Source organism: Bidens hawaiensis, unplaced genomic scaffold (genome assembly GCF_021521415.1).
Source record: "Bidens hawaiensis isolate Kalapana, Puna unplaced genomic scaffold, B.hawaiensis_p1.1 tig00022894_1, whole genome shotgun sequence".
In the NCBI taxonomy this organism is placed as follows: domain Eukaryota; kingdom Viridiplantae; phylum Streptophyta; class Magnoliopsida; order Asterales; family Asteraceae; genus Bidens; species Bidens hawaiensis.
In genome coordinates this window covers 308,546-380,634 of record NW_027493580.1, presented here as the reverse complement: position 1 = coordinate 380,634, position 72,089 = coordinate 308,546, and the positions used below count along the sequence as shown (strand labels likewise).

Sequence of the window (72,089 nt, the reverse complement as noted above, 5' to 3'; positions counted from 1 at the left end):
CGAAGGTAAATACGTGTTTGTTAATCCAAATAACACATTATGTTTAAATAGTCTTCGTCCGATAAATGAGGTGAGTTACTTAATGTATGTCTGTGTTTCTTACTCATAGTATTTGATCATCTCTTGTATACTTTCTTAACTTATAAACCTTTCACTTGTAGTGCATAGGTCGACTTAACGTAAATCACATATTGGAGCCGGTTTGCAATCCTCAAGATCCCAAACTAATTTGTCGAGTAAACTGAATTCTAAACCCTAAAGCATAAACCCTCGTGTTACATATATCTTAACTGAATTTTGTTTTTAGGAATCGATTTATCCATTTTTTAATATTTGGGCAAACAAGAAATCTGTTCGACAGGCTCTCCATATTCGTACGATAAGTTGAACAAATGCCCTGATCAAATATTGGCTATTAATTAACATTGGTTGTGACGTTAGCTAGTTATTGATGGTAATTACATAAACGTTTAAATTAGCGTATTTGGTGTATATAGGGGACACTGAGCACATTTCAATTTAGCAACTCGACCATCAGTGCTTCCACTGGGAGACCAGACACCATATACTACTCTCATGATATCGTCAGCAGCTTGAGCTACTATAAACAGCTTGCTACCAAAAAATGCGAGGCCTTAATCATCAAGTAATCTTTTTAGGGTGTGCGTTTGCACACGCTCTCTCAATCATAGTCTATTTGAAAGCGTGTTGAATACTTGAACTTATTTTGCAGTGGTGATCACGACATGACATTTCCATATGTGGGTACGAAGCAGTGGATAAATAGTCTTAAGTTTAGAGTCACGAGCCCGTGGAAACCATGGTTCGTTCGAACTCAAGTTGCTGGGTGAGTTCAAGCTCCTAATGTTTTAGACATTTGTGTACTATTTTCTTGATATGGTTTATGCATAGATTGTTTTGAATCTTAACGAGTCTTGATTTTGAACATTTATCTTGTTAATATGTAGATATGAGAAGACATTCTCTAAAGCTAAATACACATTGAAATATGCGACAGTTAAGGTAAAGATGCAAGAACTATATACATAACATTAATTGTCTCATTGTGTTAATAACAAGCCCTTGTTGTATCTCTATACAATTATGTATATATTTTTTATGTTTAATAATCATTCTGAGCGAAATAAGAGTTTGGAATTGTGTCTATTTGTGGTCATATTAACAAACATTAGATGAAAATAATAGCACTAAACATGACTAATTGATTGATATGTTTTGCAGGGTGCGGGCCACTCGGTGGCAATTTACAAGCCAGAAGAATTAATGGTCCTTGTGGATACATGGCTTGCTTCTCATACGAATTCTTCAAAATCTTAACACACTTTAACATGGTTTATGTTGCAATTTGCTTGTTACATTAACCATTGTTTTACCCTTTATGTATCATGTGTATATGTTTTGCTTGCAAACATGGAACTAAATGACATTGTTTGAGCCTATGAGCTTTGAATAAGAATCTTGAAATGTTTACTTAGTTTGTGTAAATGCACTTCGTTAGATATATCAGGCTACTAATGATTTATTGATTGTTTTGATTCGTTGATCCATCATAAAATGTTTTAATGGTGTTCTTTATGTGTATAAATATAAATTAATGAAAACCATTTTAGGTATTCCATATAATAATTATATTACAACTATTATTAGAAATACAACATACAACAATTATAATTATAAATGAAACCTAGACTAATCATAACTCTCATAAAAAAATATAAACAACTAGATGCACGTGCATGCACGCGGTGGGTGGGGGTGTGGGGGGTGGTTTTACATGAGTTTTTTTCCCAAAAGAGTGTTGTGGAGAAAAATATTTACCAATTTAGTGTCATTCAAAAATATTTACCAATCTAGTGTTTTTAGTTTATCTCACTCTCTCACTCCTAATATAATTGGATGACCTCTAACTTTAATAAAAGAAACTTATTTAATACTTTTGTAAACAATTTTTTATTAAATACGTCAGTAATTTTTTTTTACTTTTAATTTAAAAGAAAACATTTGTTTTTTAATTTGCATGTCTTACAATTTGGAAGATTCTTTCGCTGTATTACCAGAACATTTTTTTTAATTTTAAGTCTCACTATTTGAAAGATTATTTTGTCAAAATTATTTGTATTAAAAAGGTTTGTATAAAGATCATACATATGGTTGTTTATTTTTCATATCATCGGTTAATTAACTTTTGTTATTTTTGACTTTATTTTTTATATAATTTCATTGTGATTATAGTAAATATTAAATTTTACTTTGTAATAATTTCACTTTTTAGTAAACCTTTTTCTTATATACATAAGTGTATTACTTTATATAATAAGAGAAAAAGGTATAATATTTTTAGATAATAACAATATTTAAGATTTAGTTTAGGAGGTTACACATGAAATTGTTGTTTGAATCACCATATGTGAATTCAACAGATATAAAGAAATAAATTTGCCAATAGCAAACTTGATCAGATAAGAATTATTCATGAGTTGAACCAGGGCTCGGGCTCAAGCTTGAAAGACGAGACCGGCTTATCTGAGCTCGTTTATTTTAACATGTTGGATAGTCAAGCTTAAACTCGACTTGTTGAAAGGTTAAGCCAGCTCGTGGCTCGTCAAGATGACTCGTTATATTTTTATTTACAATATTTATATCTTTTTTTTTGAATGGCCAACCAAACTTTATAAAATAAAATAAAACGTTACAAGCAAGATACTAGCAACGACTAAAACTACCGCCAAGCCACCAAGCGCATAACAAAAACAAGCCAAAAACCCAACGAGACAAATAACAAAACCACCTACAAACATCAAATCTTGAAGCCCCGCCACATCTCCCAAGTAAGAGTCGTGTTTTTTCCCCGATGTTTAACCCACAAGTAGCTAAGCGTCTTAATTTTGCCAACCACCTTATTAAGAATCATCGGATTACCCTCAAACACAAGAGCATTCCGAGCACGCCAAACACACCATATCGTGGTCAAACAAACTGCATAAAAGGCCTTAGCTTTCCGCTTTGAGAAAGACGTATACCGATGCATCTCCAACAAATCTCTAATTGTGAAGGCGTATATAGATGGGACCTTACACCAAGTTGAAATAACACTCCAAGCAATTTGAGCTAAACGACATGAAATCATTAAATGATCAGCCGACTCTACCTCCTCTTCACAAATAGGACACACCGCCGAAGACATCGCAATACCTCTTTTTGATAACTCAGCCCAAACTGGAATACGCTCCATCTCCACTCTCCAAGCGTGAATGCCAACCTTACTTGGAACCCAGTTATTCCATTCCATTACATAATTATCAATTGCGCCACCATGATCGACCATACCGTTCTTCAAACTTTTAACCGAAAACCCGCTATCTTCTTCTAAACTCCAAATAACTCGGTCATATCCGACCACCAGACTCACTTGTGGCATTCAAGCAAGAGATTTCTTAATTCACCTACTTCCTCTTGTCCCAGTGGTTGACTACACCAATCCCACCGTCCACAAATTTTATTCTCATACATTAATAATCTATCACTTACTCTACACCCCTTCCTGGTCTCAAGAGCAAACAACAGTGGAAATCTAAAACAAAATGGCACTTCACCCTTCCAAACATCAAACCAAAAACGAGTATTTACTCCATCTTTAATTTCCTTTTTAATCATCCTGGTCAGGTCTAGACCACAAGCTAGCAGTTCCCTATTAATGTTTACAATTTGCTTCCATGGACCTGGAACAGACACTTTTACCGGAATAAAAGACCACGACCTTTCCGAGTGGTGAATCGCCCACACAATTTTCCTCCATAATTCATCCTTCTCATTTTTAAATCTCCACCACCATTTTGCAAGCAACGCTAAATTAGTTTCTTTAAGAGACCCAAGACCAATACCACCTTGGCACACCGGCGCAACTACCCGCTTCTACGCCACCCAATTGATTTTAGAAACCTCCTCTGTTCCACCCCAAAAAAATACCCTCTTAATCCTTTCAAGCTTCTCAATAACCCCATCCGGAGCTTTAAATAAGGAAAAGTAATATGTCGGGAGAGAATTAAGAACCGATCTAATAACAGTTACCCTTCCGCCAAAGGACAATTTTTTTGCTTTCCATAAGGATAACCTTTTGCGAAACAACTCTACCACCGGGTCCCAAGAATCCACCAAATTTATATTCCCGCCGACTTGTAAACCCAAGTAATTAAACGGTAAAGAGTTGGTTCGACATCTAAGCAAACTCGCCATATCCAATCTCTCCAGTTCCTCAACCCGAATCCCGTAAAGAAAACTTTTTGACAAATTGATTCTAAGGCCCGACGCAAGATAAAAACACCGCAAAATACGCCTCAAATTTAAAACGTTTTCCTTATCCCATTCTCCAATAAACACCACGTCATCCGCATAAAGAAAATGAGACACCAAAGGACCCCCCACCCCGCATCGCAGCCCCTTATAAAGCCCAACTCGACTCGCCCTTTTCATTATACCGGTAAGCGCCTCCATCGCTAAGACAAAGAGAAAAGGCGAGAGAGGATCACCTTGGCGTAACCCTCTCGAGCAGTCGAACTCCGGAGATGGAGAACCATTTACAAGAACCGAAGCCCTCCCCCCTCCAAAATCGCCTGAATCCAACCCCTCCATTTACACGGAAAATTCATTTGCTCTAAGACCGACAACAGAAAACCCCAATTTAAGGAATCATAGGCCTTTTCTATGTCCACTTTGAATATCATACCCCTTTTTTGTGATTTCTTCAGCCACGCCACCAACTCGTTTAAGATAAGGGGACCTTCAAGAATGCTACGGTTAGCCAAGAAAGCCGTTTGTTCCACCGAAACCAACTTCCCAATCACTTTCTTCAACCGACCGACCAACACCTTCGAGATAACCTTATTTAAACACCCAATTAGACGAAAATCGCCCAACTTCATCGGATCTTTTACCTTTGGGATAAGAGCTAATAACCCCGAATGATAGCCGACCAAAGTTATAAAATTCCTCAAAAAGTTTCATGAAATCAACTTCGAAACAACACCAAAACCGTTTAATAAATTTAAAATTGAAACCATCCGGTCCATGTGACCGATCCCCATCACAGTCCCAAACTGCATTTTTTACCTCCTCCAAACAAAACGGTTCCACCAACCCCAACGCCTCCTCCCCACTTAACGACCCGGACTCGAGACATCGAATCTGAGGTCTCACCTCGATAGGCTCAGTGAACCTTGCCTGAAAATAGTTAAACACTTCGTCCTTTAAAACCGTCGGAGTAGACGTCCAGACACTAAAAGACACAAAAAAATTTATACGTAATATAAATTTTCTAAACAAGATAATTTATATAAAGATTATACTTGTTCATTTTTATTTTATAAAGTTCGGAAGACATATTTATGTTTACAGTTGTTATATATATATATATTTTATATGTTATTATTATATTAAAAACATATTAATTTAATGGTAGAAGATAAAAAACATATTAATTTAATAGTAGAAGATAAAAAAAAACATAATTATTTAATAAAAAAATCTTAGTTTAAAAATATTCAAATAGTTTGTTTTGTTAAAGTTATAGGCTACCTAAAGATATTTATTATGAGAGAGAAATATAAAAACACTAAATTGGTAAATACTTTTGTATAGACACCATTTTAGTAAATACTTTTATCACCAACACCTTTTTGAGAAAAACTCGGTGTTACATTTATATTAATGGAAATAAATATTTCTCATCTTGGTTATCCTCAACGAGAAGAATATTCCCTTTTATTTATTTTCTTAGAATTTTTCTAATTGCCCTGATCGTGGCTTCTTTATTTTACTCCAAAATTGTATGTAAGTGGTGTATGTATCTCCACTTTCAATGGTAACTGGTAATTCAGACAATTGTGTAACTCAAAAACATACCATGATGCTTTTCTTTATATTTAGCATGTGACCTTGTCTGGAATAAATAAAAATACATGAATCTTAACAAAATAAGTTAAAACTAGGGGTGGTAATCTTGACTCAAACCATTTTAAATGGGTCAATTTGAGTTGTTTTAAAAATTAAATGAGTTGATTGGGTAAAAGGTTTTAACTAAATGAGTCAATATGAGTCATTTTAAATTTCATCCTTTTATTTTTGGGTCAAAATGGGTTTACAAGTTCAAAGAATTGGGTCGATGTGGGTTAGCGTCCTAAGGAAATGTGACAGGTCTCGAATCGGAACGGGTTTTCATACAAGACAGGTTTTGACACGAAACGGGTTTCAAATTGGAACGTGTTCGGTTCATGTTTCAAGCCAACACGGGTTTTTACTCGTTGGGTTTTGGTTTCTTTTTGGTCGATTCGGGACTCGTTTTTGTCCGTTTTTCGGTTTCGGTTCGATTCTCGAGTTTTTTTTATGGAACGAGGTCAACGTAGGAAACATTTTAGTGTTTTTACTTTTTTTGTTTATGCTTTATATTTTGAGTTATAATTTTTTTTTTATTTTTGAATATTATTTTGAGGATTTTTGATCTTTATAGAAAACCCTTAAAAAAATAATAAAAAAATCATAACTTAAAATATAAATGAAAAACTAAAATTTTAAAAAAACTAAAATGTTTCCGCCATTATTCCCGTTCATAAAAAAAAAATCTCGAAACCCGGTTCGACCCTAACCTATTCCGACCCAAACCAAAACAACCTTTTTTTTTAATTGACCCGTTCTGACCCAAACTCATTCTGACTCAAACTCGTTTTGACCCATGCCTCATTTCAACCCATGACTCGTTCGACCCCACTCAACCCATTTGCCACCTCTAATTAAAACCCTTTTCTTAACCGTTCCTTTACTGAGATAATGATTTCTAGACCTCGTGCAATTTGATTTCCCACTCCATAATGTGCAACACACACACCCTCATTTGATTTTGACCAAGAACCCCCCATACTTGACCACTTAAATAAATTCTCACAATTGATAATTTGGCCTTAAAGTTTCATAATTACACACAACCATTAAACTAAAGTTTAGTTATTTACATTTAACACCCCATAACTTTTATTATTGAACCATTACCTTCGTAACAAACAAGATGTCAAACTTTATAAAACTAATATTATTATTAGGTAAAATATATAATACTATTTTATCTCAACATTATAAGTTTTTAAATATTTAATGCAGATGTAGGGCGGTAAGTGGACCAAATCGAATCGGATGAGAACTTGTTCGTGTTCGTACGTTAAGCTTTTTGTCGGACAAACGGACGGTTCATGAACACCCTACCGAACAAAAATTTGTGTATGTGGTCGTTCATTAAGGAATTGAGTTTGTCCTTGTCCGTTTATGTTCGTTCGTTAGTATTGTAAAGGGGTGAAACCGAACACTAATGGACAACCAAACACTAATGGACAAACAAACACTAATGGACACTAATGAACGTTAATGGACAAACAAACATAAACATATCAAAATACTTTTACAAAAACACTAATGAACATTACACCACATGATATCTAAAAATATTAGCACTTAATAGTAACCAAACACATAATCATATCAAAATAATGTTTTGGTAATCAGAATCCACAAACTTCTAGTGTTTCACAAGAAATAAGCTTCAAATTCTTCATTCTTCAAAGAAATTCTTCATTCTTCAAAGAATTTCAACACACAACACTATTAAACAGTCGTAACTGGACGGATGTTATTAGACGTTCACGAACACTATTGAATGAACACGACATTTGTCCATGTTCGTCCGTTAAAGCTTATTGAACAAGTTTTTTTTGTCTGTGTCCGGTTTGTTTATTCATTGAGCGAACATACACGAACTTCCCACCAAATAAACAGCTGAACGTCCGCCAGACACCCTCACTTATAGCCCTAGCTGGATGGTTAGAATGGTAAGCATATAATATGTATCCAAGTTTTAGTTCTTATGTTTTATATGTATCTATGTATTTATATACTTACGAATTTTGATTGCAATTTGAAAAGACGGAACTCAACGAGGACCCCAGAGAGAAAGTTAACTATGCCATAAGGATATATAAAGGACTAAGTACACTTTTATTAAATTAACATAAAAAAAAGTTAATACCCAGTTGCATTAAAAATGTTATAAAAATTAACTTAACATAATTTATAATTGTCACGTCAAAGTTCATTTTTAAAGACATACGATTGTATGTGTTAGCATATTAAATTATATTTTTATTCAACCTAAGTTATACAAGGGTTTCTTCGATTCATGTCATATATGGGTTTTTCAAAGACGGTTTTTTATAACATTACATTTATTTAACCCGTGTAATATATGAGATTCTAGCCTAGTCTCTAATAAATAAGATTAATAGGAAACATACATCAGATTATAAACCACATAAAATTTGGCCTTCCGTCAATCTCTCCTATTCAATATTGTTTATCATGTGTCAACTTCTGATGAAATCTAGAAATTATGCAACGTTTTCAAAAAAACATATAATATGATATTTAAAATAAATATTCTTTTAAAGAAACATTTATTAACTTATTTAATACAAGTGTTTGGCCAGAGTGGGGAACGCTCAAGCCAACCTCTGAAAGTCAGCATGAATTCGGTTATATTTAAAATAGTCTGGCTAGAGTTAGGCAACATGACTCTCCAACATGACTCTCCAAATTTAAGAAGTGTGGTTGCCTAAATATATGAAAGTCGTCGTTCTAAAAAAATAAATAAAAAATTATACAACTGTTTCTAACCTACTTACAAAAAATAAAACATATATGAGAAAATAATTTATAAACCTAAAACCATGTTAATGAGCTTTATCTCAACTGATAATAGAGAAGAGGTAAAAATTTGGGTTGAAGATTGTAATATCCTAATCGGGTTTTATCACCGTTAACTAGGACTGTTCAAAAAACTCGCGACTCGTGGCTCGCTCGAAAATAGTTCGAGAAAAGCTCGGCTCGGAAAAGCTCGATTCTAAATAAGCTCGACTTGACTCGGCTCGATTTCTAAACGAGCCGAGCTCGACGTGGCTCGGTCTTGGCTCGACTCGTTAGCTTGGCTCGTTGGCTCGTTTAGATTAAACCCTAAATTTTAATATCTATATATAATAATATCATACCAAGAAATAAATAAATAAAAATTATACATAGATTTAAAACCTTATAAAAGAATAACGAACATAAAACAAATAAATTTATAAATTCTCTAGTTTATAAATTTTATATGATATTTGTTTTAAAAATAATATTTTTTGTATTTTATATATCAAAATTTGTAAAAAAATAAAATAAAAAATAATAAATTAAAAATAAAAAGTTAAAGGAGTCCGGCTCGACGAGCTCAAGCTCGGCTCGAGCTCTATATGATCCGAGCTGAGCTCGGAGCTTTATATGATCCGAGCTCGAGCTCGATTTTTCAGCTCGATAAATAAAACGAGCCGAGCTCGAGCCAGCTCGATTAAGTTCGTGCTCGAGCTCAAGCACACTCTGACTCGATTCAACTCGGCTCGTTTACAGCCCTACCGTTAACCTTTATATAACACGTTTTTCTCAAATCATTAGATGGTGGGTTGGGTTACGTAGACATTTTATTTGGTTTCAAAAAAGAAAAAATAAACCCTTCAAAACCCTAAAAAAAACAAACCCTTTATTATTGCCTTCTTCTTCTTCACAGCCAACAGAGTTTGAAGGTGCAAGAATGGAGATTGAGTCAAACGAGTTGACCAGCAACGTCATGTGTCAATTAGCTGATCCTGAAGGAAACCCACTTGGTGCTTCCATGTATCTTCCTCAAAGCATCGGTCCTAAGGAGCTTCAGAAGATGGTTAACAAGCTCCTTAATAATGTAAAGTTTCAATCTTTTTCATATATTATTATTATTATGTAATGAAATTGTTGATTAATTGGTTATGGGTAGGAGTTTATGAAAGTAAATTAATTAGGTTTCAGGTTGTTATATATATATTAGGCGAATTCACTATTCAACTAACGGTAACCGACTTAACCCGCAACTAACCGATTGTTTGGTTAAGCCGTAGCTGTATATTATTTGTTTGGTTTTGGTGTTGGCGAGTAGCATAACTGAATCGGTTATGCGTAATGCTGTTAGGAATATGTGATGTTCTTTGTGACATCTGTATGTGTGGTTTTTTTATGGCGTTCTACTTTTGTTAGTTCCGATGATAATGGATTCAGAAGAAGTGAAATGCGATGAAAAGACTTACATACGTGGAAGTCAAAATGAACATCCATGTTTTTAATAGCTTTATGTATGATTGGGGTGGGTATGCTGCACACTAAAATTGAAACTGAACCATGGTTTTAAGTTATGGCTTAACCGAACCTTCGGTTAATTTGAGAGAGAATAATTTAATAACAGTAACATTCAGTCGAACTAGCAAAAAACTAGTCCAGAAATAAAAGTTTTATGTATCTAGAAAATGAAGATCACAGTTTGTATGATTGTATCGTGCTACACCGTAACGCTGTATGATTACAACTTTCAGGCCCAACTGAAATACCTAAATGAATGCTGTATGATTGCAGCTTTAATGATGCATTATGTTGCATCATTAGTCATAGTGAAGGAGTTATCCTGTTCTTAAATGGTGTTGAAATAAGGGCACTTATGTCATTTTGTTTCATGAAGTTATTTCATAATGAGTTTCCAGTACGGTTTGACCGGTTTGATATCCAAATGGTTCGATTTTGCAGTTTGGTTCGGTTTGAAACTTGAAACTGGCTGTTTAACCTTTATTATTTACATATAAATATTTTATATATATATTTTTTTTGTTTTTGGAACATGTAATTATGTTTATGTATTATAACCACAAACCATCATTATCATTATGAAAAATTTTAATACAAACTAACAAGTTTGAAACAAATAAAAACAGGTTCAAATCACCAATCCCGCAAAATCAGTCGATTCAAGTGGTCAGTTTGGTTTGTCGTTTCACGAAACGATAGACAGGGGTTTGGTCTAGAATTTGCATCAAAATTGACCTAACTGGACTATGAACACCTGCAAAATTTGATTGCAGTTATTGCACTCTTCTAAGTATTATATTCCTTTTTTACTTCCAAAATGATTAATAAAAATTGTAAATTTCCGATTCTTACAGGAGGAAAAGCTGCCTTATGCCTTTTATATATCTGACAAAGAGCTTGTTATACAACTGGGAGAGTATTTGCAGAAGCATAAGGGTATACATAAACCATGAGAATTTAAGTATAATATAGCCACAATATTTTTTGTTTTATTATTTTATTGCTAAATTAATAAACGTCGTATCAACTTTTTTCAGTTTCTGTTGAGAAGGCAGTCACAATAGTATACCAACCACAGGCAGTCTTCCGTATTCGTCCCGTTAATCGTTGTTCTTCTACAATTGCTGGTATGTTTATTACATTGTGTGCATTTTTTTCTTATAAATTTGTCTTCAAGTAATAAAAATATCCATTTTTTTAATTAATTCTTGCAGGTCACACAGAGGCTGTACTTTCAGTTGCTTTTAGTCCTGATGGACAACAGTTGGCTAGTGGCTCTGGTGACACTACAGTCCGCTTTTGGGACTTAAATACTCAAACGCCTCTCTTCACTTGTACAGGTCAGCAGTCATGACCCATTTTGCAGAGTACCCTTTTTGACCCGTTATCCAACCCGAACTGACCTGCATGTTTTGCCAGATATAATATAAATTTATTTTGTTATATATGGCCAGCTCAAGCTCGATAAGTGAAGCTTGGGCTTGGGCTTGTTTACTAATTAATAAACGAGTTTTTCATATGCTTTGGCTCGAGCTCGTATAAGCTCGGCTCGGTTCGAGCTTTTAGTGAGCTGATCTCGAGTTGCTGATGAGCAGCTTGGCTCGTTCACAGTACTAGCATAAAATGTTCACTTTGCTTATAGATGTTAAAAACTGTTTTTGAAACTTGTCATTTGTGTTTGATTTTGATATCTGTTTTAGAACTGTGATATTATAAGCACCTTAGAGCTCATTAGTGTTTCTTTGATATAACATTTTTTTTAAAGATGTGCTAAATATTTATAACTATTTTAATTTTTATATATTTATCATTCTTATAGGACACAAGAATTGGGTTCTCTGTATCGCATGGTCACCGGACGGTAAGTATCTTGTTAGTGGAAGCAAATCTGGAGAATTACAATGCTGGGATCCGCTCACCGGGAGACCATCTGGCGGTCTGCTCACTGTAAGATTTTTTTTAAACTGTCTTCAACTAATTCAAAACAAATTCGATCAGCTTTTGATATATGTTATATGATGAAAATAACATTTTTTTACTGAGACTGATTTGTAAAATTTACAATGTTTCAGGGTCACAAGAAATGGATTACCGGTATATCTTGGGAACCGGCACACCTCAGCGCGCCATGCCGTCGTTTTGTCAGCTCTAGCAAAGATGGTGATGCAAGAATATGGGATGCGACTTTAAGGAAAAGTGTTATATGTCTTAGTGGCCACACTCTTGCGGTAACTTGTGTAAAATGGGGTGGAGATGGATTCATTTATACTGGGTATATATTATTCTTCCAAACTTATGAAATCTCATATTAATGGAATTTTAAATGGAATTTACATCCAAAAACAACGTTTAGTTAAAGTTTTTATTCATGGTACAGATCTCAAGACTGTACGATTAAAGTGTGGGAAACTACTCAAGGCAAGTTGATTCGTGAACTGAAGGTATAACTTATAACTAATGGCATTATTATTTTTTGATACTTTAAAGTAATAATATAATATTTATGGTGGTTGAAATACAGGGTCATGGACATTGGGTGAACTCTCTGGCATTAAGCACCGAGTATGTTCTTAGAACCGGTGCTTTTGATCATACACGTAAATATTATTCATCGCCAGAAGAAATGAAAAAGGTAACCTGTCATTTTGTAAAAGCCAGTTCTTGTTTTACAAAAGAAATATATAGATGAAGATTTATATTGTTATGACAACAGGCGGCTTTAGAGAGGTACAACAAAATGAAGGGTGATTCGCCTGAAAGATTGGTTTCAGGTAGTGATGATTTCACCATGTTTCTCTGGGAACCATCTGTCAGCAAGCACCCTAAAACTAGAATGACCGGTCATCAACAGGTATTGCTTTCATGTGTGTATGTGTGTGTCTGTGTCCGCATGTGTATACATTATTACGAGAACACAATAAAATTGTTTAATTTTTTTTTATCAATGTTTCATACTTTCATATTTTTATAATTATTTTACTTCTGACATACAAAATGTCTATGCTATGTACATAAAAGACCAATAAGACAACACGTGGTTTAAGCATGTGTAGGTTTTATAAATAAACGAATTTTGGTTATATGCTTGTTAAAATGTTATTAGAGATGAATAAACGTTGCATTTAAACCATTTTCTTGTATTTTAAAATTTAAAATATGTTGATTTATTATATTACTTTCTGTTCTCACAAAAAAAAGTCTTTTGTGTAGAATCCTCCCTTGTATATATATTTAAATTATGCATGTATAATTATAGTTTAGTTTAATTTATATACGACACAATTTATATTATTTAGTTACTTTTATCATAATTTTGTATTTGTTTTATAAAATAAAATTTTATTTACACAAGTACTATGCTTGTTTAGGCTTTGCGAGCCTAGTCAAGCTCAGTGTGAAGCTCGGGCTTGTTTAAGCTAGGCGCGTTTCGAGCTTTTATCGAGCCAATCTCGTGTTTTACTCTACTTATATGTGAAAATCGACAATAATAACTAATTAGAACTTTCGATAAAGCCTTTTTGAAAAATCTCTTCTTTTTTGCAGCTGGTAAATCATGTTTACTTTTCACCTGATGGGCAATGGATCGCGAGTGCTTCGTTCGACAAATCTGTCAAGTTATGGAATGGAATTACTGGAAAGTTTGTTGCCGCTTTTCGTGGTCACGTGGGGCCTGTTTATCAGATAAGGTTTGATTTCCTCTGGTTTTTTGAATTTATACAGAATCATTAATAATATTGTTTACCTTCTCACGAGCTGTGGTTTTGTGCAGCTGGTCTGCTGATAGTAGGCTTCTTCTGAGTGGTAGCAAGGACTCTACGTTAAAGGTAACGTCATATTTTTTGTATGTTTTCTTAAATCTGTTCAACAAAAAAAAATCTTATATTATGATCTTAATGATGTAATTGTGTTTCTAGGTTTGGGATGTGCGGACGCAGAAATTGAAACAAGATCTTCCTGGTCACGAAGACGAGGTTTTTCCTTTTTTTTTACTTGATAAACGTTAGCAAGAACAAAGGTCACGTTAGAAGGTAATTATTGATTGTGTGTTTGTTTTGTTGGTAAGGTTTTTGCTGTGGATTGGAGTCCGGATGGTGAGAAGGTAGCATCGGGTGGTAGGGATAGAGTTCTCAAGCTATGGATGGGTTAAAAGGTGTTGCAAACTATATGAAGCTGAACAAGGGTTCATCGGCCTTCGTGGCATATGAATGATGACGGAAGCACCCTGTGACAGGATTCGATCGGACCATTGGCTTGAAGGGTGATTGGAACAAGGTTGTGGGAAGTAGGTTTTTATGTTTTCTTAATATTTTAAAGATAAAAAATTGATTAGATTGTACACTTAGATTTTTTTAAACAAATTATGTTTTTGCATGAAATAGTAGTAAAGTGGCCGATGCCAGGCGGTTAAACCAGAAACCATTGATGTCATTCGTTTGGGTTCGAGCAAATGAGCCAGTCACAAATAGGCTCAGAAACTCGGATATATACTAGAGAGTTGTTAACCATGAAGCATTCTCGCATAATTATACGAAAAACCAATTGAAGTTTGAATCTAAATAACCTACTAATAATGTTACAAACAAGTAGGAAAGATGTACATTCCAATTTTGAAACAATCCCTTAAACTTTAACACCATACAAAGTATAACAATCCAAATCACATTAGATACATTAGACTGTCGGGTCGATAAGTTCACCGTTCAAGAACTCACGGTAAGCAGCCACGGGCCAAATGAATCCCCTAAACACCAACCGAGAAGCCAAAGGAACATCGATGATGATCTCCTTTTGTGTAGGCTTCTTTTCATCACGGATAGCGATCAAGTAACTCCTTCCAACCCACCCGATCCATCCAGCAATGTACAGAAACAAAATCCCGGGGTGATGAACTCGCCCCAATGTCGTTGATCTCCGCTTACGATCAAATGTGGTAGCCCATCCGATCCACACAACAATCCATACTTTCCATAGTTGTCAAATCTGCATGTAGGTTAACAATTTGATACAAATTTAGTGCATCTATTTAATCTTTTATAAACCGGTATGTACTAGCTGGTTGAACCGGTTATATCGGATTTTGGTAAGACAACCGGTATGTGCGGTTGCTAGAACATCGTACCCGCCTATTTTTTAAAATATTTGTTTAAACCGGCAAACCGGTTTTAGACCCAAAAGCTTCTTTTTTATATTTTTTTTGTTGCCCATATTTTTTAAAAATGACTTTTATCTAGCGGAAAAAGTTGAAACAAGTAAACACAAACGACAATTCGTATATAAACCAATTTTGTATCCCGCAAATGCAAGGTTGGTTTCTTTATATCTTTTGTAGTTGATTAAGTTCGTATACAAAGTACAAACTTCCTATTTGACTCGATTATCGTTCATGTGTGATGTTTATTAATGTATTTTTGGATTATCTTTTGAGTTGAAGCTGTATTTATATAAAAATTATAGGGTAAACTATTCAACCCGGTTAAACCTCCCGAATCTCGATACCTCACAGTACAACCAATTATATCATATTTGAACCAAATCCCTGGTTTTTAAAACATTGCATCTATTGAATTAATGAAGCAAATTTGATCAATATGATAAAATCGTTATAAGCACCGATTAATCGGAAATCGGTGATGAGGCGATACGATTTCACGTTCTCGCGCCTAAAAATCGTTCAAAGCCGGTCCAAATTGTTCAAACGGTCAAAATTGATCAAATCTTTATTAAGTATTTGCAAAATTATATATAAAATTTTGAAAATATATACATATATAATTTAGAGAAATTACACATATAATTTAAATCCAATTAATCTCTAGTACTTAGTACTTACTAGCGGATATGATTGTGTGTGTATGAATTATGATACAACTTCACTAATCGAGTTTGTGCAATAATCAGAAACTACCTGCGTTTGGTCTTCTCAATTGTGGCATTAATCGCAAGAGCAGGTGCACTATCAGGCGCATAAAGCTTCAAAGAGTTTTCAAGCTTCTTCAACGACTGCTTCGCAAACTGCTTCGACTCCTTACACGGAGTCAGTCCAGATATATCAGCATTCGCCGGTACAGTCGACGACACCAGGATCGTCGAAAGCGCGACAACGATCCTGTCCCGTCGTTGGTGTTATTCTGATTATTATTTGTTGATCCGGAGCACTTGAGTGTCTTGCTACAAACGGTGGGCTTTGGTTTGGGTGATGGTTTTAGGTTTGAGATCTCGAGTGGCTGTAGGAAGTTTGTGGAGAGTGTGAATGACATTTTTGGTTGTGTGTTTTGGTGAATGTTGATTAGGGTTTCGGAAGAAGATGATGAAATAGAAATGGATGCATGCATGCATGAAATATTGTTGGATAAGATGGGATGCTGACGTGGGTGAATGTTATTGGTGGTTCTGGGCGTGTGTTGCCAGATCCTTGGTGTATCTTTTGTTTCCACGTCAGATATTCATATTATTATTCTTATATTGAAATACTTTTCAAAAAGTAAACATTTTCTTTTTCGATATAAGACTAATTAAAATATTCATGACAACAAATCTTTACGAACCGTCACGTTATCGTCATATTCTAAACTTTTATTTAAACCCCTGTATTTTTTCACAACAACAAACCTATTAGAAAATTATTAAAGGTATATACATGTATATGTATGTGATATAGAGAGAGAACGTGTCATCTAAAATTTGTTGCAAGTTTGTAGTAGCAAACTTCCCTTTCAAGGACTTCTCTTCACAAGAGTGGACTTTGCTTGTATTGTTGCCGTCCACCACGTAGATCCGAGCCTAGGGATATGGAGCTTGATTATGGATGCTCTTAATACTGTATTATAAGTTTAAATTCTACGTTTTGTTATATACCAACGTATACGTTTAAAACAGATATTGATAATCTCAGTCAAATACTCGATGAAAGTGTATTCCAATTTGGTATATTAGTTTACGCCTCAATCTGTAAGAAATTACACATCGTAGCTTTTCTTACCATTCTGGTTTTTAGATTGTTTTATTTTTATGTTTCTTAATAAGATACTACTCAACATATGTGCATAATATATTATCCAACTATAAAGATGAATGGAAATAATAATAATATTAGGTGAAGATTTAGGTAAACATGTACACACATTCTAGGTAGTCGGGTAATAAATTGGGTATTCATACTTGAATCGGTGAAATGTTTTTTTCTAGTAATTGCATACATGATCAAAGGCATGACGGTATTGATGCCCTCTATCTTAATTTTCAAGGGATGAGTGTCTAATTCTCATACGGTATTAAATGAATTTAATATGTCATGATAAGCTTGTCATTTTCTTTAAAGTAATCTAATAGCCAAATGCATGTCTAATATGTTTAGGCTTTTCTTGACAAATAGATATTTATGAAAAATCTTATCTATTTAAAACCAGATTATTGAAAAAATCAGCAAAGATAACGACTTGGATTTATATATAGTAACTTAAAAATATCTAAGATGCTAGCCACTTTATTTGTCTCAAATAATAGACAGGGAAATGTTTTAAGTTATAAATACTTAACTCCATGTTGATACAACCATTTTTTTTTCTGTATAAGTGAAGATTTTGAAATTAATCAACAAACGTTCCCACCCTTAAATCAAATTCGTATCAGTAGAACTAGGAATGATATAAAAATAAAATGACACCTCACGTATTTCACAATTGCAAAAACTTAAAACCTATAATAAACTTAAGAGAATATTGTGAATATATTATCGGATACGTTAATGTCATTGTAACATCTGATCTTATTATTGTAGTAACTCGAATATTTAAACATATATTTTGTGATATATGTTTATCTAGTTTTGTCGTAATGTTATCGAATTTTCTGATCACTCACGATGGTGTGGTGGTACTTGGTAGTCATCGACGTGTCTTCTAATCGCGGATTAGGGGTAAAGAAGAGAGAGAATTTGTTTATTTTTGTTATTTACTATTATTTTAAAATAGATGGGTTGTATTTATAAAAAAACAATATTTTTTGAATTTTTATTTTTTAGGAATTGACACATTTAGTCCCTTAAATGTAAAATGACAAACAAAATGTCGTTAACTCAACATAACCGTTAACGAAAGTGGGCGGAACAAATCTACTAATTCTTTTATTCCAATTAGTAAGAAGGATCTTGAACCAAGAAATAGACTTTAGAAACTAAAAAATGGTATCCTGAGCAACAACAATAATCGGATTCATTGATATTCCTAATATGGATGCTATCACACATACAATCGTACTCAATTCGAAGGAATTGTTTGATCTTAGAGGGGATCTTCTATGATTTCGCATGTGAGGGGTTATTTCTTGGTTTCGTCCAATCATTAATAACTTGATTATTTTTAGATAATAGTAGATAGAAACAACATTTGTAAGGAGTCCTACTAAAACCAAAAAATATAGATCTGCCTGTCAAATTGAGTAATGAGAAAACCTAAAGTTAACAAAAGTTAATTTTGGACCTCAAACTTGTGACAAAGGGATGGGGTGCCCCTCAATGTGGGCTTGCACGACGGGCTATTAGCTCAGTGGGTAGAGAGCGCCTCTGATAATTGCGTCGTTGTGCCTGGGCTGTGAGGGTTATCGGCTACATGGATAGTTCAATGTGCTCATCGACGCCTAACCTTGAGATGTGGATCATCCAAGACACATTAGCATGGTGTCTTCATCCGGTTCTAATCGGGGTTTGAAACCAAACTTCTCCTTGGGAGGATAAATGGGGCGATTCAGGTGAGATCCAATGTGGATCCAACTTTCGATTCAGTCGTGGGATTCGGGCGGTCTTAGGGGGACTACCACGGCTCCTCTCTTCTCGAGAATACATACATCCCTTATCAGTATATGTATAGCTATCTCTCGAGCACAGGTTTAGGTTCGTCCTCAATGAGAAAAAAAATGTAACACCTAATAACGTATCTTCACATACCAAAAACATACAAAAACCTTAAACTTGTTACTCTCAAATTTTATTGGAAAATGTAAACCTTGGTTTGAGTATAAAAAATTATAAATTAATAGAAAAATTTTATGTTAAGAATTTGCTTTTACTAAACTGTATAAAATAAGATAGAAACTACATATTTTTGTTTCAACTGAAAAAGAAAAAAAAGAAAACATAAATTACTCCCTATTGTCTTTGGAAGTTGGTTTAGTGGAGATGCATTGATTCCCCTTGGGACAGTTTGAAGGACATCTGGTTGAAGAGATGAATCTGAGCTTTAGTCTTGGGTACGAACCGATAGGGGGTGAGGGTTTACGAATTTCATCCGGTTCCCATGCATCAGAAGATACTGTCTTACATTGGTCGAGAAGTCAACCTCGAAAGTAGGGATGCCAATAAAACTCGAATCCGGTGGGAAAACCCGAAACCCGACATAAATGGGACGGGTAATATTCGACCCATTAGGATTTGGGACGAGTTTGAGATTATTTTTGAAATTTTTCACGGGTTTGGGATTTCTAATATAACCTATACCCGACCTGATTACTCGATAAAACAAACCCATTTACCTGATGTACCCAATATAACTTATTATATATGTATTCAAAATATATTATTTGTAAAAACTTGTTTATGTCAATTATTTGAGATTTTTTTTATCTTGATGGTAACCATCTTTATAATCAATTAGTTATATTTTGTCAAAACCCGACGAGTTTTGAGCCGGGTATGGCCGACGAGTATAGGGCGGATTTTAATAACCGGCTATGAGTTTGAAAATACTTAAACTCGACCCGTGTTATTATTAACTGAAAAAAAATAATACAAAATAGGGGTGTTCACGGTCCGGTTTTCACGGTTTTTGGGTCAAACCGCGAACCGAACCGTTTGTAACGGTTTTTGATTTTTGTAAACCAAAACCAAACCGTTGAATTTTTAAACCGAACCGAACCAAACCGTTAGTTACGGTTTGGTTGCGGTTTGGTTTCACGGTTTTGCCATATTGGGCTTTAAATAATTTGCAAAAGTCATAAGTTATTTAATTACAATTCGTCCATAGTGAGGATTAAACATAATCCGTCCGAAAACATTAACATACATCAATATAATTAGCCAAATACATCAACCTAACTAGCCAAATACATAAAAATAACTAGTTGTCCTAGTAGTTAGCTGACATAGTAGTCCAATACATAAAAAAGGTGCCCATATGCATCAACATAAAGGTATTGGCTGCTGTCCAAAATGTAACATCACAGGAATTTTGGGCCAAAAATGACAACTCTCTAAAGTTAAGGGACTAATCCTGCCAAATTCAAACTCCAAAGTTAAAAATGAAAAATCTGTTTTCTTGTCCTATCGCGCTACGCGATGGGGACAAGGGACAGGCCATCGCGTATCGCGATGGGGCTTGGTCAAACCTTCTGGAAGGGTCAACAGCGATACGCGATCGCTGGTTGAACCTACGTCATCGCGTATCGCAATGACGTGTCCCGACACCTCTGGCACAAGACTGCCAAGCGTCCACACGTGGCACACCTCTCGCCACATGTCCCGACACGTGGCAACACGTGGCACATCGTCCGCCACGTGTTAACACGTGGCACACCGTCTGTCACGTAGCAACACGTGGCAGACCTACGTGGTGACGATGCAAAGCTACATCGCGCTACGCGATGGGTGACAAGGAGCCTATCGCGTATCGCGATAGGATCCTAATTTTTGCCTATAAATAGCAGGTCCGGGGTCTTAACAATTCACACCAAAATCTGCTTACAACTCTCTCTCTAAACATCACTCCGCACCTCGAATTTCGTGCCAACGATCCACCTCGAAAACCGTGCCCTGATTCCTCGATAAACGTGCCATACCTCGATACTCGTACCACTCCCCGACGACGTTCCAAGCAAGAAGGTGGTGTCGTTCTTACAACCCGACGATCACCTCGAAGTGCGTGCCGAGAAGATTGGGTGTCTCGATTTGCGTGCCGAAGTGAAGTGACGATCAAGGCGAGTGTAAAAGAAATGAACTAAAGGTTCATCGAGATAATAAGACTAAAAGTCTTAAGCCGAATTGTATATCCGACTAATAAAAGTTATACTCGTACTATAGGTGCGAGATAGCAAGAAATATTACGCAAGGACGGTATTGGAAACCGATCCCGATCAAAGGTGAATACGCCCCACTTTTACAAACTTGTTTTCAAACAAATCAAACGTGTTATGTGTAAAACTTTACATGAGACTAAGTGTCTCTAAAAACATTATGAATAAGAGTAAAAGCCTAGCCCTCAGGCTGTAGTATACGTTTGTCTGGATCTTTATATATGTGGTAAAATGCGGTGGGCACATCGCACCACGCCTGGTCACGACCTCCAGCCACGATGGGCCGAACCAAAGTATGTGCCGAGGCACGCGTAACCCTCGAGGGGTAACAAAGTAAAAGAAAATGTTTTCGCGTCAGCATATTCACCAGCATTCGTTGCTGACGTATTTTTATAACATTTTGCAGGTAACCAAGATTAGAGCTAAAGGACGAAGGCTCAAGAATCCGATGGCTCGGATAATTTTTGTTAAATGTTAATATAACTAAAATGGTGGTTTTGTAAACTTAAAACAAGTAAACACAAATGGAACTTGTTTCCATCTTTTGTAATGTAAATATTTTATAACTTTGATCCTTATGTTTTATAAGTCTTCCGTTAATTAACCGTAACTCTGATTTAGTTACAAATGTGGTACCAACTGTCGAGTCATACGCCTAGGCCTAGTATGGGGGTGTGACAGGTTGGTATCAGAGCCATCGATCTTAGCGAATTGGGTATCATAAAACAATACCCAAGCTTCTATCCAAGCATAGGAAAATATTTTACTTGTTTACTTGAATAGGGATAAGATTGGCCGGTAACCCTTTCTTTCCCTCTTTATATTCTAAACCACCCATTAAAGATGTCGTATGAGAAGTTAATGGAGTATTATGATCATGAAGCAAGAAGAGCAAATAAATACTACAAATTCCCAAAAGACGTCATGGATGAAGATTACTTTGAGTCTTTCTTTCACTGAGACCAATATATTGAACGTCCCAAACCGGTGTACTTCCCCGGAACTGAACAATGCCCAATCAAACTACCCGATAGTCCGCCACCACCAAGAATCGAACCCTCAAGACACTCGAGCTATCATCCACCCTCAATGCCTATGTATCAACCAGCATACCCCTCGGAAATTCCCACCTACCAACCACCACAAGTACCACAATACTACCCAACCGGATATTTTCCAAATGCACACCCATCCTATACCTTCCTTTCAAACCGACCATAAAGGAAGAACCAAAATCCCCATCCTCCGATTGGATGCAGTGCCACTCTGAACAGAGAAGGTGGCATACTGGAAGCTCTACCGCTCATGAAGTCAACTCACAACCCAACAATGGCGAAGGATCATCCCGTAAACCAAGAATGAGGGTGACGATGCCTTATGAGAGTTTCAAGATGCCTGTGATAATCAACGAACCCGCTCAGTATATGGAAGAGGAGGAAGAGCCTATGGAGGAAGAAGAGGAGGATCCCGAAGAGGAGGATCCCATGGAAGAAACCGAACCGGAAGAAGAGCATCCCGACAACCCTAATGAGATATCAACATCCATTGATGGATCACTCACTTCCAACAATCCAAGTTACGGTTCTGTCGATCCGTATGTGCATTATCTTGAGCAGTTAAGGAACCAAGCTTCATCAAGCTTCCCGCCATTTCAAGGAAGGATTCCTCCAATTCAAGAACAAGCTGATGAGATTCGTGAGCAAAATCAAGCCGCCAAGACATACCTCTACCTTGCATCTGATCAGACTTATGTCCCGTATCCTGGACCGAGAAACCACTTCGAGATGGTGACGCTGGGTTACCGTGACCCACCGCCACAATACGGATACCCCGACGTCATTCCACAATCGTACGAGGAACACCTTGATCGCGCATTGCACGATACTGATGACTGGAAGAAGAAGATGGCCGAGGAAGGGAAAAAGAAGAAGAAGATAGGAGAGATGCTTCTTCACAAATGCAACAAACTGATGAGGGTTGTATGAAGTTTCTGAAGGACTGAGACGATGGTGGAAATGGCGTAGGAAGAATGTGTGTGTAATGTAGTTTGCTTGTAATGTGTTGTATGGATAAGAAAATAAATATATATATATATAAGTGTGTTGTAATAATCCTTGTATATACGATGCATGGTATATACAAATGATGAAATAAAATGTGTGTGTAATAAAGAACATTTGTTAAATTTCAGATATAAAAGAATAAAAAGAAAAAGATAATATGTCTCAACGAAGTAATAACATTGAGGTTTCCCGAAAGGAATCTGAAAAACAAAAAGAAAAAGGAAAAGGACCTGAAAAAGAACAAGAAGATCCAATTCCCGAAAAATTTATGGATCGAATTCAAAAGATGATTAAAGACGCTGTTAGGGAAGGATCCATGGTTAAGTCCCAATCTCGTCAAACGAAACATTCTCACTCTCACTCAGTTAATCCGTCCCGAAAATCTGTTTCCAAACCCCGTACTAGACCCTCGCACGTAGATGAGAGTGTACATGAATCAAACGCCGACGGAGGCGTTCGTCAAGAATTTAAGAGGCTTAAGATTGGTGGGTGTACGTTCAAGGACTTCAAGTATTATGGGCCGAAAGAATTTCACGGCGATAAGGGAGCCATCGCGACTGTTAGGTGGCTTGAAGAGATGGGAACGATTGTAATCACGAGCAAGTGTTCAGAAGAGGAGAAAATTCAATACTCCGCCCTGATGTTCAAAGGCGAAATGCTAGAGTGGTGGAACACGCTAATCATGAGTAGAGGAAGGGAGGCAATGTATGGGTTGTCATGGAGCGAGTTTAAGGAACTGTTAATGTCAAAATTCTGTCTGATGCATGAAACGGACCAAATCCAAACCAAGTTCCTAGCTCACAAGGTTGTCGGAACGAACCTTCGTGAGTATAATACCAAATTCCACGAGTACTGCCGCTTGGTGCCCCAGCTGGTTACCCCGGAATCCAGTAAAGTTACACGCTATATATGGGGGCTACCGCGGGAAATTCATGACTTGGTGAGGTCGCACTTGCCTCAAACCGCCGACTCCGCGATGGAATTGGCCGGATACTTTATGGGCGGAATAATCCGCAACAAAGAAGACGATAAGAAGGTCGTGTCGACGCAAGATACGAGGAAGGATGGAAATACCCGTTTCAAGGGTATGGGAGTCGACCAACGAAGGTCGGGCTTCAACTCCGGCATCCCACAATGCAAAAATTGCAAGAAATACCATAGGGGTAGATGCCATCTAACTCCCCGTCCTTGTGAGTCATGTCACAAATTTGGCTACGCCACGGCCGATTGCTGGAAGAAGAAGATGACTTGCTACAACTGCAATGAGATGGGACACCTTAGCTTCGAGTGCCCCAAGAATAAGCCCGCGACTGGTGGTGCGGGTGGTAGCGGTCAGAAGAGTGAGCCCAAGAAGGGCAATGCAAGAGTTTTCATCCTGGATACCAAGAAAGCGGCCGACACACCGGAAACCATTACCGGTACGTTCCTTGTTAACAATGCCTATGCTAGAGTCTTGTTTGATTCAGGAGCCAATTTAAGTTTTATAGATTATAAGTTTTGTAGTCTATTAAACGAACATTTAATCAAACTTAATAAAACTCTAAGCGTCGAGATCGCTAGTGGTGAAATTGTTAAAATCTACGAAGCTTTAGAAAACGGAAAAATCTTATTAGCCGGTTACATTTTACCCATCCAATTGCTACCTATGACTCTTGCTGGTTTTGATGTTGTGTTGGGTATGGATTGGTTATCCGACAACCATGCTCGTATCCTTTGCAATAGCAAGACAATTGAACTCCAATCCCCGGACAAACGTACCATACGAATCGAAGGGGATAAGGACGCTGGCCAAGTTAGCCTAATCTCTATGATAAAGGCTAACAAATGTTTAAATCAAGGATGCTTAGCATTCATGGCCTACGTCACCGAAGAAACTAAACCCAAGGAAATCAAAGACGTTCCTGTAGCATCCGATTTTGCCGATGTCTTTCCCGACGAACTCCCCGGCATTCCCCCCGATCGCGAGGTAGAATTTAGAATCGATCTCATTCCCGGCACTGCTCCGATCGCTAAGGCTCCATATCGCCTCGCACCAACCGAGATGAAAGAACTGAAGAAACAACTTGATGAGCTTCTCGAGAAAGGATTTATACGACCAAGTTCATCGCCATGGGGAGCGCCGATACTTTTTGTCAAGAAGAAGGATGGATCCATGCGAATGTGCATAGACTACCGAGCCCTCAACAAAGTTACGATCAAAAACCGATACCCACTCCCCCGAATTGACGATTTGTTTGATCAACTCCAAGGTGCTAGCTTCTTTTCCAAGATCGATCTCCGTTCCGGCTATCACCAACTTAAGGTTCAATCCGAATACATTCCAAAGACCGCGTTCCGAACAAGGTACGACCATTACGAGTTTACCTATATGCCATTTTGACTTGCTAATGCGCCAGCTGCGTTCATGGATATGATGAATCGTATCTGTAAGCCTTATTTAGATAAATTTGTGATCGTATTCATCGACGACATATTAATTTATTCAAAGTCTAAGGCCGATCATGAGAACTGAAGAAACAACTTGATGAGCTTCTCGAGAAAGGATTTATACGACCAAGTTCATCGCCATGGGGAGTGCCGATACTTTTTGTCAAGAAGAAGGATGGATCCATGCGAATGTGCATAGACTACCGAGCCCTCAACAAAGTTACGATCAAAAACCGATACCCACTCCCCCGAATTGACGATTTGTTTGATCAACTCCAAGGTGCTAGCTTCTTTTCCAAGATCGATCTCCGTTCCGGCTATCACCAACTTAAGGTTCAATCCGAAGACATTCCAAAGACCGCGTTCCGAACAAGGTACGGCCATTACGAGTTTACCTATATGCCATTTGGACTTACTAATGCGCCAGTTGCGTTCATGGATATGATGAATCGTATCTGTAAGCCTTATTTAGATAAATTTGTGATCGTATTCATCGACGACATATTAATTTATTCAAAGTCTAAGGCCGATCATGAGAATCACCTTCGAACGTTACTTGAAACTCTTAGGGTCGAGAAATTGTATGCCAAGTTCCCAAAATGCGAATTTTGGTTGCACGAAGTGCAATTTCTTGGTCATATCATCAACGTCAATGGTATTCAAGTAGACCCAGCTAAGATTGAAGCTATCTCGAAGTGGGAGATCCCAAAGTCGCCAACCGAGATTCCAAGCTTCTTGGGATTGGTCGGCTATTATCGAAGGTTTATCGAAAACTTTTCTCGAATCGTTGTTCCTCTAACCTCCTTGACTCGAAAGAACATAAAATATGAATGGGGAACAAAACAACAAGAGGCGTTTGATATACTCAAACAAAAGCTTACCCAAGCTCCCATACTGGCCTTGCCAGAAGGTATTGAAGACTTCGTTGTCTTTTGCGATGTGTCCCATTCCGGCTTGGGATGTGTATTGATGCAACGAAAGAAAGTAATCGCTTACGCCTCTCGTCAATTGAAAGTACACAAAAAGAACTATACGACTCACGATCTAGAGTTAGGCGCCATAATCTTCGCACTTAAGATATGGAGGCACTATCTCTATGGAGTAAGATTTACCGTGTACACCAATCATAAGAGCTTAAAGCACATCTTTGATCAAAAGGAGCTCAACATGCGCCAACGACGTTGGATGGAGACTCTTAACGACCATGACTGTGAAATAGTTTATCATGAAGGTAAAACCAACGTTGTGGCTGATGCCTTAAGTCGTAAAGAGCACGAAAAGCCAAAAAGAGTCCGAGCGTTAAGGCTAGAACTTCAAATCGATCTTGTTGACCAAATCAAATCCGCCCAAACTCAAGCAATCAACGAGAATCAAATCTCTGATGAAAAACGTAATGTCACCATTGACTCGCTAGGCAAAGGTGACGATGGTATCCTTAGACTTGGCAACATGATTTGGGTACCAATTGTTGGAATATTGCATGAGAAGATATTAAACGAAGCCCATAAGTCTAAATATACGATGCATCCCGGGAGTGACAAAATGTACCATAACCTCAAGGAGAACTATTTGTGGAATGGAATGAAGAAAGATGTTGCTTCGCATGTGGTGAAATGTTTGACGTGTTTAAAAGTCAAGGCTGAACACCAAAAACCTTAGGGATTGCTTCAGCAACCCGAACTTCCCGTATGGAAGTGGGAGTTGATTACTACTAAACTCCCTAAAACGACTCGACAACATAATGCAATCTGGGTAATTGTGGATCGATTAACAAAATCCGCACACTTTATACCCATCAATGAGTCTTACTCAATGGACAATTAGCTCGTATCTATGTTAACAATATTGTGGCCCTACATGGGGTACCGTTGTCCAATGTCCATCATTTCTGATCGAGATAGTCGTTTCACATCTCACTTTTGGAAAAGCTTCCAACAAGCACTCGGCACAAAGCTTAACCTTAGCACCACCTATCATCCACAAACTGATGGGCAAAGCGAAAGGACAATTCAAACGTTGGAGGACATGCTCCGAGCTTGCGTGATAGACTTAGGTGGAAAATGGGATGATCACTTACCCCTAATGGAATTTTCATATAACAATAGTTATCATGCGAGCATTCAAGCCGCACCGTTTGAGGCGTTGTATGGTCGAAAATGTAGAACGCCCGTGTGTTGGTCTGAAACTGGAGATAACCAATTATCTGGACCCGAGATAGTCCAAGAAACTACCGACAAAGTCCTCCAAATCCGCGAACGACTTAAGACGGCACGTAATCGCCAAAAGAGTTACGCCGATGTCCGTCGTAAGCCGTTAGAATTCAATGTCGGTGATAAAGTTCTTTTGAAAGTCTCGCCATGGAAAGGCATAGTCCGCTTCGGCAAGAAAGGAAAGTTAAGTCCTCGATTCGTTGGACCCTTTGAGGTACTTGAACGAATTGGTACTGTCGCATACCGATTGCGACTGCCCGAGGAAATGCAAGGGATACACGATGTATTCCATATCTCGAATTTGCGTAAATGTTTAGCCGATGAATCTCTCTCGATGCCGTTAAAAGATGTTGAAATTATAGAGAACTTAAAATTTGTTGAGTGCCCAATTCAAATCGAAGATTCAAAACTTAAGAAGCTCAAAAGACGAACTTTGAAAATAGTGAAAGTAAAATGGGATTCCCGACGAGGACTCGAGTATACTTGGGAACTCGAGTCTGAAATGAGAAAGAAATACCCCCACTTATTCTCGTGAAGCAATCTCGAGGACGAGATTTATTTCAAGGTGGGGAGGATGTAACATCACGGGAAATTTGGGCCAAAAATGACAACTCTCCAAAGTTAAGGGACTAATCCTGCCAAATTCAAACTCCAAAGTTAAAAATGAAAAATCTGTTTTCTTGTCCTATCACGCTACGCGATGGGGACAAGGGACAAGCCATCGCGTATCGCGATGGGGCTTGGTCAAACCTTCTGGAAGGGTCAACAGCGATACACGATCGTTGGTTGAACCTACGTCATCGCGTATCGCGATGACGTGTCCCGACACCTCTGGCACAAGACTGCCACGCGTCCACACGTGGCACACCTCTCGCCACGTGTCCGCCACATGTTAACACGTGGCACACCGTCTGTCACGTAGCAACACGTGGCTGACCTACGTGGTGACGATGCAAAGCTACATCGCGCTACGCGATGGGTGACAAGGAGCCTATCGCGTATCGCGATAGGATCCTAATTTTTGCCTATAAATAGCAGGTCCGGGGTCTTCACAATTCACACCAAAATCTGCTTACAACTCTCTCTCTAAACATCTCTCTACACCTCGAATTTCGTGCCAACGATCCACCTCGAAAACCGTGCCCTGATTCCTCGATAAACGTGCCATACCTCGATACTCGTACCACTCCCCGACGACGTTCCGAGCAAGAAGGTGGTGTCGTTCTTACAACCCGACGATCACCTCGAAGTGCGTGCCGAGAAAATTGGGTGTCTCGATTTGCATGCCGAAGTGAAGTGACGATCAAGGCGAGTGTTGGAAAGGCTAAGCGGCATAGAAGTTCTGCTTGAGTATCTAGGAAGTATTAAGCCGAGAAAAGGTAAGGCTCACTACCCGACTAAAATAATAATAAAATATTATAAAGGCTTAATGCCCTAAGTCGGAATTATACTCAATGCTTATGAAAAGAAAATATATAACAAAGAAAAGAAAAAAAAAAGAAATATAAAAGTAGAGGTATACATATATGTATGTATGTATGTGATTATATATATATGATTCTTTGTTATGATTATTATATAAGTAATAAAGATGTTCTTATATGATAAAAGAAAAAGAACACTTTTCTAAGAAAAGAAGAAACGTCGGGTTTTTATAATAAACTAAAGGTTTATAAATATTGCTTTTAAAACTAAAGGTTTAAAGTAAAAGAAATGAACTAAAGGTTCATCGAGATAATAAGACTAAAAGTCTTAAGCCGGATTGTATATCCGACTAATAAAAGTTATACTCGTACTATAGGTGCGAGATAGCAAGAAATATTACGCAAGGACGGTATTGGAAACCGATCCCGATCAAAGGTGAATACGCCCCACTTTTACAAACTTGTTTTCAAACAAATCAAACGTGTTATGTGTAAAACTTTACATGAGACTAAGTGTCTCTAAAAACATTATGAATAAGAGTAAAAGCCTAGCCCTCACGCTGTAGTATACGTTTGTCTGGATCCTTATATATGTGGTAAAATGCGGTGGGCACATCGCACCACGCCTGGTCACGACCTCCAGCCACGATGGGCCGAACCAAAGTATGTGCCGAGGCACGCGTAACCCTCGAGGGGTAACAAAGTAAAAGAAAATGTTTTCACGTCAGCATATTCACCAGCATTCGTTGCTGACGTATTTTTATAACATTTTGCAGGTAACCAAGATTAGAGCTAAAGGACGAAGGTTCAAGAATCCGATGGCTCGGATAATTTTTGTTAAATGTTAATATAACTAAAATGGTGGTTTTGTAAACTTAAAACAAGTAAACACAAATGGAACTTGTTTCCATCTTTTGTAATGTAAATATTTTATAACTTTGATCCTTATGTTTTATAAGTCTTCCGTTAATTAACCGTAACTCTGATTTAGTTACAAATGTGGTACCAACTGTCGAGTCATACGCCTAGGCCTAGTATGGGGGTGTGACACAAAAAGTGTTATCCAAACTTCAAACTTCAAGTGTCATCCAAGTCCAAACTGTCATCATTTTTATCATATAAAATAAACCAAAGTTAAGATAAAAATGTATAGAAAAACATGATTAACAAGTTACCTAATCAATCAATATGATCCGTACAAATATAAGCTTGCTTGCAAAATCTGAAATGTAAGATATATTTTGTTAGAGTTGATAATACAAAAATAATTAAGTGTTAAATATTGTTAAAACTTACCATTTTCAAGTTCATCAAGCTCTTCAATTTCTTTCAACATTTTTGTGAAATCAACACTTGCTTCTTTTTTAAAATCAGCCCGAATCCAATTTTGTGTACATATAAGCGCCTACACTGTTTTAGGAGAAAGGCTGCTCCTGTATGGATCCAAAATGCGACCTCCCGTACTAAATGCGGACTCTGAAGCAACTGTAGAAACTGGAACAGCGAGGACATCCCTTGCAATGGTAGCCAAAATCTTATATTTTCCTCCATTTATCTTCCACCAATGTAACAAGTCAAAAGAGTCATACATTGGCTCTTTATTATCCTTCAAAATATTTTTCGAGTTCACTTAATTCACCTGATGTTCTAGCTTCCAAGTGTGACTTATACTTTAGCATACGCCTCTCTTGCATGCTAAGATTCTCACTAACCCCACCCATATTATGGCTCTTGTTTGAGGAACACTTTTTGGCATGCTTAGGATCTTTTAAACAATAAAAGTCATAAAGTTGAAACAAAGTCCATAGGGTACATATCATCCGAACTCCAATTGACATAGCTTAACTTGTAACGAGGATCAAGTATACAATAAAGGATTCATCTTCTCCGCATCCCCCCCAGTATTTATCATACTTTGCCTTCATATTTATAGCCATATGACTCAACCTCTCATCATTCTTTTGAATGCACTCATCAATATGGGTATGCAATGAACACATACCATGAAAATAAGCACTTGAAGTTACATACAAAGACCCCGAAAATCGATTTGTCACTTCATAAAAGACCTTAAGAAAAGTCATAAAGGACTTTGCAATATCCCAATCACTATCACTTGCTGGGCCAATTTTAGTCAGATCATACCTTTTTTTTGCATCTTCTTCACCAAACAAGGTACTAGAACCCACATTAAAATACCTAGCATATTGTCCATCTTCTTCTAACCGATTAAATGCTTTTCTATACTTCATAGCTGTCTCTAACATTAAGTAAGTTGAATTCCACCTAGTAGAAACATCCAAACAAACACTTCCACTAACGTCTAACTTTTCTATTTTCACACATTCCTTAAACTTAGCCAACCTAGAAGGAGACGATCTAACATATCTCACAGCATTTCTAACAACTTGAATTGAAGGTTCATAATCTTTTAACCCGTCGCACACAACTAAGTTTAACACATGAGCACAACAACGCATATGCAAATATTGAGCATCTAAAATTGCATTCCCCCAATTTTTTATCTTCTTTTTTAAGAAAGAAATAGCAGTGTTATTAGAGCTTGCATTATCCACAGTGATTGTAAAAACCTTCTCAATACCCCATGCAATTAAACAACTCTCAATCATTTTACCAATTGTGTCACCCCTATTATTAGAAATAACTTCAAAATTCAAAATCCTTTTTTGCAAATTCCAATCTTGATCAACATAATGCACCGTTAAAACCATATAACTTATGTTTTGACATGAAGTCCACGCATCCGTTGTCAGACAAAGAGATTGTGAAGATTTACCTATGAACTGTTCAACTTCTTCTTTTCATCCACATATAATGACAAAATGTCTCTAGCAATCGTAATCCGACTCGGTAACTCTAACTCGGGTCGAATTACACTACAAAAAAAACGAAACCCTTCTTTTTAAACAAAGCTAAACGGTAATTCGTCAATAACTATCATTTTAGCAATAGCATGCTTACCTAACTCCTTTGTGAAACGACCACACACTAATTTTCCACCCTCCCCTTTTCCTTGAAAACTTAATGTCTTTTGTTTTATATCTTTTTGGCGTTTAAGGGGATTAAACTTGCATAATATTTTCAAATGAGTCAGCAAAGTGCTAGTACCATTCCTACTCGGTTCATAAACATCATCCTCAATGATATTGACATGCTCCATGTCGTTATCACCATCGATGGTTATAGGTGTATTGACATCCTCTGTTTCCATTTTAAAGTCTCCTATATAAAATCCAAAGTAGAAAATTAAACCTAGCCTTAACAGGAATCTAGCAAATCAAATATGCGATTTCAACATTAATGACATTAAACATATGCGATTATAACATAACAATTAAGAAAATACGAAAAAATTTAACAAGAAATTCATAACATAAATGAGTTGTTACCGTGTTATTTAGTCTTTAACTGGTGCCTAAATTAGGGTTTGTTTGGTTTGATACATGAAGGGATGAAAGAAAAAGGTGAGTGGGTGAAAAGTAGGAACAACGTTTGGTATTCTATCAAAGATCATAATATATATATTAGACTTATTAGTTTAGGGTTTAATATTCTATAAAAGCCAGATAAAGTTACTGTGTTTGAGATTTGGGCTCAGCCCATTTTTCAATTATTAATTAGTTATTATTAATAATTTAAAATGTAATACAATACTTGTTGATTTAAAACATATCAATATATATATATATAATATACTAGTTTGAGGCCCGTGTATGATACGGGTAATTGATGAAAATTTTATACTTTAATCATTAGGTGAAATATAGTTAACAAAATGATCATATTGTTTTATACAATTACAATTTACATTAAATTACAGAAATTACATAACTAATATTACACAAATATGTTACAAATAAGTAAAACCTTCATTGTACACTACATTTATGATTGGTTGGTATACATTATTTATCACAAATCAAAATCTTTAGTTCACACATGTTTGTAACTCTTGATAAGGTAACATATACGTATGTTTATAACTCTTGATATAGCCACGTATAGTTGTCCGTGTGACAAATAAGATTCTTCAAGTACATACCAACCCTAGATAAATGATAATATATCCATGAAACTAACAAAATAAATATTCATACACATAAAATATCATACATTTTAATCAATTAATATATTGTCATTTGAGATCATCTGCTCATGTTTATCCCAAAAACATGATTATCCAAAAAACCAGATTACATGAACTTTGATGATATAGTCATCCTTATAATCTTTAAAATTTGAAACTGACTAATCATGATAAATTTGGTGTCATTAAGGTTCTGTGTTTGACAAATTTTTACTTGATTTTATATTTTACAATAAACAATTGTATAATCAAGCAATATATAAAACCAGAAATTAAAATATAACAAAATGATTTTTTCATTTCATATTAATGGAAAATGACAAAGGCATACTAACCTTAAAGCCGTGTTCAAATAAAAGTGATTATTCTGAGTTAGCAGAATATTCGAAGATTTAAGTTGCATAAAGTGAATGTAGTGATTCTTATTTATAATGGTTGAAATTATTGGATAAAGAATGTTTAAATTTTGAATACTAATACCGTGTTATTAGTTAATATTAGTTGTTGGAATATTTAATTAATCGATGTATATATTTTTTAACAACTTACAGAAAAAAGCAAAGATTTTGGATTTGTTGGAAGCATGGTAAATGACTTTTAGCTGGATTTACTATTTTTTATATTAATGTGAAAATATATGTTTCTGAAACATTTTGGTCTGAGTTATAGAAGAAAATATTGAAAATTAAATATTGATTTTCTTATATTAAAACGCTTTATACTAAGCAAAATAATCATATAAATAAATGACATATACTTCAAATAGTAAATAGGTATACATATATAATTATAATATTCAACTTCAATAATTTAATGCTACACAACAAGATATATATAATAGATGTTCTCCATGTTTGCAATATTTATACAAAATGTTTGGAGAAAATTAAGAAAATACACATTTTCCTGAGTTCAAATGTATACGAGAAAATTTTAAATTCAAATTTGAAACTAAACTTATATAAAAAAAATCAGGCATTGTTGTTCGAATCCCAGTTTAAAAAACAATATATAGTTTTGTCATACAAATCCAAATTCTTCGACAATGATGCACCTTTTATTTGTTTTAATTTGCGATTACCTATGATTTTAAAATTTATTCTAAGAAACCTGCAACGTCAATTTTAATATTTCTTTATTTTCTTATTTCACCATTAATGTTAATAAATGAATCGATTAGGATTTACATATAATAAAAACAAATTTGAATTAATATATTGAAATGACTTAAAAGATAAGGACCATATCTTACTCTTCTAATAAACAAAAATAATGATGATTAGGTGTCGTAACAATATTTAATCCTAGACTAATTTTATTTCCTAATTTTCAAATCTCCCACCTCATTCATCCTAGCTATTCATGAGGCATGGGTAAAACTATTTTGTCAAAAGGGTTATAACTTAGAAAATTAGGAGGAAAATTAGACTATGAATGTAAACCTAAATAAATTTATTTTATCATTTGTTCATTTCATCTAGCTCTAGAACTTGTGTCATACACGAGATTTGTCAATGTTTAAATTAATAAAATTAATTATTTGAAACAAAAAAATCCAATGACACCGGAAAGCTTGTTAGCATCAGCGAGCATCAACATCGGGCTAGCAATGGTGATCCTGTGCCTGTTCTCCAGCCACCATTCCAATGCCAACATTTACTCGCCTCTCTCTCAACCACCCCATTCCCGTTGATTGGATTAATGACGCCGTTAGGGTTTCCGACGATGACATCCTTTCTAACTGCGGCCCTCGTCGTCATTCGCTTCTTCAAATTAGACAACGGAATGCAAACCCTAAATACGTGTCATGGCGTGGACCTAATAATATGTGTCACACGCATTTCAATACTATAAATTGTTATTCAAATTAGTTTGCAAACGAGCCGAGCTGCTTATGAGCTATCGGATAGTTATTGAGCCCGAGCTTTAGCCTTGTATGGAAAGCTTGAGCCTAAGTCTTGTGGATTTTTAAGTTTTTATCTTTTTTGGACTTCTGTGTTAATTTTAACTTAGCTCAAGCGAGCTTTGGCTCGTTTAAGGTGCTAAACGAGCTCGAGCCGAGCTTAGGGTTGTTTAAGGTCTTTCACAAAAAATATATAATTAATAAAAAATGTATATTAATAAACAATCCGAGCCGAGCTCGAGCTTTAGAATAAGAGCTCAAAACGAGCCGATCTCGAGCTAGAGCCCTCATATGTCAAAACTCGGGCTCGACTCGTTTACAAATGTAAGCTTTGCCGCTTATGAGCTACTCGAGATCAGATCGATAGAAAGCTCGAAATGAGCAGACTGCAGGCCTTTTTCGAGCTCGAGCTTTTTGCATGGGATGCTCGTTTAAGCTGGTCAAGCCTTAACAAGCCTTGTGTATATATAAGTTTTACCTCTTTAGGGCTTATGTACTAGTTTTACATTGTACAACCAAGCTTAGGCTCGTTTAAGGTTTTTCTCATTATATATAAAAATAATTAAAAACATATATATTAATTAATAACTAATAAGCTAGTCAAGGCCGGGCTCGAGTTTGAGATCTAGCAAAAGAGCTCAAAACGCTCGACCTCAGGTTCTTGTAAGTCAAAACAAGCCGAGCTCTAGCCTAGTCAAGCTTGGGATAGGCTCGTTTACACCACTAGTTAGACATATAGCTGAGAATTGAGATTACTGATGTTGAATTCTTAGATGTTTTTGCAATTGTTGAAATGGCAGGATAAAGTTTTTTGGGGTGTGTTCTGCTGTGGGATTGACAGTTCTTCTGCCACTCAACTGGTCTGTTCCGTCTGATATGTCTTTAACCTCTCGTTCCATGGACTCCCTCACAATTTCCAATATTCCTAAAGGATCAAACAGGTACGGTTATCAAAATGTTTGAATACAAGATATGCTCATCCTTGTTGCAGAAGGATGTATAGTTGTTGTGAGTTTATATGAACTGTTGAAACCAATTAAACTTTTCAAACTGAACAACTTGACAGGTTTGAGATTTATTTAATTGGGTTCATGGTTTTGATGGTTTAATGGTTCGTTCAAGCGTTTGGAACTCTAAAACGGGCTGTGTGGGGATAATTCACTTAATAGTAACCAAGTTTACTAAATATTCTAGTAAAGTCACTCAAAAACATTTTTTATTTTCTTTAAAGTCACTTAACTTTCATTCGGTTTCACTCTTTTAAGTTTTTTATAATTGTTATTTTATAAAAAAAATTAACTATATGATATGGAAAATATATGAATTCTAGTTAGTGTTTAGTGAAAGTTTTTCTTTTAAGATTTAACTTAGTAGGAAGTAATAGTGACGAAAAACATCACTGAATAATAACCAAGTTTCATAACTTTCAGTTTAACTTAAATTGGAAAAAATAAACACTATATAGTAACCAAGATTCGTATATATTTCATTTAAGCCACTGGATTTAAAAAAAAGTTAACATTTAAAAAAAAATTCACAAGTTTGGAGCGCGCATAATAAAAGTTAAGTGACTTTAGAGGAACACCGAAGAAACTTGGTGAAGAGGTAGGTCCCAGCAGAGCCTAGTTGGACCCGCAAGACTCACCTTAAACAGGGACGTCTGCGCAGAAACCAACTGGATCCGCAGGACCAACCATGCTCAGAGACGTGACGTCCTTACGCGCAGTACGCAAGCTGGTCCCGCAGGAAATGCCTCCCAATGGTGAAGGACTCCGCCTGTCCCCGCAGCCTCGGATACAAGCCATTAGGGAAGGCCACCCGCGCAGCAAGGATACACGCACAAGGCACTTAGCTCTCAATCATTCAGTGTCACCTGAAGGAATGAGCGAAGCCGGGAACAATCCCGCATAAGGGCGGGAGGGGGAATACTCCCGCCCAAATAAGCCAGTCCGTACGATACGGGAAGATCTTCTGTACTGTACCTGACGAGGTATGGGAAAAAGATCTGACTAAAGATACGACAGCTTATGGACAACAGTATGGCGAGCAGCATGCTCCTACACTGTATGTCACTATTAGCCGCTGCCTACTCACCAACTCTTGTCATACCACGTGCGTAGCCGGCAGTTGGTGGAAAAGGAATAGTATACAGCAGGCCTGGTCTCTATCAGCCGCTACCTACCCACCAACTACCAGCAGGGCACGTGCGTAGGCTACTGTTGGTGGAATAGGAACACTGTTGCAGCCGGCCATACCTCCTTGGAAACCTACCTTCGGCTATAAATACCACAAATGGTATGACCATCTCATCTTATCATATCTTATCACATTATCATCATATTATACCTGATATCTGCTCTAGCAATCTCTTAATATACTTTTATATTTAAAGAGCAATCTAGTCTGATTCTCACGCCGGAGGGTGGTCACAAGGAGGAACCCCCCCCTTCTCAGTGACGAGCTCACGGTGTCTGTTTTGCAGGTTATCAGAAGAACCATCTTCAAAGGGTCTAACCCCTCGTGGGAAACATCTATCTAACCCCCAGGTTACTCGTAATCTGCCCGGGGTCCGGTTAGTGTTTCTTCATTGGCGCCATCCGTGCATAAAGCTAGAACTACATTTTTCTCCAGTTTTTTCAAACTTCTACAAAGATGGTTAGAGAAATTCCGGTAACCACAACCCCAGCTACTGGGGGGAATACCGGTAACACAGTTTTTACAAACACTACCCCGGTTACCCAAGCCGGGGCAAGTGAAGTAAATTTTACGAACACTACCCCAGTTACTCATGCTGGGGCAAGTGCAGTAAATGATCGCCTACTGGGATCCACGGATACCCAGGTTGAGAAACGAAGACTCCCCCGCCAAACTCTCGATGAAGTCAAGGCATGGGCGGAGGCACGACAAAAGGAATTCCAGGCCGAGTTGAACGAACGCTTGCGTTCCGTACAACAGGCCGACGAATTCGAATACTGGGAGGATGACTCGTAGGAATCCGACTCCGACGCGAACCCTCGCCATAGGGCAAAAGGGAAGCGTAAGGAAATGGAATCCCAACCGAAAAGGCATTTTGGACAAGCCTTCAAACCAAAAAGCACAGGTGGAAGTCCACGAGACTTCTCCAAAACGTTCAGACCAAACATTGCAAATGCAGGAACGTCCAAGTTTGCAAGGGACATTGCGGAAGCAATCGCCCCAAAGAGTGCCAAACAAATGCCTAACATAGGCACATATGACGGTATATCTGATCCAGACGATCATTTGAACAGGTTCATAGCGGGGGCAACCGTCAGCAATTGGACGGAACCCACGTGGTGTTACATGTTCCAAATGACGCTTGTTGGGGCTGCTAGAGCTTGGTTTGATCGTCTACCGGTCAACCACATCTACGACTGGGCAGACTTCCAGCAGAAGTTTAGCCAACACTTCAGCCAGCAACGGAAGTATACCGAGGAGCAATGGACAATCCTCAAATGCATACGAGAAGAAGATGAATCTCTGCCAAACTTCATCACTCGCTTCAACTCAAAGAAGCTAAGTTTGGGCAATATCAGCGAAGATCTTGTTCGCGCTGCCTTCATCCAGGGCGCGCATGACCCAGAGCTCATCCGCACCCTAACGGGTAAAGATGGCATGCCATCCACATGGGATGCCATCATGACAGCAGCAAAACGCTATGCGGAAACGGAGAAGCAACTGGGTAGAGATCTCCCACAGAGCACAAACCTCTACACTCAGAAGACGAGAGAAGACAATGTCCTCACCGCCCGACTAAATAAAAAGCGGAAGCTAGGCATTTGGCAGTCAAGGGTAAACTTTGACACCTCATCCGGCTTGCAACATCGATTGGGCGGAAGGGATAATGTACAGCCGCACCGGAACTCCAGATGGACGCCACTCACCAAAAGCGTCACTGAGATATTCGCCACTGAAGAGCTCCCGTGGCCAAAGCCTCCAATAATCCGACATCGTCACGATGCTGATCGGAGCAAATACTGCGACTTTCACAAGACAAAAGGCCACAACACTGAAGAATGCATAGACGTAAAAGACATGGTTGAAGCATTTGTCAGAGATGGGACGCTCGCGCACCTCGTGGCGCAATAAAGGCTGAGCAGGCGGGTGCGTGTAGAACCCCGGCTTGGGAAAACACGAATAAAAATTCCAGCTTCAATGTCGAGACTACATGCTGCGTAAAGAACGAGATCCCGAACCAGGTGCGTATCGGCTCGATGGCACTCCCATCCCAACAACATGGAAGGGAGCTCATTTACACAGTTTGCATGTAAATCAATTCCAATTTGTAAAGAAAAGGCCAAGAGCCACTTCTAATGGAAATGATTCTCTTTAGAACATCGAAGCTGATGATTTAAAGGGGAAGAGTTCAATTATCCCGCACAAACCCAATAACAGGAAAAAACCTTCACGCAGGTCAGTTAAAGGGGAAGAGTTCAATTATCCCATTAAATGAAAGTGCCGGTCTATCCGCACGAATCATAATGAGGAAACTGAACAATAACCTTTCAACAACCGCGCGTCGAACGGTTAAACTATGCAACACTGGTGACGGCATTCACATTACGTGAAGTCGTTGCGTGGGAAGGCGGTCCTACCCGCACAAACCCAATAACAGGAAAAAACCTTCACGCAGGTCAGTTAAAGGGGAAGAGTTCAATTATCCCATTAAATGAAAGTGCCGGTCTATCCGCATGAATCATGAAAGGAAACTGAACACTAACCTATTGACAACCGCGCGTCGAACGGTTCAAAACAAAATTCTTAAAAGGATGAGGAAAACCTACACGCAGGTCAGATAAGGGTAAAGTTTTGCCATCCTACTAAGTGCAAGTGACGGTACTACCCGCACAAAGAGGAAGCAAAACTTCACACCTATTATCAACCACGTTCAAAGGTTAACTTATCCTCAAAGGATAAGGAAGACCTACACGCAGGTCAGATAAGGGTAAAGTTTTGCCATCCTACTAAGTGCAAGTGATGGTACTACCCGCACAATCACGAAAGAGGAAGCAAAACTTCACACCTATTATCAACCACGTTTAAAAGTTAACTTATCATCAAAAGATGAGGAAAACCTACACGCAGGTCAGATAAGGGTAAAGTTTTGCCATCCTACTAAGTGCAAGTGACGGTACTACCCGCACAATCACGAAAGAGGAAGCAAAACTTCACACCTATTATCAACCACGTTCAAAGGTTAACTTATCCTCAAAGGATAAGGAAGACCTACACGCAGGTCAGATAAGGGTAAAGTTTTGCCATCCTACTAAGTGCAAGTGACGGTACTACCCGCACAATCACGAAAGAGGAAGCAAAACTTCACACCTATTATCAACCACGTTCAAAGGTTAACTTATCATCAAAAGATGAGGAAAACCTACACGCAGGTCAGATGAAGGTTAAAGTTTAGCCATCCTACTAAGTGCAAGTGACGGTTCTACCCGCACAATCACGAAAGAGGAAGCAAAACTTTGACCCATTATCAACCACGTTCAACAGGTTAACTTATTCTACACTTGGAAAATTGCTAATTTAAACTAAGTATGCAAGTCATAAGTTTATAAAGCAAGAAACCCAAAGAAGGAAATAACAATCTTATACGCAAAAAGATTAATATTTCACAAACGAATTATTACAAGAATGGCCGGGTAACTACCCGCCTACGAAAAGAAAATAAATACATCTGTACAAGACTATCCTAGCAATGGGAAGGGATCTTCAGGATTAGGCTTCAGGGCCACTTCCACTTGGACCAGCCCCATCAGTAGAGCGTGGCAGTTCAAGGAAAGCTTTGAGCATAGCTAGCCCATCATCAGCAGCAGCAACTTCGTTTACCTTCTCCACCACCGGATGCGGGAAGGCGGCGTATTGGTTCACCGCTTGGTCATATGCAGCTTCGGTGTCCGCATCGAACAAAGGGAAGTTGGAAGGCGGGACGCCTTTCTCAACGAACCCTAGACCAAGCAGGAAGCCGGCCTTTTCCCCATCCTCATGAGAAGCGTTGAGGGCTGCGCTCATGGCATCATCGTAAGTAGTCTCTGAGAAGACCCGATGCACAACCTACAAAGAAAATACAAGTGTCAAACACCTTTTCTATGTACAAAGGAAAGCGTGAAGACGTAAAGCCAAACATACCTGAGGCAACGCTTCTCGAAGAAGCCATTCCTTGGCAACCAGAGCTTCTTGGAGGGCGGCTTGAGCTTGGGTGCAGGCGCGTTCGGCTTCGTTTTTGTTAAGGTTGGCAAGTAGCACTTCCTTTGCAGCAGCCTCTTCAACGCCCTTAAGCTTCCGCTCGGTGTGATCAAGCACGCCCCTCTGGTCCAGGATCTCTTGAAGCTTCTTGGCATCCTCCATCGCCAAGGCATCATGAGCACGTTGGAGAGCCTCCAATTTGGCCTTGAGCTCCTCGTTCTCCACGCGTAAAGGCTCAGCAACGGCTTCAGCCTTGGTGGCCCTCTCGGTTGCGTTCCTCGCAGTCTCCTTAGCCAGCCGAAGCTGTTCGTTAACAGCTTGGGCAGCCTTGGAGCGGGCCTCGAGTCGCGCTTGAACCTCAACCTCGAGGGCCTTGAAGGCCTTCTCCTTCTCCGCAGCAGCTGCGGCCAACTTTTGGTTCTCCTCCCGAAGAGCCCGCGCTTGAGATACATCCTTGGCGCGAGCTGCTTTTAACTTGTCGTTTTCACGACAAAGCAGCTCGACGCGCGGCTACATCCGGGCCTGGAGAACCCGAAGCTCATTGGTTAGCCTACCCTCCTGGTAGCTAACCATGGCTTCCCCCAACGCACCATGGGGAGCAGCGTGGCGAGCCCATTCCACGCACTCCACAGGGGTACGAAGGGTTGTTCCTCGGCGTATGTTCCATCGCGGAACATACACTTCATTGGAATCCGACACTGCAAAAAAAACAAAAAAGCAGTTAGGAAAAAGATGATAAAAAATATATAAGTAAAAAAGGGCCAAAGGAACCCTACGCACCTGTAGGGTCTATAACAGGCCGATAGCCGCCGAACCCATCACCTGAACCCAAAGGAAACCCATCCAAAAGGTCAGGCAGATGGGAAGGTGGCAAAGATTGGCGAGTACTCCCATGCGTACCTGATGGGCCGGCCGTCGGTGCCGGTGGCGGGGGCATGGTGGCAGCCGCCGCAGTCGCTGCCGCAGAATCCGCAGCAATCGTAACCGCCGGCTCGGTGAAAGATGCTGTAAAAATCGCACTTACCACCGGCGGTGACGTCATCTCGGCTGGAACAGTCGGCTCAAGGGACTGAGCAACTGATCCAGCGGAAGCAGGCGCAGGCGCCTGGGTCGTCGCCTCAGATAGGCTGACCGAGCCTACCGTCATCGGCGGAGAGGTACTCCTCTGCGCTCCACCCTGGAATGCGCCAACATCCACACCTGCGTAAAGAAGAAAAGTGTTAAAAGACTTGGAAGATTAAACTACGAAGATAAAAGCCAAGAGTTGTACTTACGGGTTTTCTTGAGCTTGAACGTACGGACGGGCGGGGACGAACCCGATGGAGCCGGTCTCTTGATGCCGGTCACCGTCGTCGCCATTGGTTCTCCGGAGGTAACAGTCGTAGCCTCCGGAACAGTGGTCTTCTCACCACCGGGGTTCCCCGCCACCTCTTCACTATCTGACTCAGTGTCAGATAGGAGCACTGGATCGGCTGTGGAGGCCGCCTTCTCCTTCCCTTTCCCGCCGGCAGCCCTCTTCTTCCGCACTAACGGAGGACCATCTGCGGATTCCTCAGAAGAAGACAGGATGTCAGGAATTCCAGCAGCGGGTACAACACTGAGGGGTGGAGGAGAGAATAACGCCTTACCTGGCCGCCGGTGGCTCAGGATCTCGTGGCCCAGCGGATAGACCTCCACAAACCGATCCGCTGTTTGCTCCAGGATGGGCAACTCGTTCTCGTCAAGAGCACGAGTACCCACCCGCACGGGACCGTCAGCTTCCCGCGGGTACAGGAGCGACTCCAAATTGTTCCCCTCAGAAAGAAAAGAAAACAGTTAGAAGACAAACTCATATCAGCAAGAAAGACAAGACATACCATAAGGAGTAGAGTTCAAACCGTATTCGAGAAGGATGGGAACCTGAGACGCCTCCTTCCATACCCGGCTCATCCCCAGCATCACCATCCCGGACTCCGCAAACCGGTAAACCGGAGATTGGACACGGGATATCTTCGCAAACCACTCCGCCTCCTGGTAGTTGGTGGCGTGGTGGCTCGGAATTGCTTGGCCATTTTTAAACTTCATGGCAATGGGGACGGCGCGGGCAGAAATGTAGAAGAACTCCCGCTTCCACGATCGGAGACTGCGCTCGGTCGCGCAAATCTTCAAACCCTTGATCCGGGTTGTCAGGGTGTACCACCCCTGGATGCACCTCCAAGTATAGAAGGTCATCAGGCGGTCCACATAGGGCTCAATACCCAGAATCCGGCACACCCACTCGAAGTGCCGGATCTTGGCAATCGCCATCGGATGCACCTCGGTCAGGTGCACACCGTGCCTCTCCAAGACACGGTACATAAACTTTGTCAATGGGAACCTAAGGTTCCCATAAACAAAGAATGCAGCATATACCCCGATCTTGCCACTGGGGGCATCGTACACAGTCTGGTGGGGTTCAGGAAACTCAGGCTCAAGAGACTCAAGCATGAATTTCCTGACGACATACTGGTACTGATCGACAGGTAGAGCACACTGGCACTCGCCAGCAGTACTCCTATCGTCGGCTACAGCTTCAGCATCATGGGAAGACATATTGCAAGGGAAGAAGAAACGATTTCGGAGGAATGCTCAACTGAATAAGAGTATTCACTAGAAATCGCCTTAAGAGATGAAAGAGAAGAAGTGAAGATGTGAATTACAAATGACCTTCTTCCCCTTTATATAGTGATCGCAATTAATGCGGTGAATTTAATGCGAAGGAGAGAGAAATCGAAGGTGCAATGAAACTATGACACGTGGCAAAGAGCAGGCTGGCAACAGCTGTTGACAGGACGTGTGCCAGCAATTTCGCGGCCACACGCCCGAAAAATCGCGCCCACGCGCCTGAAAAAGCGTCTGGAATGACCATATAATGTCACGTCACCATAACTTCCTGCACGTCCTGACACAGTCAGAAGAGACCGTCGCACGACGTTTCAGAGGTTTGGACTGTTCCTATCTTTCCACCAACCTTTCGAATTTCAAAATTCAAAATTTGAAAACATTAAAAAGTAAGCGGGAAAATACCCCTTACCTTGGCAAACAAGTAACCGTAAGACGGATGCGGGTACAGTGTAAAGGCAAAACCCTTCACGTACCTAGCACCCGCAGGGAATTGAAGCCAACTAAAACCTTGGCAAACAAGTAACCGTAAGACGGATGCGGGTACAGTGTAAAGGCAAAACCCTTCACATACCTAGCACCCGCAGGGAATTGAAGCCAAGTAAATTTTGGCGAACAAGTAACCGTAAGACGGATGCGGGTACAGTATAAAGGCAAAACCCTTCACGTACCTAGCACCCGCAGGGAATTGAAGCCAAGTAAAACCTTGGCAAACAAGTAACCGTAAGACGGATGCGGGTACAGTGTAAAGGCAAAACCCTTCACGTACCTAGCACCCGCAGGGAATTGAAGCCAAATATTCCTCGGCAACCAAGTAACTATAAGACGGGTGCGGGTACAGTGCAAAGGCAAAACCCTTCACATACCTAGCACCCGCAGGGAATTGACGCCAGGAATACCTTGGAAGTAAAGTAACCGTAAGACGAGCGCTGGTACAGTGTTAAGGCAAAACCCTTCACATACCTAGCGCTCCGCTGGGAATTGAAACCAAGAAGGATCTTCTGGGCAATGCTTGCGGAAACGGAAATAACATCCCCGCATAGCGGGAACGTCGAGAACTACGTTGTTTGAAGCTCCAGGATGGAATTGGTGGTTTTAACATAATTGATCACTATGTTCAAAACTACCAAAACCTCATGGAGAGTCCACACAAGTGGGACTCAACGCTCCTGACTTGCGAGGAGGTTACAGACCTACCCGCATCATACCCAAAGACCAAGCAGAAAACTCGGGAATTTCTGCAAGTGACAAGGACTTCCGCGGGAAAAATCCCCATGGAAAACCTTAAAAAACCCTTTTCAAAACCCTTTGCTTAAGTCCAAAAGTTCACCTCACTTTATTAAACACGTATGAGAATAACATTGGACTGGGGGGACTTGAAGAGGTAGGTCCCAGCAGAGCCCAGTTGGACCCGCAAGACTCACCTTAAACAGGGACGTCTGCGCAGAAACCAACTGGATCCGCAGGACCAACCATGCTCAGAGACGTGACGTCCTTACGCGCAGTACGCAAGCTGGTCCCGCAGGAAATGCCTCCCAATGGTGAAGGACTCCGCCTGTTCCCGCAGCCTCGAATACAAGCCATTAGGGAAGGCCACCCGCGCAGCAAGGCTACACGCACAAGGCACTTAGCTCTCAATCATTCAGTGTCACCTGAAGGAATGAGCGAAGCCGGGAACACTCCCGCATAAGGGCGGGAGGGGGAATACTCCCGCCCAAATAAGCCAGTCCGTACGATACGGGAAGATCTTCTGTACTGTACCTGACGAGGTATGGGAAAAAGATCTGACTAAAGATACGACAGCTTATGGACAACAGTATGGCGAGCAGCATGCTCCTACACTGTATGTCACTATTAGCCGCTGCCTACTCACCAACTCTTGTCATACCACGTGCGTAGCCGGCAGTTGGTGGAAAAGGAATAGTATACAGCAGGCCTGGTCTCTATCAGCCGCTACCTACCCACCAACTACCAGCAGGGCACGTGCGTAGGCTACTGTTGGTGGAACAGGAACACTGTTGCAGCCGGCCATACCTCCTTGGAAACCTACCTTCGGCTATAAATACCACAAATGGTATGACCATCTCATCTTATCATATCTTATCACATTATCATCATATTATACCTGATATCTGCTCTAGCAATCTCTTAATATACTTTTATATTTAAAGAGCAATCTAGTCTGATTCTCACGCCGGAGGGTGGTCACAAGGAGGAACCCCCCCTTCTCAGTGACGAGCTCACGGTGTCTGTTTTGCAGGTTATCAGAAGAACCATCTTCAAAGGGTCTAACCCCTCGTGGGAAACATCTATCTAACCCCCAGGTTACTCGTAATCTGCCCGGGGTCCGGTTAGTGTTTCTTCACTTGGTTATACTATTGAGCAAAAATTTCCCTAATTTATTCATTTATTTTTTTCTTTCAGTTCTGAAATATGCATATTTAGAGGGATGTTCTCCTCAGAATCAATAATATGTTAAAAACTGCATAATGCATTTGCATCATTTTAAAGTTTTGATGTTAACTGAAGATTAAAAAAGAATATCAAATTGTCAATGCTGAGTCAAAGTCGGAACCAATTCATTTCTTTTTGTTACACAGGCTTTGGGTACACTTTGCATCGTTGTGCTTTATATCTTTTACGGGAATATATCTGCTTCACAAGGTAGTATATCTAATGTTATTTTTGTTTCTTTGTAATGAATTTAAAGTTAAATATTTATTGCATTTGTATATTTTAATGAAGTTTATAACAGGTGACCTGCTCCATTTGATCTCTAGGAATACAAGACTGTTCTTGCGAGAAGAGTTCAACAATTGTGTAACCGAAGGAATAAACCGAGTCAACTCACTGTTCTTGTTCGACAGGTTCCTTTATGTGAGGAACACAAAACGTTTAGTTGCAATGTTGATCATTTCTTCTCTAAGTATCATCCTCATGCTTATCATTCGTATCAGATTCTATACGGCGGTAACCATATTGAGGTAATGTGACATAACATCACACATGTTACATGCATGATGCAATCATATCTATTCGATATTGTTCAGATGATTTTTAAAAGTCAACATGTGGTTACCTTTTTGCATTATTTCTATGTTGCATACATGGTCTCATAATATAATATTATACCAAATTTTGAGGGGATATATGAAATATCCCTAAAAATAAAATGACCAAAAACATCATTTTTGTGAAAAAAAAAAAAACAGTCGCAGTTTGTGAAACGGATATTAAAGTAATTCAAATTAGTTTAAAGAAGTTTTAAATCATTTGAATATATTTTTAACCTTAGATTATGAGTACTGTTAATCTATGATTAAACAAAGTTAATTATTTGACCCTAAGATAATAACACAACCAGAAACACAATATGTTTATCTAAACATTAAAAACTGATATAATAATTATTTCCTAAACGGAAATTCAAGCTCCAACATAATAATATAGCATTGAAATTTGAAACCTTTCACATTAATCATAGTTTAATTTGTACTTTGTAGGAGTTGCCGGTTGCTTTCATGACATTTAGGTCTCGTTGGGATGCTGCACTTGCTTCCCAAACACAACAACATCCAAATCCGTTATTATGGATAACTCAAATGGCCCCGGAACCTAGAGATGTATTATGGAAGAATTTGTCGGTCCCCTATAAGCATTTAATAGTTTACAGATTCGCGATTCTTATTGCAGAAATTATTTTCAGTATATTCTTTGCCATCCCGGTATCTGCAGTCCAAGGAATATCACAGTATGAAAAGCTAAAAAAATGGTTTCCTCCAGCCATTGCTGTCCAATTGATGTTAGTTTCACAAGTTTGTAGGACTAATTGTATAAAAAAGTAACCAACATTAGTCAGATTTCTATTTTAATCACAAAGAACCATTAAAGGTTTCAATAAAATTTTATTTTAAGGTAATTGGTTTTATAAAAGTTCGGGTCAAAATGAGTACAAATGTCAAAAATAGCAATTTACTTCAAAGGCTTTGTTCTATTATGGTAATAGTTGATATAGCTGTTAGATTATTAGTATTGCATAATCAGGGTTTATCTGTAATTAGTCCACAGCCCGAGTTAGGTTTGCCTAGGGCTTGTTTCTGGTTTTTCTCCAGTATATTTTTAGGTTTCTTACAAGTTTTAGTAAATATGGTATCTTTTACAGTAATGATAACTTTTTTCCATTTGTTTTGATAATTTTAAGCTTTTTGAATGACCTAGTTGGCTGATTAATTTTTTTTTCCTGTATAATAATTAACTATTAATAAGTGACTCATTCAGAGAAAATTTAATAACCAAAACGGTTCGAAAAAAGTTATAATTACCAAAATGGGCCACTGCACAAGTATGTTGCTAATTGTGTCATTTGCGGTTAACGTGTTGGTAACTTTGACCATGCTGACTTGTACACTTTTCTCCCCTATATTAATAATTAAACAAGTTACCTTTTTGTCCTACTCTCGTTTACTTGTCACGTTTTGTAAGCTGTAATTTCAAACTTGAGGTTTTTTTAACTACCAAAATGGGTCGGAAAAAGTTAGAATTACCAAAACTGGCCACCACACAAGTATGCTGCTATTTTGTGTCATTTGCCCTCAAAATATGAGGTTTGCGGTTAAAGTGTTACTAGCTTTGACTGTGTTGACTTGAAAGAAATTGGCTATAATTGTTTGGTATGTACAAATTTCCACTGATTTAAAATAATTTATTTTCTTGAGCTCGGTTATTACGGGATATCTCCCGAGTGTTGTTCTTAGCGGGTTTCTTTACGTTGTCCCGTTTGTTATGAAAGGAACGGCAGGATTAGCGGGTTATGTTTCAATAAGTGAACAAGAACAAAAGGCTAGTAACATGGTTTTCTACTTTTTAATGGCGAATGTCTTTTTCATGAGTGTTTTATCGGGCTCTTTACTTGATCAAATCGGGAAAACTGTCGTTAACCCACGTGATGTCCCAAGCCGTCTTGCGGGGGCCGTCTCAGCTCGAGTGAGTGGCCCAAGTTTCTTTTTCTATGGTGAAATGAAATATATCTGAATGTAGGCTTATAAATGAACCGAACGAACACGAACGGAGCCTGTTTGTGTTCGTTCAGTTAACTTTAACCAAACGAATGAGCGGACACGAACACCTAAACGGACAAATTTTCTTGTTTGTGTTTCTTTATGCTTGGCCGTTAATGTTCAAAACTAATGATTCACGAACAAAAACGTATACCATATAAAATTAAACGTGAATATCCAAATTAAAGTCTAAAAACCGTTATTATTGCATCTGGCTTTTAAAAGTTTTAACAAGTGTTCTAAAATATGAAAATTAAATTGCCTTAAAAGTAAAGTTAGTAATAAATAAATTTGATGAACAAATGAACGTAAATGAACAAACATAAACGAACGCACATACATGAGCTTAAGTAAACGGACGTCCATGAAAGAGAAGTGTGCATATTCGTTTGTTTATTTAAATGAACAAAACGTTGTGTTCATGTTCGTTCATGAACGGTTATGTTTGGTTCGTTTACGGGCCTATCCGAGTGCTCTGTTTACACATGAGGGAAAACTCTCAATATATATGAAACAAACCAGAAACCCTAGACAAACCTGTATCGGGTTACACAGGCTGCGGGTTTAATAAATCCTAATAAAAAAACTAGTGATAATAAACCCTGATTATAATTAACACTTTTAAAAAAGTTTTTCACTTAGTTTATTAATATCTGTCAGGCAGACTTCTTTATGACGTATGTTTTGTCGAGTGGGTTGGCTGGATTTTGTATAGAGATACTTCAGCCCGCATTATTTGCATGGGATACTTTGAAACTGCATACGTGGGCTCGAGGAAAAAAGAAGTCGAATTACCTTTCTTCATATCCTTATCACAGAATTATTCCCTTTGTTTCTCTTTTTGTAGTTATTGGCATCGTATACGCGGTCATTGCACCGTTACTTCCCCCGTTTCTAGTCGTCTATTTCCTTCTCGGCTATGTGGTTTACATCAGACCATCTTATAATTCTTTTGTTGTAAAAGAGACCAACTCTAAATATATAAAAAACCAGAAACTACCCCCCCAAAAAAACTTAACTTGGGCCTGTGGGGTAACACAACAAATCTCTGATAATAACTAGTAATTAGTTATAATTAACAGGTTGATACCATAAAAAACCAACGTATGTTCTTATTTTTTATGAAAAAAGTTGTTCAACATAATTTGGCACATTAAAGTCACTCAAATTGTAAGAAGTACACAAAAAAGTCACTAAACTAATCTTTTTTTATTATCCCTAAACTTGTCTAAAATGCACACACTTTTGAAACTCTCTTTAAATTTGTCATTTCTTAACTCTTAAATCGGTCAAATAAGATGGTATAGTTTCTTTTCTTTTTTTATTATTATTTTTTTATTTTTACTTTTTGCAAAGATGTTTCGAAGTCTCTTTATCAAGATTTGACCAATTTAAGAGTTACAAATTATTATTCAATTTTTCTAATACTAGTATATTAGACAAGTTTATGACTTTAATATTAGTCTTCATGTACTTTTTACAAGTTGAGACTTGAGAGACTCTTTCATGAATAATAAGAATGTATATTGTTTTTTCTTTCTTGTATTAACTATTCTTATTTTCTATATCATAAGTTGATTTTATGTTTATTATTTATTTCTAACGGTATAATGCATGTATTCATACAGTTACATGATGTGTACGAAACTACATACGAGACATGTGGTCAATATTGGCCTCACATCCATCATCATATTGTTATAGCCATCATCATCATGCAGATCACCATGATTGGCTTCTTTGGACTGAAATCAAAGCCCGCTGCATCTATCGCGACAATACCACTCCTTGTTGTCACTGTAGCTTACAACGAGTATTGCAAGATTCGTTTCCTTCCTACATTTTACAAATGCTCCGTCCAGGTATACATGCTTAAATGCACTTCATTTTCCTTATTTACTTACTAAAACGCTTTTGGATTTGTATTTTCAAATTTATTATTGGATTATTATGACATAAAGTTGTCATAATCAGCCTTTAATGCTTGAATATATAGATTCTGGTCAAATTAATGGAGTCAATAACCATTATAGTTATGGGAAGTTGACTAAATGTCCATCTTACCGGTTAAAGTCGACATAAAGTCCATTTGACCAGCTTTATCCAAAAATGTCAACGTGGCGAATCAACGGATTTTTATCAATTATCTCAACGAGATTTTTACTATTTTAGTCAACCAAATTTTGCCACCAGTCATAATGTCATCGAGTCGTTGGTTTTTTCCAAAAAGCCGTCGGGTCAGTAGGATTCTTATCGTCCTGGTCTCCACAGATTTGTCACTGTCGATCTGCCGGATTTTTAATTATTACTATATATTTTTTTTAAATCGTCAATTCTGCTAGAATTTAAATAAAAGAAATTTGGACGCTAGTTCGTTTTGAGATTTACAATTTCGTTTATTATTACCATTAACTTTTTGATACTAAACATGTAATAATTTTTTTTTTTTTTGAAATTTACTAAACCTGTGATCAAGATTTAATAGAACTTTAGAATCTTGTTAGTAATAAAAACCTGTCGGACGACGGATTTTTTCCTATCGAAAGACGGCTTAAAAAAAACTAGTAAACCGACGGTGTTAGGCCAAGTTGCAGATGAGGGTTGGCTTGATTAAAAGTCAGTGATCCGACTGGTTTTAGCATAGACAGTTTTGGAAAATGTTGGTCAGTTAGACATTCTCTAGATTTTGACTAGTCAGATGAACATTTCGATCACTATCCCTTTAATTCTTGCTATGTTAATTTTTGATGATTTGGTATCGTTACTTAGGACGCCAAAGATAGTGATGAAATTGACAAAGACGGTGCGAGTGACGCGTTATGCGCAAGTGAAATTGAAGCCTATCGTCCACCTTTGCGTCAACCATGTGTAACAATCGAAGATTCAACCTCCACACAACCATTGTTATTAGCAACATCCTAATGATTCTTTTTCTCTTCTTTGGTAATAGTAGTTATAAATGTATATGAATCAATTAATAAATAACAAACAAGCTCGAACTTCTGTAAGTTAAACAAGCAAAGCTCGAGTATAGACGAGTTGGCCCGACGCGACTCATTTACCATAGCGCTCCATTAAGGGGAAGGTATAGCATAGGTGTGTAGTGTTTATGCTCATTTACAACACCCTATTCAAGGGCGGAGCTACCTTATTTGGTTCGGGGTCAAGTGAACCCCTTTTGTTTGTCGTTTTATATTTTACTCATACCACTGAATCTAAACGAACCCATTGATTTTTCGAATTTTAACACGTAAGAAAACTAATAGTAAGATGAATCAAAGATTAAAGGTGTAGTGGTAAGATGCCTTTTTTGTATACTTCAAGATCACGGGTGCGAATCTCGGCTCTCATGTTATTAACTTTTGATCCTTTTCTTCTATTTCCCTATTTGGATTAGGTTTTTTTCTTTATTTTCTTCGCTTACTTTGCTCGGCTTCCAACCCTTTTGTATATGTTTGTTTCTTATTACTATACGGTTCTCGTCTTTATTCCTAAACCTACTCTTTACTCAATCAGAATTCCAAAAGAACTCATCTTTACATCGATGATGATTCCTAAATCCCAGAAGCATAAGTAGCTCTATTTGAAAATATTTGAAGATATTTTTGCTATGTTCCCCACAAATTTACACTAATTCATTAGGTTTTTGTTTTGACTTAATTGACGGTCATTAATGATACGATATAATTTGATACGATATGATATGATACGATACGATATGGTACAACAATGCATTATATAACACCAATTCCAAAATACTTTATTCTCATAAAAATGGCTTCTTTTGGCTTTCTAATCTTCCTTCTATTAATCTTGCTACCTCTCACTCCTATTCTATGCACCAATGATGAAGGAACCGCTTTACTTGCTTTGAAAACCAAGCTTTCCGGCCCTGAAAATGTCTTACAAAGCTGGGATCCTAGCCTTGAAAACCCGTGTACCTGGTACCATGTTACCTGTGATTATACCGATCATGTTATTCGTCTGGATTTGGAGAATTCCAATCTTGGTGGAATTTTAGCTCTGGAGCTTGGTGAACTCGGGTATCTTCAGCACCTGGAACTTTACGGAAACAACATCGAAGGCGAACTCCCAACGGAATTAGGAAACTTGGAAAACCTAATCACCATGGATTTGTTTCAAAACAAATTCCAAGGGCAAATTCCAGAGTCATTTGCTAATTTGAAGTCTTTAGCAATTTTGCGATTAAACGACAACAAGTTGGCCGGTCCCATTCCAGCGGATGTCGCAAATCTCCCCAATCTTTTATTGTTTAATGTTTCTAATAACTACTTCAATGGCAATGACGTGATCCCTGTTGATGGCTCGTTCACAAGTTTCCCAACCGAAAGTGTGAATACAACAAACTGAATGGACCCGAGGTGCAAGGATGTGTTTCTTATGATACTGAAATGTTGTAGGAAATTAATCAAATTCTTCTTTTGTGTTATGAGTATCACTAGAAATAATAAAAAAGCTACTACTTAGTGATTGATCTTTATGTTATGTTGAAATGATTATTCCAAAATTAATGTCCTTCTAATTCTAGTGTCACTAGCAATTTTATTATGCCCAACACGGTTTTATATGCCAGTGAAATGAGAACTGGCATACATGGGTATCAAGATATGGTTAACGCATTAATGTAATATTTTTGTATTTTAGTTATTATTAGTATAACCAAAATAAAATATTAATTAAAAGTGGTTATACAAATCAATACATAATCCTCCTTATAGTATATTAAATAAATATATAAAATCCTTTCATTCATATTATGGTAGGATGATAAAGTGGTTAGAACATATAATAGAAAGTCAATAATGGTTCAGTGTTGTAATTTGTGTAACATTTAGCCCCTTATTGCCGTTGGTGATCTTTTGCGTGGGAGGGAAAGTTTTGGGTTTAAGTCTAATAGACGACAATAATTAAAGAAATTTGATGTTAAATAAAAGTTAAAATGTTATTTAAAAGTTATTTTATGAAAAATCCCTTTTTTTAATGCAAAATCCTTGTTACTACAAATTTGATGTTAAATAAAAGTTAAAATGTTATTTAAAAGTTATTTTATGAAAAATCCCTTTTTTTAATGCAAAATCCTTGTTACTACAAAATATTAATTAAAAAATCTTATGAAATCCGTATTATTTATGGAAAAATTCTTATTAGGATATGTCAGTACTTATTAATAATTATTTTTCCTTTTTTATTACTACGTGAATAAAATATTAAAATGGCGCATAAGAAGATACATTTTTACACCTAATATATGAATGTTTGATTAGATATGCTTTATATAAAGGGAAGGGTGATCGTAAAAAACAAGAGTTTCCTAGAAAGACTAGGAATAAATCATAGTAATTGGATCATATCAATCAATGGTTTAGATTTAAAATTACAAAAACCGTCATAGTTTCTTACAATTACTCTTTCACCATTATAACCGACATAGTCTCTTATAATTATTCTTTCACCATAGGTTTTAATGTCAAATGTCAAAATTCTATTGGTTCTTACCATTCATAGGAAACTTCTTTTTATTTGAACCATTTTCTTATATAAACAATTAAATATATTTTAGATTTGAAATAAAACTATTTATTACTATGTTAAAAAGATGCATTAATTTTTTTTCCTTATTTTCTTACTACCATGTAAATAAAATCTACAGAAATATACTTCTCACACTTTTATTGTTCAATTTCTTGTTATATTATTGTCCCAGGTATGTATCCTACGACCACAAAAGCACATGGTAGAGTATAACTGAAACCGGGAAACCATTGATCAAAAGAATTTGGATTGAACTCATTTCAACGGCGTTGGAATCAGTTTGTCAAACTTTAACAAAAAATCAAAAACCCTAAGTATACCTTCTATGCAAATAAGACAACTATTTCTTTTATCAACACATTATGTATAAAACATACAAGTTACAATTTATTAACCTATTTCAATCGTTAAAAATTGAGTATTCAACCACAGATGTGTACACACATACATGCTACACATACACACACAAACTAATACTTGTTGATGTGACATGCTTTATCAGGACTTTCTTTTGGTGATTACACATACACACTTTTCTGGTGCTTAGCTAGGCTACCACCCACCCACACACACATATGTACTTAGGTAAGTTATGTATTTAATTTCCCTTTTTGTCCTTCACTATATTTGGGAAGTAACATGATCTAATTTTTCTAAATATTTTTTACTTGTATCGTGCATATTTGAAATTTGGACGACCGTTGATTCATGTTTATGAGCCGAGCACATATGTAGGTGTCTTGACTTTGGGATGAGTTCCCACATCATGCCATTGTTTTTGAAGGGATGTAACTACAACACGATCTCAAGGGGTTTTGTAGACCGTAGTTGTATATATGTTTGGCCATTCATGGCATAACCTTATGGATTTCATACAAGCTTATATACATAACTTTGTATTGCTTTAATTAAGTTTTTTTTTGCGTTTACTTTACATACTTACTATAAAACTGGCCATTTTATTTTCTTTGAGCATGTTACATGTTATTTAATTGAGTGATTTGGATTAGCCATTGCCCATTGGTGTATCAAACGACTTGGAGACAGATGAATTATTACAAAACATTCACTTGAACTTATCAATTGTGGATATTAAAGACTTAAAAGATCTAGATAACCAATTGATGTTAGGCATACTTATTGTGGCCATCAACTTATTTAGACGTTGAGACTGTTAGCTGACCTATAAATGACTTTTGTATTATTTTATATTTTATTGGGAAAATTACATATATCCTCTTATTTAAACCCTAGTTACATATATAACAAATCCAAAATTTAAATTACATATGCCCCCTCTTTCACAAAACGAAAAAAATACCCTTGGAAACCCATGACTTTTTGTTAAATCCTAATTCTCACTATACGACTTAACCTCTTTCGGTGACCAATCGTCCATCGAAAACTATCGACCTAACCTCCACTGGCGACCAACCCTAGTTGTTTTGAGATTGAAAGATTTGAGTTGTTAGGTTAGGATTTCGATTGACAGGATTAAAGAAGATTGTCAAAAGGGCTAGAAAAGATGGTGATGGAGAGATTCTTTTGTGCTTATAATTTCTCAATATGTGTAGAGGTCAACATAAACCGAGTAGGCCTCGGGAGACTTCAATTGATCAGACCCGATTATATTATAATAGGGTCGGTTTTCAGTGCATGTGAATACCATTAACCAGGACCGGGGGTTGGGTGCGGGTTCGATATGGCGGGTAATACATGTTTGCTCCTATAGCGGTGAGCATAAACCGGGTAATACTCATAAGACCCGTATTTACAATAGCGTTGGTCACCATTAATTGGGTCGGGTGAGGTATTACAGGCAAGACCTATTTGCTCACCCCCAATTATGCGTCTTGCTCTTCGATGATACGATATTGGGCTTTATAACAATACAACTTGTAAACAAAGGAAAAGTAAGTTTCTCCCACATTGGTGAAATAGAAAATTTTCTTGTCCCACATCACTAGAAATAAAAACGTATAAGCTCTTCATAAGAAAGAGAGGTCACATGTGTCACACCCCAACCTACAGCGGAAATGTCGGGGGGCGAACTGATTGTCACATCTCTCAAGCTTACTATCATGCACAATATAATTTCAAATAATTCAAGTACAAAATACAACTTATTAAACAAACATCAATTACAAATTAAATTCTTGATCGTATCATTTCTAACTTAAATTCTTCACTAACTCTTCATCAACCTGCATTAGATTTCTACGATGACCTGCATATGCGTTTAAAATAGAATATTGTCAACAACACATGTTGAGTTAGCAACACACCAGTTTAGTTGTATATATAGTTTATATAACAAAATACGTAGCTGCAACAAGTCATATGAGAATAACAATTTAACCAAATGAGCAAGTATAACTGAGATTTCGAGAATCACAAAGGCTATAACGACTGGCGTATGATCATACTATTATGAGATTATGTTGGACCTCTCCGAATGCGATTCACGTAAAGCATGTAAGCACATAAACAAGTAAGATATAAGTTGTTAACACATAAGACAATAGTTGCAGTTTTGAGTATAAGTATATATGAGAAATATAAGTTTTACGCATATGTCCCCAAAACAGTATGAAAACGAGTAAAAAGAGGGGAATGTGATACTCAACTGGTCGAGAAAGCAAACGGGATACACAAAGATACGAAACGTCACTTCTTTCGAGATTGACCAACGAAAAAATCCTGAGTATGAGTTACGACGATAAGTAACTAAGAACTTAAAATACAAATGCTAAAGACGTTCGAGATCCGATGAGGTTCGGGATTTAATGATATGATGGGTTCTCACAACGTTACTTATTCTTTAAATTTATTTTTGTAGCAAAGCTTTATTGTTCATAATATGATCTAATTAAATAAAATACATTTAAATACTCAAATAAACGTTTATAAGGATTTTGCATAAATCATATTGAGAGATTAGTTTTAAATAATTAATTTAAGCTAAAAATATATTAAATTTTTATAAATATTCTCACCATTAGAAAATATTTATTTTTATATAAAAAAAACCTTGTAAATACAAAAGAATTAATAAATAATAATATTTATAACAAAAGATTATGATCTTTTAGAAATACTTAAACTTATACTTTTAGGACGCGTTCGTTTCACAGAATTCGTGGGAACTCAAAGGAATTGGAATTAAAATCCCATGACATGGCGTGTTCGTTTCGTTGTAATTGGAATCCTAATTTCATTTTGGTGCGTTCGGTTCAAAGAATTGGAATTGGAATCCAATTCCCTCAAATTCCTTTAAATTAAGGAATTCCAAATCCTTCCAAAATGTGAAGGATTTCGAGATAATTCATTGGAATCTATTCTAGTTTTTTTTTTAACGAGGACAACGAATAAAAAATTTTAGTTTTTTTACTTTTTTTATTTTTTATTTATATTTTGAGTTATGAATTTTTTATTATTATTTTTGAATATTTTTTTGAGGGGTTTTTGATACTAATAGAAAACCCATAATAAAAATAAAAAAATAATAATAAAAAAATCATAACACCAAATATAAATAAAAAACAACAAATCTAAAATAACTAAAATGTTTTCGCCGATATCCTTGTTAAAAAAAAAAAACCCGATTCATATTCGTTTGTTAAACGAACATATTAAGTGTAACACCACGTCTTTTATCCTATAAATTTAAGCCTAAACATACCAAAAGTGTAAATTCTGAAAATCTTCTCCCACCGCGATACGCGACGGGGTAACACTCAACCCATCACGTAGCGCGATGGGCTTGCTGAGTCAGTGGAAACGTGTCAACACGTGGCACAATATGACAGGCCACATGTCACCACCCGCATAAGGTGGCGTAAAAGTGCGGCGTCGCGATACGCGACGGGTCACCAAGACCCTATCGTGTATCGTGATGTGGTCCAGAATCGCCTATAAAAGGGGGGGTGACGGGCATGAGCTCCATTCATCCTAAACACACCTCCATCTTCACACACTTAACCTCGAAAGGCGTGCCCCGTTGCCGTAACAAGCTGACGTGCTGTTTTCTCGTATTTCGTGCAAGAAACGAAGTTATAATCAAGTAGCAATCACTTAAGCGAGTAGATCAAGATCCTGCCTTTTTCTTATTATCAATCTAAGCATCCGAATTAATGTAGGAGTTATGTTTAAGTTATTTGAATTATAGCTTAGACTATCAATCGAGGCTATGGCCTTTAACCTTGATCGTATTTTACAAAACATTCACAATCATGTTTTCATAAACGTTACTCCATGATGAAGTAATGTTAAACGAAAGATATATATTGACGGGCATGTAGTAACTGGATGGGGGATATCACTAGTAGTAAGTTTCTTTCCTAAGAAAAAGTAATTCGTATAAATCCCAATCGATCGAGGGACCCGTTTACTTACCTGGAGAAACTTACCAACGTGATAGAACCTATTAGGCCAAAGCATGCTATATCAAACGTCACATAAAACAAGTGTTTTCATTCACAATCAAAGATAAATGATTTCAAGGTTAAGCTTACAATCATAGCTTAACATCATTCAAAACATTCATACGAATCTATTTATGTATAGGTTAAATATCATTCACAATCAATCAATCAGTCGAGGTTTATCAACACCGACGGTACAGGTTAATACGTTAACCTTTTTAATCAGTCAAAACATATTTATACTCAATAAGACGAACGGGTGTTTGTCTTAACGAGTCAATCAAATGTCTATATGAGATCGAGTAATCTCTAAAACTTTATAATACAAATTAGAAAATAAAGTCAACTCAGACCGAATACACATGTGTCTGGATCCAAACATAACCGTTCAGCCTAATCATTCTAAGGCTACGTGGTCGCGGGCTAATGGTCATAACTAGTCTCCCAGTAAGGGCTACGTGGCTCGGGAACAATTGTGTGTGTAGGGCAGCGGTACATAGACCAGAAGTTGAAATGATTCTGCTAAGCTTGTAGAGAAAACTATATTTGTATTATATTGTCATTCAAATGTTTTATTGAGTCATACGTGTTCACCAGCATATAGCTGACGTATTTATCCAACCCATTGCGGGTAACTAAGCATAAGTCGCATTAACAAGGATTGGAGTCTTAATGAAGATAGAAGCGCATACCAGATAGCTCCGTTTTTTATAACTAATAATCCTTGTAATATGAACGTATATTTTGTAAACTAATACTCGGGTGTTTAATTCCCGAGTAAATTTTCAATGTAAATTAATATTCTATTCAAACCTAAAGTCTTCCGCTAAAATCAACCCAATACTCTGATATATTTACAAAACAGGTACCAACTTGTGGTCACACGCCTAGGCCCTAAATCGGGGTGTGACATTAAGAATGTAATTGGATTTCAATTCCCTCAAATTCCAAATCTAATTCATTCAAATTCCAAATCCTATTCAAATTCCAATTCCAATTCCATTCCATTCCGTGAAACGAATGCGCCCTTAATACTTTTAATACGCCAATTAACATGGTTATAATAAATATATAATTTTTGATGAAAACTCTTTTTAAATATTGAAACCTTTACAAATCTTAACAATCTAATACACACCACACACACACATATATATACATATTTATATATATGGTTTTAAACAAATGTTTGGAAAATGTAACTAGTTAAAATGGCGGTTTTAGACAATATATAAATATAAAACGTTAGATTAATTAAAGATTAAAGGGTTTAATTAACAAACAAAGAGAAAAATTAACTAAAATGGTGGACTGGGATGGCTCGAACCTGCGCCCCCAGCCATAACAGCCCTAGTCACGCACAGACAATCCATCCGAGCTACCAAGTTATTTGGTTAAATATGAAACCAATTTATTACATACAGAAGCTTGCGAACCCCAAATTTCATATAAACCCTAACTTTACAATTGTTTAATCCGTTAACAGTTAATCCAATTAACCTTAGGGCTCATAACGCGATTTAAAACATGTATTCAATTACCTCTTACGATGATCTGAGATGGGTTAACGAGTTCAACCGTGGCCGGCTCAAAGAAGTTACGAATGAACAATATAAAGATCAGGTTAATCAAATTATTGTTGGGTAAAGGTTGGCGATGTGTAGAGGATAGAGGCTGCAAGATAAATTGAGTTATTATGTACGCTAACCTGATTATTATAAATTGGTGGTGTCGGCATAGTATATTGAGTAATAAGGATCATAATTGATCGATGCTTCATAATTAGACGCGTCTGTTAGGCCTCATTAGGTTGGTTCAATAATCTTTTAATTTGATATCCAAATATACGTCGTGAATTGTAGTTCAAGAAAGTTAAACGGGTTCTGAATTCACCAATCGGGTTAACGGGTAAAGGTTAAGTGGGTTCTATGGATAATAATATATAAATTGCACTCTAGTCCCTGGAAATTGAGGGTGGAAACACTATTAGATAAAAGTTTAGTATAGGGTTAACTTTGCTAAAATAAGAAAGTTGTATTATATATTTATAATAAATTAAATAATGATATAATAATATTTAAATTTTTTGATAAATGCGTTAGAATTTCCCGAACATCAAGATGGGTCGGGTTTTTTGGTATTTGTTTATTATCAAAAGATCCGAGTTGTTACAACATGATAATATTCTTGTGTGACAAGACACACTCAATGGTCTTAGCGAGGGTGCGAAGAACCCGACGCGCACGGGCACAGACGAAGTGCGATGGACACAATGTGTCGCACGCTTGCATCGCAGAGAGCCGCCTTTTTTTGGTAATCGCGCCATGCGATGGACTACATAGCTCTTCACGATACGCGAAGCCTTGTAATTATCAAAAAAAATTTGTGTTCATCGCACTACGCGACGAGTCTTTAAATGATCCATCGCGATACACTACGTGGTCGCTACGCAGATGTGACATGTTGTATGCCACGTGGCATAGCTAGGGCTGATTCAACAACACTATAAGCTCGCTGTGCTACGCAATAACCTCTTTTGTAGGCCGTTGCAATACGCGACTAACTTGAAAATCATCTATAAAAGGGGAGTGATCCAAGCTTCACTCTTCGTTCGATTCCCACACATCTCTCTCACTTTCTGCTATATTAGAGTGTTAGTATAAAACCTCGAATATCCGTAACGATACCTTGTCCAATAGAAAGAATCTTTCATACACTAATCCAATCTTTGCCTTAACAATGTGAGACTTTATGCCACCATGTAAAGTTTCTAATCTCGTGATTATCATTATGATTATCGGTTTATGCTAACAAATATAGTACATTGTGTAAAACCAGGTGCTTAACTACCAGAAGCTTATAAACAGTAAACTCTCAAGGCGAGACATTTGAGTTTTTGCACAACTCACATTTGTGTGAGACAACTGGTTTTCCAATAATGTCATGATAGTGTTTAAACTTATAAAACTCATGACAGATAGTCCAAATGCTTGCAAAAAGTTTTAATTATGTTACGGTGATTAAGTCTCTGTAGACTTACAGAATGGTTACTACTAGTATTGTGGGGTTTTGTATGCAATGTTTTCCTAATAAGCTATTACACATTACTAATTAAACTGTTAGTGCGCGGCTTTGCGTCTTGAGTCTTTGTAATTATCGTTAATGTTTTTGTTTAATATTTAATGTAATAATTTGTTTAAGTATTATCTAGTTCGTTATGTATACAGTTTAGTTCGCTAGGGGATGTTAGCGAACTAAGATTTAACCATATTCTCTCCTGATTCGTTAGGAGATGTTAACGAATCAGGGGGTGTTTCGCTTATTTATTGTATGTAACGAAGTAGGTTCTGATTCTCTAGGGGATGTTTGCGAACCCGGCATGTCTTCTATTTATAGTGAACCCTGTTCACTCTTAAGTTAAGTTTTTTAGAGAGTTAATTATCGAATTGTTGTCCAAATACTCTTTCGATCTTCAATCTTAATATTATACCAACTACTATTGATAATACATATACATATACACACCTATAACACTGAATTACAGTTAATTATGAGCTAGATCTATCAATTAAGGTATTAATTGTATTAACACAGATCCGAGATCTGTTATAGTTATAGATTGATACACTGGGTTTTAACAAGTGGTATCAGAGCTTCTGGTTGCTCAATTACACTTGATTTGGTGTTTATTTGGGATATTGGTTTGTTAGTGTTTTGTTTAGTGAATTTGGATAAATTTAGATATCTCTGGTTTGAGTTATGGTTAATTTGGATTGGATTTGAGTTGGTTAAGGCGTTGGAAAGGTTTGGTTAATCGGAATTGAGGTTTGATTTTGGTTTTGAGGTGATTCGATATTGGTTTTGGTTTAAGTCCAAAACAGGGTTTGAGTTTTTGGTGAAATTGGACTGATATTGGTAATAATTGGTTATGAGGTTTGGTGTATTGGATTCGTGATCGAATTCCGAGTAATTTGAGAGTTTATTGGTGTGATTTGGTCTAGAATCGAGATAGTATTACGGATTTAAAGTTTCTGGGTTTCTGGGTTAGTATTCATTCTTTTCCAGATTTCTGGAAATTTCTCATTGAAGATTTGAAGATTCAACTATGAACTTGATTCGTTATCATCTGTATGGTGATTCACTATCTTGTTTCTTTTGATTCGTTCATCAGTTCTATTGATTCGTTATATATTTCAAGTGATTCGTTTGTCAATTCGTGTTAATTGTCAATTCGTATCATCTGATTCGCTAATTGGTTAAACAGATTCGTTTAATACGTGTCCACATTGGGATTTGTGTCACAACAACCTTTGCCACGTGGCATAAGGTATCAAAGTTTGTTACAAACCGTTGTAACAAACTGATTCGCTCCAAGTGTGATTCTTTAATCACTATAGCGGGTTCGTGACCTAGTTCGCTAAGATTTTCTTAGTTGTTCATTGTTATTCTCATTCTGATTCGTTAAGTTACACCTTGCAATTTGCTAATCCATTCGTTAAGTCAATTCATCAGTTTGACTTGTGTTGACTATCTGATTCGTTGATCACTTGATTCGTTGGGTTGATTCTTTAACATATCAATCTAACTCGTCATTTAATTCGTCATCTGATCAATCTTAGCTTCGTTAAGGTTTGATTTGCTAATCTTCTGTTCACAGTTCGCTAAAACTGTTTATAGTTTGTTAATCTTATTCATTGTTTTGATTCGTTAAATCTTTTGAACTTTTGCAACTTGTCAAAAATGGCTGGTATGTATGCATTGGCATCTCAAAACATGTTGATGCAAAAAATATTGCAACTTGATACTGAGATTGGTTCACATTCTAAATGTCCTAGATTGATGAAGTTTAGTGACTTTGCCAAGTGGGAACCTCGGTTTCGTGCTCATTTAGGGTCTGTTCACCTTGATTGCTCATATTGTCTCGATGAAGTTTATGTAGCACCAATGATTGGTGACGATACTATTGGGTATACTCCTAAAGCTGTTTCTCAATACTCACAAGAAGAGAAGAAAACTTTAGAAATAGAGATAAAAGCCTATTCCACTCTTACTATGGCATTGCCAGAAAATATTTTTCATTAAGTGGGTAGTATCAAGAGATGTGCTTCTTTATTTCAACATCTACGTATGAGAAGTATGGGGAACACAGCTGAGAGTAAGAAAGTGATGCTCAAGTTTCAGTTTTGAAACTTTAATTTATTGAAGGGAGAAACAGTTGAAGAGATGATTACAAGGTTTATTCATTTAATTGCTGAAATGGACAAGATGAAATTCGAAGTTTCTGAAACAGATAAAATTGACACTATTAAGAGTGTGCTTCCAAGTTCTTATTCAACATTTCTCATGGTCTTGAAAGAGAATGACTACTTCTTGAACGAAGACTTGACTGCACTTGAATTTTTACAAAAGATCGAAGCTAGAGAATATGATCTTAAGTGTCAAAAATCTTCCAAGGAAAATCAAGATCCAGCTTTCTATGGTGGAAGTATGCCTCTTAGTTACGATCTCTCCAATCAATGCTTTTCTTACTCAAGTGGCAAGTGAAAAAGAATCAACTATGTTCAATGATCCAAAAGTTTGTTTCTATTCTGCTGGTAATTCTGGATTGTCCGATGGCTCTGGGAGTTCAACTACTACTAATCCATTTGCTTCAACACCTAGTGTTAATATGAAGGAAGCTGAGCAAAACTTTGCTTTTCTGACAGCTTTCATGTCTTCATATGAAAACTTGGTAAGTAGTAAGATTGCCACAAGTGATTTAACTGATGAGGATTATGATCAGATAGATCCTGATGATTTGGAAATCATGGATTTAAAATGGAACATGGCTATGATTGTCCGTAAAGTTAAAAGATTCATGCAGAGAACTGGAAAAGATCTTCCAGCTTTAAACAAGAAGTTAGGTTTTGACAAATTGAAAGTAAAATGCTATAATTGTCAAGAATTTGGACATTTCGCAAAGGAATGTGATAAGCCAAGCAATGTTAGCAGATGGTAATGAAAAGAAACCTTCTTCTTCTACAACACAAGAATGTTAGCAGATGGTAATGAATGGTCACAACGGTTACTATGTAATGATGCTCAAGCAAATCTGGCTATGTTTGGATTACATAAAGACTGTCAAGATACAAGTGGGAGTGATATGTCTTCTGATAATGATTCTGGATCTGATTCTGACGACTCTTGCGACAAACCTCCAACAGTATTTGCTTGCATGGCCAAAATCAATGAGGTTAGTCATTCTATCTCTGCAACTTCATCTGTTAAAGTATCATGTGTTGATTGTGAATCTAATAAACCTAAGTTAGAAGCTTTGAAAAATCAAAATGATAATTTGGTAAGAGAAATTGCTTCTCTAAAGGATACTTATCGACAATCTCTTGAATCTCAAATGAGATCTCGAGAAAAGATTGAAGCATTGTCGACAAGTAACCACGATCTCAAAGCTGAGTTATCTGTGAAAATGACAATTAATGACCAAAAGTTTCAAGAAATTCTGAAACATCGTTCAAAGATAACTGAGCTTGAGAATGAGGTTCTTGATTTGAAGAACAAACTGGGAAAGTTTAGAAATTCTTCTTTTCTGTTGAATGAAATTATTGAAGTATCTGGTAAACAAAAAGATTCTAAGAAAGGCATTGGTTTTGTTGAAATTCCACCTCCATTTCACAATGATTAAAAAATTAATCCTTTTGCTAAAAAAGAAGAGGATTTGATTGAGAAAGAAATTGTGATTTCTGAGAAATCTAAGTCAGTTAACCCAGAAAAATCAGTTAAAACAGAAACTGTTAAGACCCAGGTTTCTCCTCAAAAACCTCATGTTCAAAGTAAAAAGGTCTTTGTTGAGAATGACGACAAGGTGATTATCGAGGACGTGTTTGAACTTGAGATAATACACAAGAATAAGAACATCCCTAGTTCTAATCATATTCTTTGCGAACCTCAAGAATTTGAGGAAGCTGTGTATGGTTCATTCAAGTCTCACATGAAAAAGGAAGAATCGGTAAAAACTAAACCAGTAAAGGCAAAGAAGTCAGATAAACCTAAGATTTTTGATGAGGACTTAATGTTGTTTGTTAATCCTCCTAGTTCTAAGCCTTCACCTGTTAGAGTTTTTAAATTAAAAGGAATAGACACGATGTTCGCAGAAAAAGATATTCCAATAAGCATCATTAAACCTGAACTTATTGAGAGTGCGTTATCAATGAAACGTCACAGATTCAAGATCTTGAACGTCGATATGCTCAAGCGAAAACATCAGTACCATCTGACCCTTTGACTAAGGCAAAGCATGTTTTAAAACAAGCTAAGAAAATCAACTTTGTGAAGTCAACTGGGACAGACACATTGAAAACTTTTTCAAATTGTTCTAATTTGGATTTTTACTTGAAAAATAAATCTGAATTAACTGATGAGTTTGCTAAGAGCATGACCAAGAATGTGAGTCATCATCAAACTTCTGCATCATTCATTCCAACTACTTCACAACAACATCGTGTAGACATGCGAAGCTGTTTTCTTTGCGGTTAACTTGGTCATGTTGTGAGGGATTGTAATCAGAAGAGCTATCAGAATCTTCATCCTTTTATCAAGGACAACTCTAAACCAATTCCACTGGTAAAGGAGATTCTGAAACGACCTGTGTCGTATACTGATGACACTCATATTATGTTCTCTAATGTGAATCCACGGAAAGTTATTCATGTTAATGAGACACATGGTCAGGTTAAACCAAAGTTTGTTCCGCATGAGCCAATTTGTAGGAACACGAATTCAAACATTGTTCAAGCAGCTTACTTAAGACGAAAGTCTAGGAAGCCAATAACTTATTCACAAGTGGCTGAACAACATTTGAACTCTGTTAAAGTAAATGATCAAAGAGAAAACCAAAAGGTGCCCAAGACTGAGGCCTGGGCTGCCTTTTTGAACTAATCATCTTTATTTTGTGTGTAGGGTTCATCCAGGACTGCGTCTGGTGAAAAATGGATAATGGATAGTGGATGTTCTCGTTATATCACTGGGAATCTCGACCTATTAACCAACGTGAGGAATATTCAAGGGGGTTATGTGGCATTTGCTGGGAATTCTGGGGGCATGATCACACAAGAGGGTGAAGTTTCAAATGGTCATATCACATTTGAGAAAGTAAATTATTGTGATAAAGTAGATCATAACTTATTAAGTGTATCGCAGATTTGTGATAAAAAGTACACAACGATATTCACTGACAAGGAATGTCTTATCTTGAAACCGGGTTATGTTATTCCCGAGAACATGGTTGTCATGCGATCACCACGATCGAATGATATTTATGTCTTGAACATGAGCTCTAAGATATCCACATCGATCGAAACATGTTTTGTCTCGAAGGCAACCGAGAAAGACTCGATTCTATGGCATCGTAGAATGGGTCACATACATGTGAGAAAGATGAATCATTTGATGACTAATGATTTAGTGGAAGGTGTCTCGTTGAAGAATTTTAAATTATCCGATCACTGCATTGCATGTAAAAAGGGCAAGCAGAAGAAGAAGACACATCCTTCTAAATTATTGAATTCCATTAATACTCCTCTAGAATGACTTCATATGGATTTGTTTGGTCCTATGAATCGTGCGAGTATTTCTGGGGATTGGTATTGTCTTGTGGTGACTGATGACTATTCGAGATACTCATGGGTGTTATTTATGAGTTCGAAATATCAAACACCGGTTTTGGTACAAAACCTTATCACCAAGATCGAATCACTATACAAACAAAAGGTGAGGAGAATCCAAAGTGATAATGGTACAGAATTCAAAAACACTGTATTGGATTTCTTTTGTGTTCAAAAAGGAATCCATCGAGAATACAATGCACCTTATGTACCTTAACAAAATGGTGTTGCCGAACGAAAGAATCGAACCTTGATTGAAGCTGCACGTACAATGCTCGTTGATTCTAAGCTTCCCGTCCAATTCTGGAATGAGGTGGTGAATACAGCTTGCTATACTCTTAATCGGGTTCTAACAGTTAAAAGAATCAAAAAGACAAGCTATGAGTTATTGAATAATCGAAAACCTAATTTAAAGTATCTGGAACCTTTTGGGTGTCCTTGTACTATGTTGAAGAAGGATGCGGGTAAATTTGAAGAACAAGTTATCGAAGGGTATTTCTTGGGATATGCATCTCCAAAGAAAAGGGTATTTAACTTTACATCCGGTTGTGTTGAAGAGTGGTACCATGTGGACTGTCAAAAGTACACAACTCCTCCTCAAGGGAAAGGTCCCGATTGGATGTTTGACTACGATAGTTTATTTAATTCATTTACTTCATCAACTGAACACATTGACGAAGACCTGGTTCGAGCATACTTTGAAGATCATTTGGCAATTCCACGATTTTCAAGTTCTAATGATGTTGCAGCTCAACCTGATGCTCCAACTGAGGAACCTCAAGTTGCTTCTCCAGTGGCTATCGATAATGTTTCCACTTCTTCTGATGATGATCAAGTTTACGAACAAGTTATTAACATTGACAGTGATAATGTTTCATCTCCTGAACTTGGTGAACATTACACTAACTTATTTGATAATGTTGTTGTTCCTGAGAATCCCACACTTCAGATTCATGGCTATCATCCACATGAAAACATCATTGGAGAACTTGATGTGGGCGTACGTACACGTCATCAAGTTGCTTCGTCAAGTGATAATAACATATTGTGTGCTTATACTGATTTACATTCATTGGGAATTGTAAATCTTGCTAAATTCACTTGCTTTCAATCTCAAGTTGAGCCAACGACAGCTCATAAGGCACTTGAAGATCCTTCTTGGGTAGAAGCTATGCAAGAGGAATTACAACAATTTGCACGTTTGGGTGTTAGGGATTTAATAGACAAGCTTGCTAGAGTCAAGAAAGTGATTCCGACTAAGTGGGTATATAAGTTTAAGAAAGACGATCGAGGTGTGATTGTCAGAAACAAGGCACGTCTAGTGGTGCAAGGGTTTCATCAGCAGGAGGGTATTGATTACACAGAGGTATATGCTCCAGTTGCAAGATTAGAGTCGATTCGAATCTTCCTGGCATATGCATCTTATAAGAATATCAAGGTCTACCAAATGGATGTTAAGAGTGCTTTTCTCAACCGTGAACTACACGAAGAGGTGTTTGTCCAACAACCACCTGGTTTTGAAGATCCTGAGTATCCGGACTGTGTTTACCGATTAAACAAGGCCCCGTATGGTCTACATCAAGCCCCGAGAGCTTGGTATGGCACGCTTGCCGACCATCTGACTGATACTGGCTTCAAACGAGGGACTGTCGACTGCACTCTATTTCATAAACCTGTTGGTGATGATCTTCTCCTAGTCCAAATTTATTTTGATGATATTATTTTTGGGTCTACAAATGACACATTGTGTAAGGAGTTTGAGAAGTCCATGCAAACAAAGTTCGAGATGAGTTCGATGGGAGAGATGAATTTCTTTTTAGGGCTGCAGGTTCACCAGTCTGCTAACGGAATCTTCATTCACCAGACTAAGTATGTGAACGACGTCTTTGTGCTAGGTATCAAGCAAGTCAACGAGTGACTCACCTAGCTGTAGTCAAGAGAATTCTTCAGTATTTAAGGGGAAATCCAGACATCGGGTTGTGGTACCCCAAGGATGATACTTTCGATCGTACTGCTTATTCAGACTCGGACTATGGAGGTTGCAAGATCAACTTCAAATCAACGACTGCAGGATGTCAATTTTTAGGAAACCGACTTGTTTCCTGGCAGTGTAAGAAGCAGATAACGGTCTCCACTTCAACTGCCGAAGCTGAGTATGTTGCAGCCTCGAGTTGCTGTTCCCAGGTTTTGTGGATACAACAACATCTCCGCGACTACGGTTTGAAGTTTCTTACTACTCCTATTCTGATTGATAATTCTACTGCAATTCTATCACAAAAAATCCCGTACATCATTCGAAAACAAAACATATCGAAATTCGATATCACTTTATACGGGATTGCTTTGAGAAGAAGTTGATTGACCTTGAGAAAGTACATACTGACTTTCAGAGAGCCGATCTGTTTACCAAAGCTTTTGACAAAACACGTTTTAAATTTTTGCTTGGTTTAAACGGATTGAAGACCCTCACTGATATCCTTAAACAAGGATGACTATCTTTATTTTCTGTTAATTTTCTTTTAAAAATTATTTTGGTTTTAGGGGGTGAAAATCTAGAAAATACAAAAAGATTGTGTTTTTCGTTTGTATAGATAAAACCCAAAAACATTAAAAAAAATCTTAATCCAAAAACATTAGAAAATTCAGAAAAATCAAAAATACTGTTATTTCTTTAATATTTTCCTTTAAAATATTTCTTGAAAAACTAAAAACATTTTAAAATCTGAAAATGCAAAAAGAATGTACTTTTCAGTTTGTATAGAAAAATCCGAAAATCCAAAAAGAATGTGAAGTTTATTTTGTTTATAAGAATATTGAAAAAACATTAAAAAAAATCTTAATCCAAAAACATTAGAAAATTCAGAAAAATCAAAAATACTGTTATTTCTTTAATATTTTCCTTTAAAATATTTCTTGAAAAACCAAAAACATTTTAAAATCTGAAAATACAAAAAGAATGTACTTTTCAGTTTGTACAGAAAAATCCGAAAATCCAAAAAGAATGTGAAGTTTATTTTGTTTATAAGAATATTGAAAAAGACAAAAATATTGTGTTTTTAAAGTTTGTATAGAGAAAATCCAAAAAATTTTGCATGCGTTTGCTGAAAATTATGTCAATTATCTGCATTTGACGGACATGTACGTGTATATGTTTGGTCATGATATTTACTTGTAAATGTTCAGGTTAGCCATCTACCTGATAATGAAAAATAGTTGGGGCGTTCGTTATGCGTTTTTAGATTATTTTCTCGCTGAAAATTATGTCGGTTATTTAAGTTTGTGAAGCATGCTTGCATGTCTTGGTCCTATTATTCACTTGTTGGATTGATAGAACCGCCATTTATTTATAGACTTAAGTTAACTAGGATGATTAAATTTATCTTTATTTTCTTTATTTTTGTTTGCTCCTCAAAATTTTGAGTTTTGAAGCAAAAAGAGAAAATGATAGTACATTGATTATCTTGACCCCAAGTCCAGCAAGAAGTAAGCTTAAAAGATTGTGTGCTTAATTGCATTGGTGCATTGGTAGGTCTTAAAAACAACCAAGCAGAGTAAAGTATGTGATATAAACATAAAGAAACGCCAAATTGAAAGGGGTGCTAGTCTTTAGCAAAAGTCTCGGTAAAGATGGCAGAAATGCAATAACCAAACATACTCAAGCCTTATAGTTGTTGATCACCAAAAATATAATAAATCAAATAACAAGCATTAGGATTCTGGACACTGGGAGTCTTTATGCGGCTTAATCATCTGAGTATTCATATGCATAAATATTTCACTAGCTTTTAGAGCAAACCCAAAGTCATTGAACTTGATCACTGTTGTACCTCGTACAAATCCAAATTACTGACTTGATCAAAATCCGTTGTTAGTCATACATTTGTTCCTCCCTTGCGTGCGTCTTAATACCATTAAGAAACGGACCCCAGGGGATACAATGTATGTAAGCCAACAGATGGACTCGTGCATACTCACTCACAGTAAAGGAAACTTGATGCATTGATCAAAATTTCTCAATTGGTATCAAAAATTTTGGTCAACACTATAATGGTTTAAGTCAAGTTGGGGTGTTTTGGCAAAAATCAAATTAAGCTTGAA

At 37.3% G+C, this 72,089-nt stretch overlaps 5 protein-coding genes and 1 pseudogene across 6 annotated transcripts in view; 4 read left to right on the top strand and 2 right to left on the bottom strand.

Moving 5' to 3' along the window:
* LOC143566481 (serine carboxypeptidase-like 15) overlaps positions 1-1,364 on the top strand; it is a 2,225-nt gene extending 861 nt beyond the window's left edge. The window contains exons 2-7 of the mRNA XM_077053171.1: positions 1-70; positions 162-236; positions 308-646; positions 734-847; positions 969-1,023; positions 1,243-1,364. The exon at positions 1-70 is cut by the window's left edge and continues 17 nt beyond it. Of these exons, the coding sequence (XP_076909286.1) occupies positions 747-847; positions 969-1,023; positions 1,243-1,338 (252 nt within the window). The 5' untranslated portion in view covers positions 1-70; positions 162-236; positions 308-646; positions 734-746 and the 3' untranslated portion in view covers positions 1,339-1,364. The remainder of the gene's footprint in view (positions 71-161; positions 237-307; positions 647-733; positions 848-968; positions 1,024-1,242) is intronic.
* Positions 1,365-2,818: 1,454 nt separating this feature from the next.
* On the bottom strand, positions 2,819-3,439 carry LOC143566483 (uncharacterized). The gene has a single exon (XM_077053173.1). It carries the CDS (start codon positions 3,437-3,439, stop codon positions 2,819-2,821), a length of 621 nt encoding a protein of 206 aa, XP_076909288.1.
* A 6,200-nt stretch (positions 3,440-9,639) lies between these two features.
* Positions 9,640-14,613, top strand: LOC143566480 (notchless protein homolog). The gene is made up of 13 exons (XM_077053170.1): positions 9,640-9,826; positions 11,109-11,190; positions 11,292-11,381; positions 11,469-11,594; positions 12,074-12,201; positions 12,327-12,526; positions 12,632-12,695; positions 12,776-12,886; positions 12,968-13,105; positions 13,798-13,940; positions 14,024-14,078; positions 14,169-14,225; positions 14,318-14,613. The coding sequence occupies exons 1-13, from the start codon at positions 9,680-9,682 to the stop codon at positions 14,399-14,401; spliced, it is 1,425 nt and encodes a 474-aa protein (XP_076909285.1). The 5' UTR covers positions 9,640-9,679; the 3' UTR covers positions 14,402-14,613.
* Positions 14,614-14,793: 180 nt separating this feature from the next.
* Positions 14,794-16,547, bottom strand: LOC143566479 (photosystem I reaction center subunit III, chloroplastic-like; annotated as a pseudogene). The gene is made up of 2 exons (XR_013141239.1): positions 16,160-16,547; positions 14,794-15,234 (listed from the first exon to the last, which is right to left on the bottom strand). The product of XR_013141239.1 is annotated as a photosystem I reaction center subunit III, chloroplastic-like (transcript).
* Positions 16,548-36,101: 19,554 nt separating this feature from the next.
* LOC143566482 (hyperosmolality-gated Ca2+ permeable channel 2.5-like) lies at positions 36,102-52,279 on the top strand. Its single transcript, XM_077053172.1, has 10 exons — positions 36,102-36,391; positions 46,901-46,964; positions 47,081-47,284; positions 47,804-48,102; positions 48,369-48,373; positions 48,905-48,911; positions 49,016-49,283; positions 50,018-50,292; positions 50,982-51,219; positions 52,127-52,279. Exons 1-10 carry the CDS (start codon positions 36,327-36,329, stop codon positions 52,277-52,279), a joined length of 1,578 nt encoding a protein of 525 aa, XP_076909287.1. The 5' UTR covers positions 36,102-36,326.
* A 728-nt stretch (positions 52,280-53,007) lies between these two features.
* Positions 53,008-53,757, top strand: LOC143566478 (uncharacterized). Its single transcript, XM_077053169.1, has one exon. The coding sequence runs from the start codon at positions 53,087-53,089 to the stop codon at positions 53,726-53,728; it is 642 nt and encodes a 213-aa protein (XP_076909284.1). The 5' UTR covers positions 53,008-53,086; the 3' UTR covers positions 53,729-53,757.
* Positions 53,758-72,089: the final 18,332 nt, after the last annotated feature.

Excerpts from the sequence above, each read along its gene's own strand:
- LOC143566478 (XM_077053169.1), top strand. The coding sequence starts at position 53,087 with ATGCATTATATAACACCAATTCCAAAATACTTTATTCTCATAAAAATG.
- LOC143566480 (XM_077053170.1), top strand. The coding sequence starts at position 9,680 with ATGGAGATTGAGTCAAACGAGTTGACCAGCAACGTCATGTGTCAATTA. Across the intron at positions 13,941-14,023 it reads GGGCCTGTTTATCAGATAAG|CTGGTCTGCTGATAGTAGGC; the intron begins GTTTGATTTCCT and ends GGTTTTGTGCAG. Across the intron at positions 14,079-14,168 it reads GCAAGGACTCTACGTTAAAG|GTTTGGGATGTGCGGACGCA; the intron begins GTAACGTCATAT and ends TTGTGTTTCTAG.
- LOC143566483 (XM_077053173.1), bottom strand. The coding sequence starts at position 3,439 with ATGCCACAAGTGAGTCTGGTGGTCGGATATGACCGAGTTATTTGGAGT.
- LOC143566482 (XM_077053172.1), top strand. The coding sequence starts at position 36,327 with ATGTCTTTAACCTCTCGTTCCATGGACTCCCTCACAATTTCCAATATT. Across the intron at positions 47,285-47,803 it reads ACGGCGGTAACCATATTGAG|GAGTTGCCGGTTGCTTTCAT; the intron begins GTAATGTGACAT and ends TGTACTTTGTAG. Across the intron at positions 51,220-52,126 it reads TTTACAAATGCTCCGTCCAG|GACGCCAAAGATAGTGATGA; the intron begins GTATACATGCTT and ends ATCGTTACTTAG.